The sequence below is a fragment of the Mobula birostris genome, unplaced genomic scaffold (assembly GCF_030028105.1).
Source record: "Mobula birostris isolate sMobBir1 unplaced genomic scaffold, sMobBir1.hap1 scaffold_392, whole genome shotgun sequence".
In the NCBI taxonomy this organism is placed as follows: domain Eukaryota; kingdom Metazoa; phylum Chordata; class Chondrichthyes; order Myliobatiformes; family Myliobatidae; genus Mobula; species Mobula birostris.
This window is the reverse complement of record NW_027277007.1, coordinates 126,938-195,029: the sequence shown is the minus strand read 5'-3', so window position 1 is coordinate 195,029 and position 68,092 is coordinate 126,938. Positions and strand designations below refer to the sequence as shown.

Below are 68,092 nucleotides of genomic sequence, written 5' to 3'. Positions count from 1 at the left end.
GCCTGGTGTTGATGATCTACAGCTCGGCGAGGCCACCTTCAGGATAGAGGACAAGCAAGCATCTTGTATCCCATCTGGAAAGCCTCCAGCATCGACCTGGAACTTAGGATATAGAACAGTACGTGAGTTCAAAGAAGAGATAGGCCATCCCTACTTTGTGCAGTTTCTGGTGATCTCTTTCGTATCAGGTGTCCCCAGTCTGGATTAAGTTAACAGGGAGTAATCCTATTCTAGGTGCTCTAACTTTATGGAGCCAATTCATATTCTTAGGCTTAGTTATTAGAGTGAATTTGGGGAGTAGGTGTTGCTTTTAGGCCTAGTTCATAGGCTTCGTTTAGACTGTTAAAGCCCTTTTGGCCCTCAGCGTTGTGCTGATCCAATGAAATGGTCAATTAAGCCAGTCTCCTCTGCCGACCCAATGTCCATATCCCTCTATTTTCCTCGCAGTCAGGGGCCTATCTAAACATCTCCAAAAAAATCCCTAACGTTTCTGCCTCTACCAGCACCCGAGGCAGTGCATTCCAGGGACCCACTACCTCCTATGTGGGGAAAAATAAACTTGCCCTCACATCCCCCTTGAAGCTACCCACTCTTACTTTAAGTGCATGCCCTTTGGTTTTAGACGTTTCAACCCTGGGAAAAAGATACTGTCTGTCTACACTCTCCATGATCTTATACATCTCTATCAGATCTCCCCGCACCTCTGAAGTTAATTTTCTCTAACTTCCAGTAATTTTTCCCCTTCCCCTTACCTCTTCTTCAATTCTTCACTCTGGCATCTTTTCTCCACTTCACCTGCTATCATCTTCTCCTGGTTTCCCTCTTCCTTCTTTTTCTCCCATGGCCCTCTCTCCTCTCCTGTCAGATTCCTTCTTCAGCCCTTTACCTTTCCCACCTATCACCTCCCAGCTCTTTATTTCATCCTCCGTTCCCCCCCCCCCCACACACACACACCCACACACCTGGCTTCACCTATCACCTTCCAGCTTGTACTCTTTCCCCTCCACACCTTCTTACCCCCCCCCCTTTCCTTTCCAGACCTGATGAAGGGGCCTCGGCCCAAAACGTCGGCTGTTCAATCCTCTCCACAGATGCTGCCTGACCTGCTGAGCTCCTCCAGGATTTTGTGTGCGCTGCTCTGGATTTCCAGGGTCAGCAGGATCTCTTGTGTTAAAGTTAGTGGGGGACCGCAGCACCCGTTATAACAGGAGATTTTGTGTTCATGTGAATAGGGAGCTCAGTGTGTATTCCGTGGCTCACAACTGTTTAGGCTGAACAAATAAACCCGTCCCCATGCTCAATTGGGTGATTCATCCGGGGGAACGATGGGAGCATCTATGTTGGGAAATAAAGAGTTGCCACTTCCGGCCGAGACCCTTTGTCAGGACTGGAAAGGAAGGGAGAAGAGGCCAGGATAAGAAGGAGGGGGAGGTGGGGGGAAGGAGGACAAGCTGGGACAGATCTTCCCCGGCTGGAGAAGGAAACAGGGGCAAGAATTTCACAGAATTTGCCCCAGAAGATGGGTTGGAAGGTTGCGTCATCCTCATTCGCCAAAGTTTTTGCCTCCTCTCCTGAGCCTGCACTTGGAGATGAATGCCAAGACCCCTGAGTTGGTGCGCAGGAGATTTGTTCGAGGGCTTCAGCTGCAGGGAGAGAGACTGGGGAAGCTGTTGCATTGAGCGACGGAGGAGTAAACAAGGTTATTCTATAAGATTTTACTGTAAACATCTGAAAACATTGCCACAGTGCCAGGGAAGGGAGCCATTTCAGCGTGAGGGGTACAAAGTCTGGCCATAGTAATCTCTGCGGCATTCACTAAATGCTAGAGGAACTCAGCGCGTCAGGCAGCATCTCTGCCGGCCGGTGGTGTGGTGACATCCGCACCGGACTTCCAGCCGAGTGGCGGTTCGAGTCCGGCCGGCTCCTTGCACGCCTTCCATCCGTGCTGGGTTGAGCGTCAAGCTAGCGACTTGGCCTGGTAAAAAACAGACAGACAGACAGATGTGAACGAAACGGCAAGGTTACCGCCCAATGTGCCATGAGCCACGGAGAGGAACAACTAAAACAGTCGACGTTTCGGGCCGAGGGCCTTCATCAGGACTGGAAATGAGATAAGGTGGGGGGAGGGGAAGAAGAAGTACAAGGTGGCAGGTGAACGGTGATAGAAGGGGTGGGGGTGAAGTAAAGAGCTGGGAGGTCGATTGGTGAAGGAGATAAAGGGCTGGAGAAGGGGGAATCTGATAGGAGAGGACAGAAGGCCGTGGAAGAAAGGGAAGGGAGAGGAGCACCTGAGGGAGGTAAGGAGATGAGGTGAGAGAGAGAAATGGGGATGAGAAACGGGGAAGGGGAAGGGTGGTGGGGGGGGGGGGGAATTTGCAGAAGTTCGAGAAATCAATGTTCATTCTATCAGGTTGGAGGCTACCCAGACGGAATATAAGGTGTTGCTCCTCCAACCTGAGTGTGCCCACATCTTGGCAGTAGAGGAGGCCGTGACTGACGTGTCTGAATGGAAATGGGAAATAGAATTGAAATTGGTAGCCACCGGGAGATCCCACTTTTTCAGGCAGACAGAGTGTTTATTGCTCGGTGAAGCGGTCTCCCAGTCCGCATTGGGTCTCACCGATATACAGGAGGCCACACCCGGAGCAACAGGTAGTCGACCCCAACAGACTCACAAGTGACGTGTCGCCTCACCTGGAAGGACTGTTTGGGCCTGAATGGTAGTGATGGAGAGTGTGGGGGCAAGTGTGGCTCTTGTTCCGCTTGCAAGGGTAAGTGCCAGGAGGGAGATCAGTGGGGAGGGACAAATGGACAAGAGAGTCGTGTAGGATTCGATCCCTGCTGAAAGCGGAAAGTGGGGAGAAGGGAAAGATGTGCTTGGTGGTGGGATCCCGTTGGAGATGGCGGAAGTTGCGGAGAATTATGTGCTGGACGCGGAGGCTGGCGGGGTGGTAGGTGAGGACAAGAGGAAATCTCTCCCTGCAGGGGCGGCATGAGGATGGGGTGAGAGCAGACATTCGTGAAATGGAAGAGAGGTGAGGGCAGCATTGATGTTGGAGGAAGGGAAGCTCTTTTCGATGAAAAAGGAGGACATCTCCTTCTTTCTGGAATGAAAAGCCTCATTCTGAGAGCTGATACGGCACAGCCAGAGGAACTGAGAGAAGGGGATGTCATTTTTACAAGTGACAGGCTGGGAAGAGGTATAGTTCAGGTAGCTGTGAAAATGAGTAGGTTTATAAAAGATATCAGTAGATAAACTTTCTGCAGAGATAGAGACAGAGAGATCAAGAAAGAGAAGGGAAGTGTTGGAAATGGACCAGGTAAGTTTGAGGGCAGCGTGGAAGTTGTAGGCAAAGTTGATGAAGTGGACGAGTTCAGCACTGGTGCAGGAAGCAGCACTAATGCAGTTATCGATGTAGTGTAGGAAGAGTTGGTGCATGATACCAGTGTAGGCTTGGAACATAGACTATTCCACGTAGCCGATGAAAAAGCAGGCATAGCTGGGACCCCCGTGAGTGCTCGTGGCTTCACCTTTTAGTTTGAAGGAAGTGGGAGGAGCCAGAGGAGAATTTGTTGAGGGTGGGGAACAGTTCTGCCAGAGGGAGGAGAGTGGTGGTGGAGGGGAACAGGTTGGGTCTGGTGTCCAGAAAGAAGCAGAGAGCTTTAAGGCTGATGGGGGCTGGAGGTGTGTAGGGACTGGACATCCGTAGTGAAAATGAGACGACCAGGGCTAGGGAACTTGAAGTCATTGAAAAGATGAAGAGCGAGTGATGGGTCTACCTGGACAAGTAGGTTTGTGGATCTTGGGTAGGAGGTAGAAATGGGAGGTGCAGGTTGAGGGAACAATGAGGTTGGTGGAGGTGGGTTGGAGATCCCCAGAGTCAATATGGTTGGTGATGGTGTGGGCGACAATGGCCTGGTGCTCCTTAGTGGGGTCCTGTTCCAGGGGTAAATAAGAGCAGAGCTGACGCTGGGGCTCAGCAAGGTAGAGGTCAGTTCGCCAGACTACTACAGCACCTCCCTAATCTGCGGGTTTGATGGTGAGATTGGGATTAGTGCGGAGGCAGTGCAGAGTGGAGTGTTGAGAAGGAGTGAGGTTGGAATTGGAGAGGAATGTTGAAATCGAGACGGTTGATGTCCCATCGGCAGTTGGCAATGGAAAGGTCCAGAGCAGGCAAAAGACCAGGGTGGGGTGTCCAGGAGGAGGAGGAGGGTTAAAGATGGGAGAAGAGGTCACTGGTGTTGGGTGGGGCGTCCTTGCCTAAGAAATAGGCTCGGAGACGGAGATGGCGGAGGAAGAGCTCGGCATCATGGTGGGCGTGGAACTCACTGAGGTGTGGGTGCGGGGGGGTCCGAGGACAGAACGGTCTGCCTCAGAGAGGGAGGTTGGAAGGAATTGTGAAGACCCGGCACGGATGAGAGCTGGGATTGGAGTGGGGGAGGGGGTTGGTAGTGTCTGAGGAGAGGGGAGGATTGAGGTGTTCAGGGAAGGTGATAGATGGGTGAATAGGAGAGAACTCGTGGCGGGGGAGCCAAGATGGAATATATTGTGTGTGTTGCTCTGAATTTATAGTATCTGTTGAACCTCTTGTGTTTAATCTCTAGTGTGTTTCTGGTTTTTAATTGTGAGGAGAGTTAATTTGCTCCAAAAACAATAATTCAACCTCAGGGATAGAAGAGCTTCAGGAGTCTATTCAGCAGTGGTGGGAATTGAACCCGGGTCGCCGGTACAGTAAAGCGTTGTGTGGACCGCTACGCTACTGGGCCGCCCCACGGTTCACTTGGAATCCAGCACTGTGTATGGAGTGTATGATGGACGGGATTGTGTTAAAAACAAATCCAGTGCACCCCTTGGCTGGCGGGGTGGAGATACGTCTCTAGCAAAGGAGGTGTGAAGCGCTCTTTCCCTCCGCCAGCCTGCAGGTCACCCTTGGGCAAGGTGTAGTACCTGCCACCTGCCTAGCCCCCCAATCTGGGTTATGTGAGGCTAAGGGAGCAGGTGGTGGATGGTTGTATGAGCAGCCGGTACAGATCACAGGTCCAGGTTATGCCACCACTGATGCCAGGCAGACAATCTCTGAAGAGTATTGATAATGGCTGGGGGGGGGGCTCAGACGTCTTGTAAAGACACTGCCCAGAAGGCGGCAGTGACAAACCACTTCTGTAGAAAATTTTGCCAAGAACAATCGTGGTCATGGAAAGACTGTGATTGCCCACATCACACGACACGGTGCATAATGGTGACGTCATATGACACGGCACATAATGATGAAGCAGCTTAATTTCCAACTGACAAGTGCTGGAAATCCAGAGTAACACAAGCAAAATGGAGCAACTCAGGAGATTAGGGAGCTGGATAAAGAGCCAACATTACGGGAGGTCCACAGCCTTGTTGTGGTTTGAAGGCTTGCATGCCTCAATGACCCAGAGAGCTATGCGGGCTGGGGTCGGGGCTTTGTGCTTTGGCTCTTGGTAGGATCGCCCACGCCGAACAGGTCAAAGGGTAGAGGTCAAACTAAGAGTGGTCCAGCAGTCCTCGGGATTCGGGGGTTCAGCTCAGAATTGTTACGGAAACAGTAGTGACGATTCCTTCTACGTCTGAGTGCTGACGATACTCCTGAGTCTCCACCCGGGGCTTGCAAGGCTGACAGTAGTGAAAACGGAGAGAAGTCACCGACGTGATGAAGGGAGTCCTGAAGATCGTCAGAGACGGAGGACCTTCATTGCAGAAGGTAAAGTAAGTTTCAGGCCGAGACCCTTCATTAGGACTCACTAATACTTTGTGATTGGTGAAACCGACCATTGTGTGTGGGACATTCTGACTCTGCCCAGCTGAATCTACATAGGGGGAAGGCATCAGATCAGTATCGGCACTTTGTGAAAAATATATCCCTGCCTCTTGAGGCCCAGCTCAGGACACTTAAACCTCTGTTTAGTTGTATATTCAGGGTGCCATGCGTCAACCCTGTAACAGAAAGGGTTCTGCTAGTTGGGACGTGCTACCATTGTAATTATGTGATTCTGTCAATCTGCCTGACTCTATTCAAAATGTTCACATTAAGTAGGTGATTAGTTAATCAATCATGGTGTTGACGAAGTCAAAGTCAAAGTAAAATTTATTATCAAAGTAGGTATGCGTTTCCATCTACATCCCTGAGATTCATTTTCAATAAATCTATGGAATAAAAACCTTAACAGAATCAATGAAAGACCGCGACAACTTGGGGGTCAGCCAGAGTGCAAAAGGCAACAAGCTGTGCAAATCCGAAAAGAAAGAATCAATAAACAATAAATAAACAATAAATATCGAGAACATGAGATGAAGAGTCCTTGAAAGTGAATCCACAAGTTGTGGGAACATTTCAGTGATGGAGCAAGTGAAGTTGAGTGAAGTTAACCCCTTTGGTTCAAGAGCCTGTACCACCTTCCTGATGGTTGAGGGGTAATAACTGTTCCTGAACCTGGTGGTGTGAGTCCTGAGGCTCCTGTACCACCTCCTTGATGGTTGAGGGGTAATAACTGTTCCTGAACCTGGTGGTGTGGGTCCTGAAGCTCCTGTACCTCCTTCTTGATGATTGAGGGGTAATAACTGTTCCTGAACCTGGTGGTGTGAGTTCTGAGGCTTCTGTACCACCTTCCCGATGGTTGAGCGGTAATAACTGTTCCTGAACCTGGTAGTGTGGGTCCTGAGGCTTCTGTACCTCCTTCCTGTTGGCAGCAATGAGGGAGGGAGTCGGATGATGGATGCTAACTTCCTGTGACAATGTTTCACGTAGATGTGCTTTACCTGTGATGGACTGGGCAGCATCCACAACTTTTTGTAGGATTTTCCGTTCAAGGGCATTGGTGCTTCCCTACCAGACTGTGGTGCAGCCTGTCAATATACTCTCCACCACACATCTATAGATGTTTGTCAAAGTTTTAGAGGTCACGCTGAATCTCCACAGGCTCTCAAGGAAGTAGAGGCGCTGCCATGCTTTCTACAATGGAATTTACAATAAAAACTCCACGTAAACGCAGATTGCCAAACAACCAATGTGCAAAAGAATGCAAGTTGTGTATTAAAGAAAAGCAGGGAACTTGAGTTGTAAAATGTCCTTGAAATGTGAGTTTGCAGTTTGCAGGAATTCTGAAAAATAGTGTCTGGAGAGTAAGAATCTCTCGGATTCACCTGCACCCTACATGAGGACGGAAAAGGGTTCTCGGCTTGAAACGTCGACTGTTTATTCAATACCTTCGATGCTGCCTGACCTGCTGTGTTCCTCCGACAGTTTGCATGTGTTGTTCTGGGTTTCCAGCTTCTGCAGAGCCTCTCGTGTTTATGAAGACCCTCCCCATTCCTGCATTTGTTGCTCTGGTGTTTCTCCATTCTCCAGTCCCCCACCTTCCTTCCTTCTTCCCTCCTGCGACAGCGGCAATCTATTGGTCTCCAGTCTACAATCACAGACTGAACTGGCATTGTTTCTTTCGCAGTTCGCCGTGCAGCCGCACTCCTTGGGTTGAAAGAGGTCGGCGAAGAGGAGCAATGGACATTGTACTGGTCGGACAATTTCGTGTCACGGGATAAAGCCATGTCACTAAAGCGGTACCAGGTAATTGACCCACGGAAGAGCCAATGAGAAGCTCCCATTCCGCCCCCACCCCCAGAACCTGCAACATTGTGAAACTCCACTCAGCTTTTAAATTTCATGATGTTGATGCTGTAGTTACATGGCATTCCTTCCCTCCACTAGCCTGCATGTCAGCCTTGGGCAAGGTGTAGCACCTGGTTAGACCCCTCCCCCCCAACTGATCAGGGTCACGCGAAGCCATGGGGGCAGCTGGTGGGTGGCCATATGAGCAGCAAGTGCAGATCAAAAGTCCTGGTGATATAACCACTGACGCCAGGCAGACAATCTCTGAGGAGTATTGACGATGGTTTGGTGGGGGGGGGGGGGGGGCGGGTTAACCATAGAACATAGAATAGTACAGCACAGTACAGGCCCTTCGGCCCACAATGTTGTGCCGACCCTTAAACCCTGCCTCCCATATAACCCCACCACCTTAAATTCCTCCATATACCTGTCCAGCACTCTCTTAAGTTTCACCAGTGTATCTGCCTTCATTACTGACTCAAGCAGTGCATTCCACACACCAACCACTCTCTGAATAAAAAGACCTTCCTCTAATATCCCCCTTGAACTTCACACCCCTTACCTTAAAACCATGTCCTCTTGTACTGAGCAGTGGTGCCCTGGGGAAGAGGCGCTGGCTATCCACTCTATCTATTCCTCTTAATATCTTGTATACCTCTATCATGTCTCCTGTCATCCTCCTTCTCTGCAAAGAGTAAAGCCCTATCTCCCTTAATCTCTGATCATAATCCATACTCCCTAAACCAGGCCCCATCCTGTTAAATCTCCTCTGTACCCTTTCCAATGCTTCCACATCCTTCCTAAAGTGAGGCGACCAGAACTGGACACGGTACTCCAAGTGTGGCCTAACCAGAGTTTTATAGAGCTGCATCATTACCTCGCAACTCTTAAACTCTGTCCCTCGACTTATGAAAGCTAATAGCCCATAAGCTTTCTTAACTACCCTATCTACCTGTGAGGCAACTCATATTGTCCCCACCTTCATCAAGTTCCCTCTCATTGGTGATTACCGAAGAGAAGTATTCATTGAGGACCTCGCTCACTTCCACAACCTCCAGGCACATCTTCCCACCTTTATCTCTAATCGCTCCTACCTTCATTCCTGTCATCATTTTGTTCTTCACATAATTGAAGAATGCCTGGGTTTTCCTTTACCCTACTCGCCAAGGCCTTCTCATGTTCCCTTCTTGCTCTCCTCAGCCCCTTCTTAAGCTCCTTTCTTGCTACCCTATATTCCTCAATAGACCCATCTGATCCTTGCTTCCTAGACCATGTATGCTGCCTTCTTCCATCTGACTAGATTTTCCACCTCACTTGTCACCCATGGTTCCTTCAGCCGATCATTCTTTATCTTCCTCACCGGGACAAATTTATCCCTAACACCCAGCAAGAGATCCCTAAACATTGACCACATCTCCATAATACATTTCCCTGCAAAAACATCATCCCAATTCACACCCGCAAGTTCTAGCCTTATAGCCTCATAATTTGCCCTTCCCCAATTAAAATTTTTCCTGTCCTCTCTGATTCTATCCTTTTCCATGATAATGTCAAAGGCCAGGGAGCGGTGGTCACTGTCCTCCAGATGCTCACCCACTGAGAGACCTGTGACTGACCTGGTTCGTTACCTAATACTAGATCTAGTATGGCATTCCCCCTAGTCGGCCTGTCAACATATTGTGACAGGAATCCATGCTGGACATACTTAACAATCTCTGCCCCGTCTAACCCATTGGAACTAATCAGGTGCCAATCAATATTGGGGAAGTTAAAGTCACCCATGACAACAACCCTGTTATCTTTGCACCTTTCCAAAATCTGCCTCCCAATCTGCTCCTCGGTATTTCTGCTGATACCAGGATGCCTATAGAATACTCCCAATAGAGTAACTGCTCCCTTCCTGTTCCTGACTTCTACCCATACCGCAAAGGTAGTAATCTCGGGATTACTGCCTGTGCCACGCGACAGTGAGAGTAGGAATGCGATGAGGTGGAGGATAAATGCGTGGCTGAGGGATTGGAGCAGGGGGCAGGGATTCAAGTTTTTGGATCATTGGGACCTCTTTTGGCGCAGGCGTGACTTGTACAAAAAGGACGGGTTGCACTTGAATCCTAGGGGGACCAATATCCTGGCAGGGAGATTAGCGGGGGCTACTGAGGTGACTTTAAACTAGAATGGTTGGGGGGTGGGAATCAAATTAAAGAGGCTAGGCGTGAGGAGGTTAGTTCATTACAGGGGGAAGCGAACCAGTGCAGAGAGACAGAGGGGTGTAAAGTGAGGGTAGAAACAAAAAGTACTATGAAGAAAAGTAAAAGTGGCAGGCCGACAAATCCAGGGCAAGCATTAAAAAGGGCCACTTTTCAGCATAATTGTATAAGGGCTAAGAGAGTTGTAAAAGAGCGCCTGAAGGCTTTGTGTGTCAATGCAAGGAGCATTCGTAATAAGGTGGATGAATTGAAAGTGCAGATTGTTATTAATGATTATGATATAGTTGGGATCACAGAGACATGGCTCCAGGGTGACCAGGGATGGGAGCTCAACGTTCAGGGATATTCAATATTCAGGAGGGATAGACATGAAGGAAGGGGAGGTGGGGTGGTGTTGCTGGTTAAAGAAGAGATTAACGCAATAGAAAGGAAGGACATAAGCCGGGAAGATGTGGAATCGATATGGGTAGAGCTGCGTAACAATAAGGGGCAGAAGACGCTCGTGGGAGTTGTGTACAGGCCACCTAACAGTAGTAGTGAGGTCGGAGATGGTATTAAACAGGAAATTAGAAATGTGTGCAATAAAGGAACAGCAGTTATAATGGGTGACTTCAATCTACATGTAGATTGGGTGAACCAAATTGGTAAAGGTGCTGAAGAAGAGGATTTCTTGGAATGTATGCAGGATGGTTTTTTGAACGAACATGTCGAGGAACCGACTAGAGAGCAGGCTATTCTGGACTGGGTTTTGAGCAATGAGGAAGGGTTAATTAGCAATCTTGTCGTGAGAGGCCCCTTGGGTAAGAGTGACCATAATATGGTGGAATTCTTCATTAAGATGGAGAGTGACATAGTTAATTCAGAAACAAAGGTTCTGAACTTAAAGAGGGGTAACTTTGAAGGTATGAGACGTGAATTAGCTAAGATAGACTGGCAAATGACACTTAAAGGATTGATGGTGGATATGCAATGGCAAGCATTTAAAGGTTGCATGGATGAACTACAACAATTGTTCATCCCAGTTTGGCAAAAGATTAAATCAAGGAAGGTAGTGCACCCGTGGCTGACAAGAGAAATTAGGGATAGTATCAATTCCAAAGAAGAAGCATACAAATTAGCCAGAGAAAGTGGATCACCTGAGGACTGGGAGAAATTCAGAGTTCAGCAGAGGAGGACAAAGGGCTTAATTAGGAAGGGGAAAAAAGATTATGAGAGAAAACTGGCAGGAAACATAAAAACAGACTGTAAAAGCTTTTATAGATATGTAAAAAGGAAAAGACTGGTAAAGACAAATGTAGGTCCCCTGCAGACAGAAACAGGTGAATTGATTATGGGGAGCAAGGACATGGCAGACCAATTGAATAATTACTTTGGTTCTGTCTTCACTAAGGAGGACATAAATAATCTTCCAGAAATAGTAGGGGACAGAGGGTCCAGTGAGATGGAGGAACTGAGGGAAATACATGTTAGTAGGGAAGTGGTGTTAGGTAAATTGAAGGGATTGAAGGCAGATAAATCCCCAGGGCCAGATGGTCTGCATCCCAGGGTGCTTAAGGAAGTAGCCCAAGAAATAGTGGATGCATTAGTGATAATTTTTCAAAACTCGTTAGATTCTGGACTAGTTCCTGAGGATTGGAGGGTGGCTAATGTAACTCCACTTTTTAAAAAAGGAGGGAGAGAGAAACCGGGGAATAATAGACCGGTTAGCCTAACGTCGGTGGTGGGGAAACTGCTGGAGTCAGTTATCAAGGATGTGATAACAGCACATTTGGAAAGCGGTGAAATGATCGGACAAAGTCAGCATGGATTTGTGAAAGGAAAATCATGTCTGACGAATCTCATAGAATTTTTTGAGGATGTAACTAGTAGAGTGGATAGGGAAGAACCAGTGGATGTGGTATATTTGGATTTTCAGAAGGCTTTTGACAAGGTCCCACACAGGAGATTAGTGTGCAAACTTAAAGCACATGGTATTGGTGTGGGTGGAGAGTTGGTTAGCAGACAGGAAACAAAGAGTGGGAATAAACGGGACTTTTTCAGAATGACAGGTGGTGACTAGTGGGGTACCGCAAGGCTCAGTGCTGGGACCCCAGTTGTTTACAATATATATTAATGACTTGGATGAGGGAATTAAATGCAGCATCTCCAAGTTTGCGGATGACACGAAGCTGGGTGGCAGTGTTAGCTGTGAGGAGGATGCTAAGAGGATGCAGGGTGACTTGGATAGGTTGGGTGAGTGTGCAAATTCATGGCAGATGCAATTTAATGTGGATAAATGTGAAGTTATCCACTTTGGTGGCAAAAATAGGAAAACAGATTATTATCTGAATGGTGGCCGATTAGGAAAAAGGGAGGTGCAACGAGGCCTGGGTGTCATTATACACCAGTCATTGAAAGTGGGCATGCAGGTACAGCAGGCGGTGAAAAAGGCGAATGGTATGCTGGCATTTATAGCGAGGGGATTCGAGTACAGGAGCATGGAGGTACTACTGCAGTTGTACAAGGCCTTGGTGAGACCACACCTGGAGTATTGTGTGCAGTTTTGGTCCCCTAATCTGAGGAAAGACATCCTTGCCATAGAGGGAGTACAAAGAAGGTTCACCAGATTGATTCCTGGGATGGCAGGACTTTCATATGAAGAAAGACTGGATGAACTGGGCTTGTACTCGTTGGAATTTAGAAGATTGAGGGGGGATCTGAATGAAACGTATAAAATCCTAAAGGGATTGGACAGGCTAGATGCAGGAAGATTGTTCCCAATGTTGGGGAAGTCCAGAACGAGGGGCCACAGTTTGAGGATAGAGGGGAAGCCTTTTAGTACCGAGATTAGGAAAAACTTCTTCACACAGAGAGTGGTGAATCTGTGGAATTCTCTGCCACAGGAAACAGTTGAGGCCAGTTCATTGGCTATATTTAAGAGGGAGTTAGATATGGCCCTTGTGGCTACGGGGGTCAGGGGGTATGGAGGGAAGGCTGGGGCGGGGTTCTGAGTTGGATGATCAGCCATGATCATAATAAATGGCCGTGCAGGCTCGAAGGGCCGAATGGCCTACTCCTGCACCTATTTTCTATGTTTCTATATTTCTATACTGACTCAAAAGAGGATCCTGCTACATTACACACCCTTTCTGTAGCTGTAATAGTATCCCTGACCAGTAATGACACCCCTCCTCCCCTTTCCCCCCTCTCTATCCCTTTTAAAGCACTGAAATCCAGGAATATTGAGAATCCTTCCCTACCATCATGTAAAGACAATACCCAGAAGAAGGCGATGGCAAACCACTTCTGTAGATAACATTTGCTGAGAACAATCACGGTCAGGAGACTGTGATTGCTCATGTCATACGACATAATGGTTATGATGTGCACACAGTACAGTATTTGTCATCGTGGACCAGAGAGCGAGTTTGTAACTCTGGCGGGAACAAAGGATTTTGGGAATGGCGAGGGTGGAGCACCCCAGGAGGGGTGTGGGACAGGTGGCAGAGGAGGAGTGCCAGTGGTGGCGGGGTGCAGACACACCCAGCCCTGAGACACCAGGCAAGGTCACTTGATTCCAAAAATTGGTTTATTAATCATTACAGAATGTCTCTCTGGTGCCTCCCCCTCCCTTTCTATTTTCCCAACCATGATTCATTCCCCTCTCCCTGGCCCACTTCCCACTCAGTCCACAACAGACACCCGTATCAGAATCAGGTTTATCATCACTCACACATGTCATGAAATTAGATTTTTTTTGTGGCAGCAGTACAGTGCAATACATAAAATCACTACAGTACTGTGCACCCTTGATATTTAGATGTGCTCCTAAGACTGTTGCACAGTACTCTACCTCATTATGATCTTGCATTTTGTCATTTACCTGTGCTGCATTTTCTGGGTAGCTTTTACACTTTATTCTGTACTTTGATTATTTAACCCTGTTCTGCCTGATTGTACTGATCTGTGTGAACAGTAGGCAAGACAAGCTTTTCACTGATTCTTGGTATGTGCATGAAAATCGCAGGAGGTCAGCAGTTTCTGACATACTCAAACCACCCTGTCTGTCACCGGCAATCATTCCATGGTCAAAGTCACTTAGATCACAAATTCCTCCCCGTCTATTCTGATGTTTGGTCTGAACAATGACCGAACTTCTTGACCATGTCTGCATGTTTTTACTAATTGAGTTTCTGCCACGTGGTTGGCTGATGAGATATTTTATATTAAGGAGCAGGAGCACCTAGTAAAATGGTCACTGAACGTATGCCACGTCATACTGGTATACCGTCTGCATGGATTGATAATTCTTTTCCTCACACAGAAAATGAATTACTTTCTTGGGATGAACGAAATCTGTATGAAGGATTTGCTGGTCATGAACTTAAATCGCATGCTAAGGCAATACCCAGAAGATTACAACATCTTCCCAAAAAGCTGGCGTTTACCATCTGAGTAAGTTGAAAGACCACCTCGAAATGGAGTGGGGCTCTGTTCATGCGTGCGTGTGTTTCAAACTTTCAAAGTACATTTATTATCAAAGAATGTGTAAATTATACAACCCTGAGATCTCCTTGCTTGTCAGCAGTTGCAAAGGAAGAAATCCGAAAGAACCCAATTAAAACTAAAGGCCAACACCCGATGGGCGGAGAAAGGGAAAAAACACAAATCATGCAAATAGTAGAAGCAAGCAAAATCTGTATGGTCTCTCTGAACCATAAAGTGTGTGTGTGTATAAGTTATGAAAAGATTAAAGATTAGCCTTACTTGTCACATGTACAGTACATCGAAATATACAGTGATATGTGGTCTCAGGCACAGAGCCGAGAGTGCATCGAACCGGCAAAGCCCGGGTCCCGAGAGCGAGGAACGACCTGAGATTTGGACGATTTAAGTGCCGGGCCAGATTGAAAAGGTCAGGAGGTGACGAACGGGCTGGTATTCAACTCGCTGCTCGGCAAGGTTTACTGAACTGAGGCCGTGGCCTGCAACGAACAGGCTCCTGGACTGGCTGCAGTGATGACTGGCTTCGTGTCAGTGCACTCACTTCTGTCAACTTCAGTTCTGAAAGTTATTTGCTTACTTTTATTGTTGGCACGATTTAATTTTGTTTCTGCCCATTGGGTGTCTGGCAGTCTTCACTTTTTTAATGGGTTCTTTCATGTTTCGTTGTTCTGTGGCTGCCTGTAAGGAGACGATTCACAGGATTGGATGTCGTATACCTCCTTTGATAATAAGTGTACTTTGAACTGCGTCAATGACACTTAGCATCACTTTTCCATCTTTATTACATCAAAGGTTAAAGTTCAAAGTAAATTTATTATCAAGGTACATATATGATATGACCTTGAAATTTGTTTTCTTGCAAGTACGATAGAATTTGTGAAAGACTATAAATGACAAAGACTGACAAACAACCAATGCGCAAAAGAAGACGGATTGTGCCAAGTTGCAGAGTTCTTGAAAAAGAGTCCATAGGGTTGTAGAATGAGTTGAGGGTGGAGGTGAGTGAAGGTATCCATGCTGATGGTTGAGGGATAATTACTGTTCCTGAACCTGATGGTGTGGGACCCCAGTCTGCTTGGACCTCTTTGTCCAATGAGCAGAGAGCACAGATGTGGATGTTGGATGCTGTTTTCTTGTGGCAGTTAAGTGTACTCAATGGTGGGGAGGATTTCGCCTGGTATGGACTTTCTATAAACTCTTCCATTAATGCACATTGGTCTGAAGTTGAGATACGTTTTAAAACAAACCTCAACATATCTCATCTTAGCAATCTTTGTTGAACATACACCCAAGTTGCAAGGGTCCATTAAGTTAACATCTAATGGAAAGAGATATTAAATGACCATTACCAGTCTCTCCTCCCATGTACCCACCCTCACCCCCTCCCACTCTCCCTGTCACTTTCTCTGTTGCTTCCTCTTCCCACTCATACCCACTCTCTCCCAATACTCCCCCCACTCCCCTGCCACTCTGCTCTTGCACTCCCCCACTCCCAATCCCCCATGCATGCCCTCCAACACACACCTCCCAATCCCCACTTTCACTCCCCCCCCCAACACCCCTCCCAGTCCCCCCTCTGAGTCCTCTCTCCCACTCCACCCTCCACTGCCGCCTCCCCTCCCCTCTCACATCTGTATCATACAGCTCTCCAGGGATGTGGATGCAGCGTATAAGATATAGCTGACCAATCTCCCATCATTGCCCAAAGGCAAAAGTACCCCATGATTATTATAATGACTGCATCCCTCACCTGCTTAAAAAATTATGGTGTCAAAGGCAAGTGCTCATTCAATAGTCAACAAATTAGGAAAAGAGATGGCAAGGTGGGACTTGTTAGGCAAAGAGATGATGTAGTGGGACTTGTTAGGCAAAGGGATGGCATGGTGGGACTTTTTAGGCAAAGAGATGATGTGGTGGGACTTGTTAGGCAAAGGGATGGTGTGGTGGGACTTTTTAGGCAAAGGGATGGTGTGGTGGGACTTGTTAGGCAAAGAGATGATGTGGTGGGACTTGTTAGGCAAAGGGATGGTGTGGTGGGACTTTTTAGGCAAAGGGATGGTGTGGTGGGACTTGTTAGGCAAAGGGAGGGGGTGGTGTGACTTGTTAGGCAAAGGGATGGTGTGGTGGGACTTTTTAGGCAAAGGGATGGTGTGGTGGGACTTGTTAGGCAAAGGGAGGGGGTGGTGTGACTTGTTAGGCAAAGGGATGGTGTGGTGGGACTTGTTAGGCAAAGGGATGGTGTGGTGGGACTTGTTAGGCAAAGGGATGGTGTGGTGGGACTTGTTAGGCAAAGGGATGGTGTGGAGAGACTTCTGGGCAAAGAGATGGCCCAGTGGGACTTGTGGCCTCCAGTTAAATTGACAGCAACAAAAGAGAGTTAATTTAAAATAAGTCTCTGCAATCAGCTTAAAAAATTATAGTGTCAAAGGCAAGTGTTCATTCAATAGTCAACAAATTAGGAAAAGAGATGGCAAAGTGGGGCTTGTGAGGCAAAGAGATGGTGCGGTGGGGCTTGTGAGGCAAAGAGATGGCCCGGTGGGACTTGTTAGGCAAAGAGATGGTGTAGTGGGACTTGTTAGGCAAAGAGATGGTGTGGTGGGACTTTTTAGGCAAAGGAATTGAGCAATGAGGAAGGCTTAATTAGCAATCTTGTCATGAGAGGCCCCTTGGGTAAGAGTGACCATAATATGGTGGAATTCTTCATTAAGATGGAGAGTGACATAGTTAATTTAGAAACAAAGGTTCTGAACTTAAAAGAAGGGTAACTTTGAAGGTATGAGATGTGAATTAGCTAAGATAGACTGGTAAATGACACTTAAATGGTTAACAATGGATATGCAATGGCAAGCATTTAAAGATCGCATGGATGAACTACAACAATTGTTCATCCCAGTTTGGCAAAAGAATAAATCAAGGAAGGTAGTGCACCCGTGGCTGACAAGGGAAATTAGGGATAGTATCAATTCCAAAGAAGAAGCATACAAATTAGCCAGAAAAAGTGGCTCACCTGAGGACTGGGAGAAATTCAGAGTTCAGCAGAGGAGGACAAAGGACTTAATTAGGAAGGGGAAAAAGATTATGAGAGAAAACTGGCAGGGAACATAAAAACTGACTGTAAAAGCTTTTATAGATATGTGAAAAGAAAAAGATTGGTTAAGACAAATGTAGGTCCCCTACGGACAGAAACAGGTAAATTGATTATGGGGAGCAAGGACAGGGCAGGCCAACTGAATAATTACTTTGGTTCTGTCTTCACTAAGGGGGACATAAATAATCTTCCAGAAATAGTAGGGGATAGAGGGTCCAGTGAGATGGAGGAACTGAGCGAAATACATGTTAGCAGGGAAGTGGTGTTAGGTAAATTGAAGGGATTGAAGGCAGATAAATCCCCAGGGCCAGATGGTCTGCATCCTAGAGTGCTTAAGGAAGTAGCCCAAGAAATAGTGGATGCATTAGTGATAATTTTTCAAAACTCTTTAGACTCTGGACTAGTTCCTAAGGATTGGAGGGTGGCTAATGTAACCCCACTTTTTAAAAAGGGAGGGAGAGAGATACCAGGAAATTATAGACCGGTTAGCCTAACATCGGTGGTGGGGAAACTGCTAGAGTCAGTTATCAAAGATGTGATAACAGCACATTTGGAAAGCGGTGAAATCATCGGACAAAGTCAGCATGGATTTGTGAAAGGAAAATCATGTCTGACGAATCTCATAGAATTTTTTGAGGATGTAACTAGTAGAGTGGATAGGGGAGATCCAGTGGATGTGGTATATTTGGATTTTCAAAAGGCTTTTGACAAGGTCCCACACAGGAGATTAGTGTGCAAACTTAAAGCACACGGTATTGGGGGTAAGGTATTGATGTGGATAGAGAATTGGTTAGCAGACAGGAAGCAAAGAGTGGGAATAAACGGGACCTTTTCAGAATGGCAGGCAGTGACTAGTGGGGCACTGCAAGACTCAGTGCTGGGACCCCAATTGTTTACAATATATACTAATGACTTGGATGAGGGAATTAAATGCAGCATCTCCAAGTTTGCGGATGACACGAAGCTGGGCGGCAGTGTTAGCTGTGAGGAGGATGCAGGATGACTTGGATAGGTTAGGTGAGTGGGCAAATTCATGGCAGATGCAATTTAATGTGGATAAATGTGAAGTTATCCATATTGGTGGCAAAAACAGGAAAACAGATTATTATCTGAATGGGGGCTGATTAGGAAAAGGGGAGGTGCAACGAGACCTGGGTGTCATTATACACCAGTCATTGAAAGTGGGCATGCAGGTACAGCAGGCGGTGAAAAAGGCGAATGGTATGCTGGCATTCATAGCAAGAGGATTCGAGCACAGGAGCAGGGAGGTAATACTGCAATTGTACAAGGCCTTGGTGAGACCACACCTGGAGTATTGTATGCAGTTTTGGTCCCCTAATCTGAGGAAAGACATCCTTGCCATAGAGGGAGTACAAAGAAGGTTCACCAGATTGATTCCTGGGATGGCAGGACTTTCATATGATGAAAGACTGGATGAACTAGGCTTACACTCGTTGGAATTTAGAAGATTGCGGGGGGGTCTGATTGAAACGTATAAAATCCTAAAGGGATTAGACAGGCTAGATGCAGGAAGATTGCTCCCGATGTTGGGGAAGTCCAGAATGAGGGGTTACAGTTTGAGGATAAAGGGGAAGCCTTTTAGGACCGAGATTAGGAAAAACTTCTTCACACAGAGTGGTGAATCTGTGGAATTCTCTGCCACAGGAAACAGCTGAGGCCAGTTCATTGGCTATATTTAAGAGGGAGTTAGACATGGCCCTTGTGGCTAAAGGGATCGGGGGTGTGGAGGGAAGGCAGGTACAGGGTTCTGAGTTGGATGATCAGCCATGATCATATTGAATGGCGGTGCAGACTCGAAGGGCCGAATGGCCTACTCCTGCACCTATTTTCTATGTTTCTATGTTTCTATGGAATGGTGTGGTGGGACTTGTTAGGCAAAGGGATGGTGTGGTGGGACTTGTTAGGCAAAGGGATGGCGTGGTGAGACTTGATAGGCAAAGGGATGGTGTGGTGAGACTTGTTAGGCAAAGGGAGGGGGTGGTTGGACTTGTTAGGCAAAGGGAGGGGGTGGTGAGACTTGTTAGGCAAAGGGAGGGCGTGGTGAGACTTGTTGGGCAAAGAGATGGCCTGGTGGGACTTGTGAGGCAAAGGGAGGGGGTGGTGAGACTTGTTAGGCAAAGGGAGGGCGTGGTGAGACTTGTTGGGCAAAGAGATGGCCTGGTGGGACTTGTGAGGCAAAGGGAGGGGGTGGTGGGACTTGTTAGGCAAAGGGAGGGGGTGGTTGGACTTGTTAGGCAAAGGGAGGGGGTGGTGAGACTTGTTAGGCAAAGTGAGGGCGTGGTGGGACTTGTTGGGCAAAGGGAGGGGGTGGTGGGACTTGTTAGGCAAAGGGAGGGGGTGGTGGGACTTGTTAGGCAAAGGGATGGCGTGGTGAGACTTGTGGCCTCCAGTTAAATTGACAGCAACAAAAGAGAGTTAATTTAAAATAAGTCTCTGCAATCAGCAGCAAATATAATTCAGCCATGTCTCCTGACTAAAAGCAGTGAGTGAAGGAGAGCTGAACAAGGTACAGAGGGAATGGATCTTTGATGTAGAAAGGAAAGCTAGGAGTCCAAGTTCATAACTCCCTGCAAATGGCCATGCAGATAGGTGGGGTGGTCAAGAGGGTGTACAGAAGTCTTTGCCTTCTTGGTTGTACACTCAGTACCCGAGTAAAGACGACATTTCACAGCTGTATAAAGCTTCAGTCAGCCTCCATTTGGAGTGTTGTTGCAGTCTGGTCACCCTATTGCAGGAAGGATATGGAGGCTAAGACTGCAGGACCATAAGACACAGGTGCGGAATTAGGCCATTTGGCTCATTGAGTCCGCTCTGCATTCCATCATGGCTGATCTATTATCCCTCCCAAACCCACTCTCCAGCCTTCTCCTGAAAACCTTTGACACTCTGACTAATCAAGAACTTATCAGCCTCCACCAGTGGTTTGTCCTCCACAGTCATCTGTGGCAATGAATTCCACATGTTCACCACCTTCTGGCTAAAGAAATTCCTCCTCATCCCTGTTCTAAGGGGACGTCCTTATACTCTGAGGTCTTGAACTCTCCCACGATTCTCCTCTAGGGGAGAAAGTGGTCCAGGGACTGACTTAGACAGGCGTGGGGACATTTGATTGGATTTTGAGGACGGGTAACTAGACCATAGACAGGGGCTTGGCCTCCACAGCTGTCTGTGGCAACGAACTCCACTGATTCACCACTCTAGCTGTAGCTCGGGAGTTACCAACCTGTTTTATGCCATTGACCCCTACCGTTAACCAAGGGATCCGTCGACCACTAGCTGAGAAATTCTTTCTCGTATCTGTTGAAAATGGACGTCTCTCTATTTTGAGGCTGTGCCCTTTGGTCTGAGACTCACTTTAGAGAGGATGCAGAGAAGGTTGGCCAGGATGCTCCCTGACTGAGAGAGTATAAATCTCTTTTGTCTCTACATTGAGGTTGGACAAGATTGGGATTTTTTTCTTGGGAGTGCAGGAGGCCGAGGGAAGTTTATAAACGTTGGACAAGATTAGATTATGAGGACACTCAGTCCACATTTATTGTCATTTAGAAATGATTCAATGTTCCTCCAGTAGAATATCACAGAAACACAGGACAGACCAAGACTAAAAGGGACACAAACCACATAATTATAACATATAGTTACAACAGTGCAAAGGAATACCGTAATTTGATAAAGAGCAGACCATGGGCATGGTTAAAAAAAAAGTCTCAAAGTCCCAATAGCCCCAGCATCTCACGCAGACAGTAGAAGGGAGAGACTCTCCCTACCATGAGCCTCCAGCGTTGCAAACTTGCCAAAGCAGCATCCTGGAAGCACCCGACCACAGCCGACTCTGAGTCCGTCCGAAAACTTCGAGCCTCTGACCAGCCCTCCGACACCGAGCACCATCTCTGCCGAGCGCTTCGACCCCGCCCCGGCCGCCGAGCAACGTGCAAAGCCAAGGATTCGGGGCCTTCTCCTCCGGAGATTTCGGATCACACGGTAGCAGAGGCAGCGAAACAGGCATTTCAGAAGTCTCACCAGATGTTCCACCGTGCTGTCACGTCTGCCTCCATCAAATCAGAATTGTGCACGGCACCCTACTTGACAGATAACAGATATTCATCACCGGAGTGGCCGCTGTGCGCTGTGTCGCGCCATCATCTTCTCCTCTGCAATTGGGTTATTTTATCTGGAGTGCAGGAGGATGAGGAAAGTTTATAAAGGTTGGACAAGTTTGGGTTATAGACAATAGACACTAGGTGCAGGAGTAGGCTATTCTGCCCTTCGAGCCAGCACTGCCATTCACTGTGATCATGGCTGATCATCCACAATCAGTACCCCGTTCCTGCCTTCTCCCCATATCCCTTGACTCCGCTATCATTAAGAGCTCTATCTAGCTCTTTCTTGAAAGCATCCAGAGAATTGGCCTCCACTGCCTTCTGAGGCAGAGCAGTCCACAGATCCACAACTCTCTGGGTGAAAAAGTTTTTCGTCAACTCCGTTCTAAATGGTCTACCCCTTATTCTCAAATTGTGACCCCTGGTTCTGGGCTCCCCCAACATCGGAAACATGTTTCCTGCCTCTAGCGTGTCCAATCCCTTAATAATCTTATATGTTTCAATGAGATCCCCTCTCATCCTTCTAAATGCCCAGTGGCTCCAATCTTTCAGCATATGACAGTCCCAGCATCCCAGGAATTAACCGCGTGAACCTCCGCTGCACTCCCTCAATAGCAAGGATGTACTTCCTCAAATTTGGAGACCAAAACTGTACACAATATTCCAGGTGTGGTCTCAGCAGGGCCCTGTACAACTGCAGAAGGACCTCTTTGCTCCTATACTCAACTCCCCTTGTTACGAAGGCCAACATGCCATTAGCTTTCTTCACTGCCTGCTGTACCTGCATGCTTACTTTCAGTGACTGATGAACAAGAACACCTAGATCTTGTTATACTTCCCCTTTTCCTAACTTGACACCATTCAGATAGTAATCTACCTTCCAGTTCTTGCCACCAAAGTGGATAACCTCACATTCATCCACATTAAACTGCATCTGCCCACTCACCCAACCAGTCCAAGTCATCCTGCATTATCTCAACATCCTCCGCACATTTCACACTGCCACCCAGCTTTGTGTCATCTGCAAATTTGCTAATGTTAATTTTAATCCCTTCATCTAAATCATTAATGTATGTTGTAAATAACTGCAGTCCCAGCACCGAGCCTTGCGGTACCCCACTAGTCACTGCCTGCCATTCTGAAAGGGACCCATTTATCCCTACTCTTTGTTTCCTGTCTGCCAACCAATTTTCTATCCCTGTCAGTACCCTACCCCCAATACCATGTGCTCTAATTTTGCCCACTAATCTTCTATGTGGGACCTTATCAAAGGCTTTCTGTAAGTCCAGGTACACTACATCCACTGGCTCTCCCTTGTCCATTTTCATAGTTACATCCTCAAAAAATTCCAGAAGAATAGTCAAGCATGATTTCCCCTTCATAAATCCATGCTGACTTGGACCGATCCTGTTACTGCTATCCAAATGTGCCGCTATTTCATCCTTTATAATTGACTCCAGCATCTTCCCCAGCACTGATGTCAGGCTAACTGGTCTATAATTCCCTGTTTTCTCTCTCCCTCCTTTCTTAAAAAGTGGGATAACATTAGCTACCCTCCAGTCCTCAGGAACGGATCCTGAATCTATAGAACATTGGAAAATAATTACCAATGCATCCACGATTTCTAGAGGGTTGTTTTATCTGGGGTGCAGGATAGAAACATAAGCTTTCGGGGCTAAGGACTGGAGGCCTGTCTGAATGTATGAGTGGATGGGTGAGTGGCAGAGTGGGAAAGGAGCTTTACAGAGTCATAGAAAAGTACAGCACAGAAACAGGCTCTTTGGCCCATCTAGTCTATGCTGAACCATTTAAACAGCCTAGTCCCATTGGCTGCACCGGGACAATAGCTCTTCATACTTCCTACCATCAATGTACCTATGCAAACTTCTCTTAAACATTGAAATCGAGCTTGCAGGCACCACTTGTGCTGGCAGTTCGTTCCACACTCTCACCACCCTCTGGGTGAAGAGGCTTCCCTTCAGGTTCCCATTAAATTTTTCAGCTTTCACCTTTAACCTGTGACCTTTCGCTGCACTCCCTCCTAACCTCAGTAGAAAAAGCCAGCTTGCTTTTACCCTATCTCTACCCTTCATAATTTTGTGTACCTCTCATTCTTCCGCACTCCAAGGAATAAGTTCCTGACCTATTGAGCCGTTCCTTGTAACTCCTCCAATCCATCTCCCAGACCCGGCAGCATCCTTGTAAATTTTCTCTGTATTGTTTCAACCTTACCTACGACCTTCCTGTTCGTTTGTAGGCGACCGAAACTGCACAGAATACTCCAAATTTGCCGTGTTTTGTTGCTTGTGTTGCTCTGCTGAACATCATGGGCACGCTACGTTGTCACCGGAACGTGCTGCTCCCCAGCACACTTCGGTTGTGTTGTCTGTTAACACAAGTGGCATGTTTCACTGTCTGTTTCGGTGCACCTCCGATTAGTAAATGGACCTGATCTGATCTGAATTGTGGTCTGTAAAAAGATAAGGTTGTATAATCAACGCATAGAGTTGGCGTGATGTTTATCATCACCTTATGCCCCAAAGCCGGTTTGTTTAAAGATGATCTTAAAGGAGAGTTTAACCTGTCAAATCTCACCCATTTTTGCCAGAATGTGTGTCAATATTTGTCCCTGCTCATCCTTTGTTTTGCCAATGCAAATGACACATTTCACTGTATGTTTTGACGTACCTGTGACGTATCCATGAATCTGAACTTTTAACAGTGAAATCAGCAAATCTGGTTGGTGGAGGGTTTACAGAAACGTAAACCACAGTGGACAGTAGTGATGGCTGGAGTTGAGTAGTGTGGAAGAGAACAGGGGTGCAGCGGGCGTGCTGGAATCCGTGCTGGTCTGGGGTGGCTGGTTGCTCCTGTCGGTGCTGTCCTCTAGTGTCCACTCCTTGGAATACAAGCTTGATTGCTTGCAGCGGACCCAGCACGAGACAAGCTCATTTGCCCTCGCCTGCTGAACCGGGGCAAGTTGAGGAACTACTGCGTACTTATTCTTGGCTCCAGGCCAACATCCCAAGCACCCCATCAAACTTCAGGCCTGTGCTATAATTTTTGGTGACTGTATGTCCTATCATAACTGTATGTACTATGTGTGTCTTTGTGTGCTTGTGCTTTGCAACTTTGGCCCCAGAGAAATGCTGTTTCATTTGGCAGCATATGTGTGTACGGCCGGATGAGAATTAACCTTGAGCTCAGCCTTGAACTTAAAGACCTTATGACCTTCTTCTCTCAGTACTAATGAGTGCTTCTCGCTGCAGATATTTTGATTTTGTGGCCTACTATAAAGCCGGGAAACCCAAGACCTTCATCTGCAAGCCAAATCCTGACTATGACTGGCGCGGCATCTTTTTGACCCAGGACGTCAGAGATATGCAGTGCGGGGAGGACGTGATCTGCCAGGTCTACATTCCGAAGGTACTTTACTGCACTCTTGACTCTCTGCCTAGAATGTTAACTCTTTATCTGCATTCTGGTTTCCCTCTTACCCCTTCTCTTCTCCTCCTCCTTCCCTCTCTCCCACGGTCCACTGTCCCCTCCTATCAGATTCCTCCTTCTTCAGCACCTTGCCTCTTCCACCTATCACCTCCCAGCTTCTTACTTCATCCCCTATCCCCACCCACCTTTCTCCTCACCTGGTCTCACCAATCGAGCTTGTGGCAGGTTCCCCTTGCACCCCTTCTCTTCTCCTCCCCTCCCTCTGGAGCCCCTTCTTCCCTTTCTTCCGTAACCAACGGGAGTTGTTATCTTGTTATTTCATCTTCTCATTATTTATTGCTATTGATTTATATTTGCATTTCCACAGTTTGTTGTCTTCTGCACTCTAGTTGACCTTTCACTGATCCTGTTATAGTTACTCTTCGATAGATTTGCTGAAAATTAATCTCAGGGTTGTACATGGTGATGTACACGTACTTTGATAATAAAATTTACTTTGAACTTTGAACATAGACCACTCTCCTCTCTTATTATATTCCTCCTTCAGCCCTTTCCATTTTGCACCTAACTCCTTTTGGCCTCTGATCATCCACACCCACCTACCTTCCCCCCCCCCCACCTCACCTGGCTTCACCTAGCACCTGCCACGTTCTCCTCCCCCTCCCAACCCACCTTCTTATTCTGCCTTCTTGCCCCCTTTCTTTCCTGTCCTGGTGAAGGGCCTCAGATCAAAACATCACCTATTTATTCCTTTCCTTTGATGCTGCCTGACCTGCTGAGTTGCTCCAGCATTGTGTGTGTGTCTGAATTTCCAGCATCTGCTGAACCTCTTGTGTTTATGATTTACTGCACTCTTTCCTGCTGAGTATAGGCTGTCATAGAGGTGGATCCTAAAATAGACTTTGCTTTATTCGTTATGTTCTGCGTCATATGACGTGGACGATAGTCATAGTCATACTTTATTGATCCCGGGGGAAATGGTTTTCGTTACAGTTGCACCATAAATAATTAAATAGTAATATCTAAATTATGCTAGTAATTAAGTCCAGGACCAACCTATTGGCTCAGGGTGTCTGACCCTCCAAGGGAGGAGTTGTAAAGTTTGATGGCCACAGGCAGGAATGACTTCCTATGATGCTCTGTGTTGCATCTCGGAGGAATGAGTCTCTGGCTGAATGTACTCCTGTGCCCAACCAGTATAGTATGTAGTGGATCGGAGACATTGTCCAAGATGGCATGCAACTTGGACAGCATCCTCTTTTCAGACACCACCGTCAGAGTCCAGTTCCATCCCAACAACATCACTGGCATTATGAATGAGTTTGTTGATTCTGTTGGTGTCTGCTACCCTCAGCCTGCTGCCCCAGCACACAACAGCAAACATGATAGCACTGGCCACCACAGACTCGTAGAACATCCTCAGCATCATCTGGCAGATGTTAAAGGACCTCAGTCTCCTCAGGAAATAGAGATGGCTCTGACCCTTCTTGTAGACAGCCTCAGTGTTCTTTGACCAGTCCAGTTTATTGTCAATTCGTATCCCCAGGTATTTGTAATCCTCCACCATGTCCACACTGACCCCCTGGATGGAAACAGGGGTCACCGGTACCTTAACTCTCCTCAGGTCTACCACCAGCTCCTTAGTCTTTTTCACATTAAGCTGCAGATAATTCTGCTCACACCATGTGACACAGTTTCCTACCGTAGCCCTGTACTCAGCCTCATCTCCCTTGCTGATGTATCCAACTATGGAAGAGTCATCAGAAAACTTCTGAAGATGACAAGACTCTGTGCAGTAGTTGAAGTCCAAGGTGTAAATGGTGAAGAGAAAGGGAGACAAGACAGTCCCCTGTGGAGCCCCAGTGCTGCTGATCACTCTGTCAGACACATAGTGTTGCAAGCACACGTACTGTGGTCTGCCAGTCAGGTAATCAAGAATCCATGACACCAGGAAAGCATCCACCTGCATCGCTGTCAGCTTCTCCCCCAGCAGAGCAGGGCGGATGGTGTTGAACGCACTGGAGAAGTCAAAAAACATGACCCTCACAGTGCTCGCTGGCTTGTCCAGGTGGGCGTAGACACGGTTCAGCAGGAAGACAATGACATCCTCAACTCCTAGTCGGGGCTGGTAGGTGAACTGGAGGGGATCTAAGTATGGCCTGACCATAGGCCGGAGCAGCTCCAGAACAAAACTCTCCAGGGTTTTCATGATGTGGGAGGTCAATGCCACTGGTCTGTAGTCATTGAGGCCGCTGGGGCGCAGCGTCTTCGGCACAGGGATGAGGCAGGACGTCTTCCACAGCACAGGAACCCTCCGGAGCCTCAGGCTCAGGTTGAAGACATGGCGAAGTATTCCACGTAGCTGAGGGGCACAGGCTTTGAGCACCCTGGTACTGACACCATCTGGTCCTGCAGCCTTGCTTGGGTTGAGACGTTTCAGCTGTCTTCTCACCTGTTCAGCTGTGAAGCCCACCGTGGTGGTTTCGTGTGGGGAAGGGGTATCGTCATGAGAGCAGGGTGGGGGGCTGTGAGGAGGGGTAGGAGGGGAGAGTGGAATATGTGTTGGTTGGGGGCCGACAACAGATGACTCATGGGGGGGATGGGCAGGGGCCACAACGTCAAATCTGTTAAAGAACAGGTTAAGTTCGTTGGCTGTGTCCACACTGCCTTCAGCTCCTCTGTTGCTAGTTTGCCGAAACCCAGTGATGGTCCTCATCCCACTCCAGACCTCTCTCATGTTGTTCTACTGGAGTTTCCACTCAAGCTTCCTCCTACACCTGTCTTTAGCCTCCCTGATCCTGGCTTTCAGGTCCCTCTGTATTGCCCTCAGCTCCTCCCTATTTCCATCTCTAAACACCCTCTTTTTAGCGATCAGGATGTCCTTTATGTCCTTTGTCACCCATGGCTTGTTATTTGAATAACAAAGGACAGTTCTTGTCGGAACATTCCATGACCATGATTGTTCTTGGCCAATTTTTCCACAGAAGTGGTTTGCCATCGCCCTGTTCTGGGTAGGGGTGGGTGACCCCCAGCCATTATCAATACTATTCGGAGATTGTCTGCCTGGCACCAGTGATCGCATAACCAGGACTTGTGAACTGCACTGGCTGCTCATACGACCATCCACCCCCTGCTTCCACGGCTTCACGTGACCCTGATCCAGGAGCTAAGCAGGTGATGCACCTTGCCCAAGGGTGACCTGTAGACCTTACATCTACTTTGGTGGAGACCTATCCCACCCTGTTCCTCAACCAAGATAATGGAAATTTTATTACTGCTCTGGTGGTAATTTTGTGTTTGGACTGGGTATCCACAGCATTCTGTCACTGTGAATGATAGGCTGGTGGGAATGGTGGAAACTTGGGTAAGAAGGAAATCGGGGGATTTGAAGATGTGTGGGTTGAGTGGGATAGTGGGGGGCATAATTCACGAATGGAATAAGGACTTGAGGGATAGGCTGGGCAGGAATTTCCATTAGCAAATCCCTTTTGTGATTGTCGAGCCAACTTCACATGCTAAAGTGATTACGCATTGGAAAACCATAGAAACCATAGAAAACTACAGCACAGAAACAGGCCTTTTGACCCTTCTTGGCTATGCCGAACCATTTTCTGCCTAGTCCCACCGATCTGCACACAGACCATATCCCTCCATACACCTCCCATCCATGTATCTGTCCAATTTATTCTTAAATGTTAAAAAAGAACCTGCATTTACCACCTCATCTGGCAGCTCATTCCATACTCCCACCACTCTCTGTGTGAAGAAGCCCCCCCCTAATGTTTCCTTTAAACTTTTCCCCCCTCACCCTTAACCCATGTCCTCTGGTTTCTTTCTCCCCTTGCCTCAGTGGAAAAAGCCTGCTTGCATTCACTCTATCTATACCCATCATAATTTTATATACCCCTATCAAATCTCCCCTCATTCTTCTACGCTTCAGGGAATAAAGTCCTAACCTATTCAACCTTTCTCTGTAACTGAGTTTCTCAAGTCCTGGCAACATCCTTGTAAACATTCTCTGCACTCTTTCAACCTTATTTATATCCTTCCTGTAATTTGGTGACCAAAACTGAAAACAATTCTCCAGATTCGGCCTCACCAATGCCTTATACAACCTCATCATAACATTCCAGCTCTTATACTCAATACTTTGATTAATAAAGGCCAATGTACCAAAAGCTCTCTTTACGACCCTATCGACCTGTGATGCCACTTTTAGGGAATTTTGTATCTGTATTCCCAGATCCCTCTGTTCTACTGCATTCCTCAGTGCCTTACCATTAACCCTGTATGTTCTACGTTGGTTTGTCCTTCCAACGTGCAATACCTCACACTTGTCTGTCTTAATCTCTATCTGCCATTTTTCAGCCCATTTTTCCAGCTGGTCCAAGACCCTCTGCAGGCTCTGAAAACCTTTCTCACTGTCTACTACACCTCCAATCTTTGTATCATCAGCAAATTTGCTGATCCAATTTACCACATTATCATCCAGATCACTGATATAGATGACAAATAACAATGGACCCAGCACTGATCCCTGTGGCACACCACTAGTCACAGGCCTCCACTCGGAGGAGCAATTCTCTACTACCACTCTTTGGCTTCTTCCACTGAGCCAATGTCTAATCCAATTTACCACCTCTCCATGTATACATAGCGACTGAATTTTCCTAACTAACTTCCCATGCGGGATCTTGTCAAAGGCCTTACTGAAGTCCATGTAGACAATATCCACTGCCTTCCCTTCATCCACTCTCCTGGTAACCTCCTCGAAAAACTCCAGTAGATTGGTTAAACATGACCTACCACGCACAAAGCCATGTTGGCTCTCCCTAATAAGTCCCTGTCTATCCAAATGCTTGTAGATTCTGTCTCTTAGTACTCCCTCCAATAACTTACCTACTACCGACATTAAACTTACCGGCCTATAATTTCCCGGATTACTTTTCGATCCTTTCTTAAACAACGGAACAACATGAGCCACTCTCCAATCCTCCGGCACCTCACCCGTAGAGAGCGACTTTATAAATATTTCTGCCAGGGCCCCCGCAATTTCAACATTAGTCTCTTTCAAGGTCCGAGGGAACACCCTGTCAGGTCCCGGGGATTTATCCACTTTAATTTTCCTCAAGACAGCAAGCATCTCCTCCCTTTCAATCTGTACAGTTGCCATGATCTCAGTACTTGATTCCCTTAATTCCATAGACTTTATGCCAGTTTCCTTAGTAAATACAGACGCAAAAAACCTATTTAAGATCTCCCCCATTGCCTTTGGCTCCGCACGTAGCCGACCACTCTGATCTTCAAGAGGACCAATTTTATCCCTTACAATCCTTTTGTTCTTAATGTACCTGTAAAAGCTCTTTGGATTATCCTTCACTTTGACTGCCAAGGCAACCTCATGTCTTCTTTTAGCCCTCCTGATTACTTTCTTAAGTATTTTCTTGCACTTCTTATACTCCTCAAGCACCTGATTTACTCCCTGTTTCCTATACATTTCATACAACTCCCTCTTCTTCTTTATCAGAGTTGCAATATCCCTTGAGAACCAAGGTTCCTTAGTCCTATTCACTTTGCCTTTAATCCTGACAGGAACATACAAATTCTGCACTCTCAAAATTTCTCCTTTGAAGGCTTCCCACCTACCAATCACATCTTTACCAGAGAACAACCTGTCCCAATCCATGCTTTTTAGATCCCCTCTCATTTCTTCAAATTTGGCTTTCTTCCAGTTCAGAACCTCAACCCTAGGACCAGATCTATCCTTGTCCATGATCAAATTGAAACTAATGGTGTTATGATCACTGGAACCAAAGTGCTCCCCTACACAGACTTCTGTCACTTGTCCTAACTCGTTTCCTAACAGGAGACCCAATATTGCATCCCCTCTAGTTGGTCCCTCTATATATTGATTTAGAAAACTTTCCTGAACACATTTTAAACCATCTAAACCATCTAGACCCCTAACAGTATGGGTGTCCCAATCAATAAATGGAACATTAAAATCCCCTACCACCACAACTTTATGTTTCCTGCAGTTGCCTGCTATCTCTCTGCAGATTTGCTCTTCCAAGTCTCGTTGACTATTTGCTGGTCTGAGTGGGATTGATCAGAGAGAATTTTGAGGGTTTCTGCGTCGAGGGCTGGAGTAGGGGTAAGTCCGAAGGAAAGAACCAGATGCAGATAAACACGAGAGTTTCTGCAGGTGCTGAAAATCCAGAGTAACATATCCAAAATGCTGGGGGAAGTTAGCAGGTCAGGCAGCATCTATGCAGAGGAAAAAAGAGTCGATGTTTCAGCCCAAGACCCTTCATCTGGAATGCAGACACACATTTCAAAAATTAGTTACCGATGCGGATGGCGACCGGGGGTTCAGCACCAGATGCCTGCGTTCTGATCACTAATGGGATCCCTCTGCCTCCAGGGAAGGAGCCTGTGGCAGCCTGTCACTGTGTGGCGGCTCAGGTGGCCAGAGGGTCAGCCTCTACAGTGTCTCTTTCTCTCTTGACAATGGATTTTATATTCTGGGTTTTTCCCCATTCTTTCCTGTTTTTTATTTGAGTAGGCAGAGGGTGGGGGGATTTGGGGGTTGATGTTTTGTGTTTTGTGCAGGGGAAGGGGGATTTGGGGGGGGTTGATGATTGTGTTGCTGTTCTTTTTTCTACGGGGGGGGGTGAGTGCACGGGTTTGATGTTTCTCTTTCAACGACCTCCATGTTTTTTCCTTTGTTCCGTGGCTATCTGGAGAAGATGAATCTCAGAGTTGTACACTGCATACATACTTTGATAATAAGTGAAACCTTTGAACCTCACAGTGTGTTAACTCTTCCTCTACTTGTGCAGCCCTTCACTTTGGATGGTTTCAAGTTTAACCTCAGGCTCTACGTCTTGGTTACTTCCTGTGACCCTCTGCGGATATACCTCTACAATGAGGGCCTGGTCTGCTTTGCCACTAAAAAGTATTCCGAACCGACCGAAAAGAACTTAGTAAGTGACACATTGACTTATCTTTAAGACATACAGTTAATTCTCTGAAAGTACGATCCTACTTTTATAAGAGGTTAATTCTTGCCTAATTCACTGTTGTATGGAAGTAATCGACTCGGGTGGGATCTTGCTGTTACGTTCCCAACCCCAGCCAAAAGCTGACTACTCTGTCTGGGGGGGCGGGGAGTGGGAGGTTGGTGTGGTTACAGAAGCATCTCCTAACGAGTCTAGTTCGCAAAGTTTACAAGACAAGGTCAGGAAAAGCCCTCCCCACCATTGAGCACGTCTACAATGAGCGCCGCCATAAGAAAGCAGCAACTATCATCAGGGATACCCACCATCCAGACCATGCTCTCTTCTCATCAGGAAGAAGGCACAAGAGCCGTAGATCTGTCACCGTAAGTTTCAGGAACAGTAATCACCCTACAACCATCAGGCTCCTGAACCAGTGTGGATAACTTCACTCAGTTCAACACTGAACTGGTTCCACAACCTATGGACTAATTTCCAAGGGCTCTACAACTCATGTCCTCAATGCTTCTGTCTGTCTTTATGTATTTGTGCAGTTTGCCTTCTTTTGTACGTCGGTTATTTGGCTGTGTCGGTGTGTTGTTTTTCATCAGTTCTATTGTATAAGACCATATGAGATAGGAGCAGAATGGGCCATTCAGCTCATTGAGTCTGTCACCATTTCATCATGGCTGATCCACTTTCCCTCTCAACCCCAATCTCCTGCCTTCTCCCGGTAACCTTTCACACCCTGAGTAATGAACAATCTGTCACCTCTGCCTTCAGTATACCCAATGACCTGGCCTCCACAGCCCTCCATGTACACAATTAATTCCACAGATTCACAACCCTCTGGATAAAGAAATTCTCTTCATCTCCATTCTAAATGAACGTCCTTCTATTCTAAGACTGTGCCCTCTGGTGCTGGAGTCCCCCACCATAGGAAACATCCTCTTCACATCCAATCTGCCTATGCCTTTCAACATTCAATAGGTTTCAATGAGATTGCCTCTCAGTCTTCTAAGTTCTCATGCGTACAGGCCCAGAACCATCAAGCGCTCCTCCTGTAGTCATTCTGGTGAACGGCCTCTGAACCCTCTCCAATGTCCGCTCATCCTTTCTTAGATAAGGGCTGACGATATTCCAAGTGAGGCCTCACCACTCAACATTAACTCCTTTGTTTGATATTCTAGTCCTCTCGAGATGAATGCTAACATTGCATTTGCCATCATCACCACAGACTCAACCTGCAAATTAACCTTTAGGGAATCCTGCATGAAGGCTCTCTCGTCCCTTGCACCTCAGATTTTTGGATTTTCCGCCTGCTTAGAAAATAGTCTACCCTTTTGTTCCTTCTGCCAAAGTGTATGACCATAAACTTCCCGACACCGTAACTGTTATACTCTGCTCTGTGTCTGCCACTTTGCGTATTCTCCTTATCTGTCCAAGTCCTTCTGCAGGCTCCCTGCTTCCTCAACACTACCTGCCCCTCCACCTCTCTTCAAATCATCCGCCAGTCGGCCACAAAACCAACAATTCTGTCTTCATAGACAATACAGAAAGAAGCAGTTACTCCCCGCCCCCAACACTGATTCCTGTGGGACGCCAGTGGGTGCTGTGAACGCCTGCACGAAAATGAATCTCAGGCTAGTATATGGTGATATAGTCGTACTTCGATAATCAATTTACTTTGAAATTTGAACTTTGAAGATTTTATAAGATAAGTTTGTTACATGTACATCGAAACATCAAAACTGGGCTGAGAAGTGGTAGATGGAGTTCAACCCAGGTAAGTGTGAAGTGGTTCATTTTGGTAGGTCAGATATGATGGCAGAATATAGCTAATGGTAAGACTCTTGGCAGTGTGGAGGATCAGAGGGATCTTGGGGTCCAAAGCCATAGGACGCTCAAAGCAGCTGCGCAGGTTGACTCTGTGGTTAAGAAGGCATACGGTGTATTGGCCTTCATCAATCGTGGAATTGAATTTAGGAGCTGAGAGGTAATGTTGCAGTTATATAAGACCCTGGTCAGACCCCACTTGGAGTACTGTGCTCAGTTCTGATCGCCTCACTACAGGAAAGATGTGGAAGCCATAGAAAGGGTGCAGAGGAGATTTATAAGGATGTTGCCTGGATTGAGGAGCATGCCTGATGAAAACAGGTTGAGTGAACTTGTCCTTTTCTCCTTGGAGCAACGGAGGATGAGAGGTGACCTGATAGAGGTGTACAAGATGATGATCGTGTGGATAGTCAGAGGCTTTTTCCCAGTGCTGAAATGGTTGCCACAAGAGGACACAGGTTTAAAGTGCTGGGGAGTAGGTACAGAGGAGATGTCAGGGGTAAGTTTTTTACTCAAAGTGGTGAGTCCGTGGAATGGGCTGCCAGAAACAGTGGTGGAGGCGGATAGGATAGGGTCTTTTAAGAGACTTTTGGATAGGTACGTGGAGCTTAGAAAAATAGAGGGCTATGGGGAAGTCTAGTAATTTCTAAAGTAGGGACATGTTCAGCACAACTTTGTGGGCCGAGGAGCCTGTGTTGTGCCATGGGTTTCCTATATTTCTATCCATGTGGCAATCTAAGAGTTTCTTAAATGCCTCTCATGTATCTGCCTCTACCAGTGCCACTGGCAGTGCATTCCACGCACCCATCGCTCTCTGTGTTAAAAAATTACCTCTGACCTCCCCCTCCCCCATACTTTCCTCCGATCCTCTCGTGCTTTAGCATTCCCCGGCTATCCACTCCGTCTATGCCTCTGATCAGTTTCTACACCTCTATCGAGTCATCTCTCATCCTCCTTCACTCCAGGGAGAAAAGCCATAGTTTCCTCAACCTATCTCAACTCTGTGGTTAAGAAGGCATACGGTGCATTGGCCTTCACCAATCGTGGGATTGAGTTTAAGAGCCGAGAGGTAATGTTACAGCTATATTGGACCTTGGTCAGACCCCACTTGGAGTACTGTGCTCAATTCTGGTCACCTCACTACAGGAAGGACGTCGAAACGATGGAAAGGGTGCAGAGGAGATCTACAAGGATGTTGGGGAGCATGCCTTATCAGAATAGGTGAACTCGGCCTTTTCTTCTTGGAGTGACGGAGGATGAGAGGTGACCTTATAGAGGTGTTTAAGATGATGAGTGGCATTGATTGTGTGGACAGTCAGAGGCTTTTTCCCAGGGCTGAAATGGCTAGCACGAGAGGGCATAGCTTTAATGTGCTTGGAAGTAGGTACAGAGGAGATGTCAGGGGTAATTTATTTACTCAGAGAGTGGTGAGTGAGTGGACTGGGCTGTCAACGGTGGTGGTGGAGGCGGAAATGACAGGGGTCCCCACCTTTTTTGCACCGCGGACCTGTTTAAGATTGGCAATATTCTTGCGGACCGGCCAACGGTGGGGGGGGGGGGGGCGTGTTCAAGTTCGACAGTGTGTGACAGGAAATGAGGAAAGGTGCAGCTGACTCATATCGTTTCATATCGCCAAATCATATCGTTTCCTCGCGGCCCAGTAGCACATGCTTTGCGGCCTGGTACCTTTCCGCGGCCCGGTGGTTGGGGACCACTCTTTTAAGAGACTCCTGGATGGATACATGGAGCTTGGAAAAATAGAGGGCTATGGATAAGCCTAGGTAATTCTAAGGTAAGGACATGTTTGGCACAGCTTTGTGGGCCGAAGGCCTGTGTTGTGCTGTAGGTTTTCTGTGTTTCTATCCTCATAATCCAATCCAGGCAGCATCCTGGTAATCCTCTTAAATATTGAGGAAAATTGATGATTCCATCGTAAGACAGATTGAAAATGGGAAGTTGTGTGATATAACACTCAAGGATATATCTAGCCAGAGTTATTGGCCCTGCATCTTGTCTGGAGTTAATCTGCCTTGATTTCAAGAAAAAGCAATAGAATCATAGAAAAGTACAACACAGAAACAGGCTTTTTGGCCCGTCTAGTTGGTGCCAAACCATTTAATCTGCCAAATCCCATCAACCTGCACCCAGACCATAGCTCTCCATACCCCTCCCATCCAAACTTCTCTTAAATCTTGATATCAAAATCATATTCACATGAGGTTACGCATTGTATCGGAGGGATAGGAAGGTAGGCAGAGGGGGTGGTGTAGCTCTGCTGGTAAAGAATAGCATCAAATCAGCAGAAGGGTGTGGCATAGAATCAGAAGATGTTGAATCCTTGTGAGTTCAGATAAGAAACTGCAAGGGTAATGGCAGTTATAAACAGGCCTCCCAACAGTAGCTGAGACATGGAGCACAGATTACAACAGGAAATGGAAAAAGGTGTTTCAAAAGGGTAACGTTATGGTAGCCATGGGAGATTTTATCATGCAGCTCGATTGGGAAAATTAGGTTGGTAATGGATTTCAAGAGAGTGAGTTTGTTGAATGCCTAAGAGATGGCTTTTTAGAGCAATTTGTCATTGAGCCTGCTAGGGGATCACCTACACTGGATGGGGTGTTATGTAATGAACTGGAGGCGATTAGGAAGCTTAAGGTAAAGGAACCCTTAGGAGTCAGTGAAGACAATATGATTCAGATAGGGAGAAAGTAGAGTCTGATGTAGCGATATTTCAGTGGAGAAAAGGAAATTTGAAAGGAAAGTAAAGGTATGAGAGAGGAGTTGGCCAAAGTCAGTTGGGAGGAGATGCTGGCAGGGAAGACAGCAGAGCAGCAATGGCACAAGTTTCTGGGAAAATATGGGGAAGGTGCAGGATGAATGTATTCCAAAAACAAAGAAATACTCGAATGGCAAAATGCTACAACAGTAGCTGACAAGGGAAGTCAAAACTAATGTAAAAGCAAAAGAGAGGGTATACAACAGAGCAAAAATTAGTGGGAAGATAGAAGGTTGGGAAGCTTTTAAAACCCTAGAGAGAGCAACTAAAAGAATCATTAGGAGGGAAAAGATGAAATATGAAAGCAAGCTAGCAAATAATATCAAAGTTGATAGAAAAAGCATTTTCAAGTATATAAAAAATAAAGGAGAAATGAGAGTGGATATAGGACCGCTAGAAACTGAGGGAAGAGAAGTGAGTGCAGTTTCTATTACAAGGTTGAAGGTGCTCAAAAAGCTGAAAGACCAAAAGGTACTTTTTTCACCTGGACCAGACGAACTGCAAACTGGGGTTTTGAAAGAGGTAGTGGTAGAGAGTGTTGAGGCATTTGTAATGATCTTTCAAAAGTCATTGGACTCTGGCATGAAAATTCCAAATGTCACTTCACTCTTTAAGAAAGGAGGGAGGCAGCAGAAAGGAAATTATAGACCGGTCAGCCTGACCTCAGTGGTTGGGAAGATGTGGGAGTTGATTGTTAAGGGTGAGGCTATAGAGTACTTGGTGACACAGGACAAGATAGGACAAAGTCAACACGGTTTTCTTAAGGGAAAATACTGTCTGACGAACCTGTTGGAATTCTTTGAGGAGATTACAAGTAGGAGAGATAAAGGGGACGCAGTGGAGGTTGTATATTTGGGCTTTCAGAAGGTGCCACACATGAGGCTGCTTACCAAGTTAAGAGCCCATGGTATTACTGGGAAGTTATTAACATGGTTAGAGCATTGGCTAATTAGTCGGAGGTAGCGAGTGGGAATAAAAGGATCCCTTTCTGGATGGCTGCCAGTGAGTAGTGGTGTTCCACAGGGGTCGGTGTTGGACCACTTCTTTTTATGCTGTATATAAATGACTTAGATGGTGAAATAGATGGCAAGTTTGCAGATGATACGGAGATTGGTGGAGGGGCAGGTAGTGTGGAAGAAGCAGGTAGGATGCAGAAGGACAGATAGATTAGGAGAATGGGCAAGAAAGTGGCAAATGAAATACAATGTTGGAAAATGCATAGTTATGCATTTTGGTAGTAGAGATAAATGTTCAGATTATTTTCTAAATGTGAAGAAAAATTCAAAAATTTGTGATGCAAAGGGACTTAGGAGTCCTTGTACAGACACCCTAAAGGGTAACTTGCAGGTTGAGTCAGTGGTGAGGAAGGCAAATGTAATGTTAGCATTCATTTCAAGATGTCTAGAATACAAGAGCAGGGACATGATGCTGAAGCTTTATAAGGCACTGCTGAGGCCTCACCTTAAGCACTGTGAACTATTTTGGGCTCCTTATCTAAGAAAAGATGTGCTGGCATTGGAGAGGGTTGAGAGGAGGTACACAAGGATGAGTCTAGGACTGAAAGGGTTATCATATGAGGAACATCTGATATATCTGGGCCTGTACTCGCTGGAATTTAGAAGGATGAGAGGGGATCTGATTGAAACCTTTCGAATATTGAAAGTCCTAGGCAGAGTAGACGTGGAAAGAATGTTTCCCATGGTGGGGGAGTCTAGGACAAGAGGGCAGAACCTCAAGGTAGAGGGGCATCCGCTTAAAACAGAGATGCGGAGAAAGTTCTTCAGTCAAAGGGTGGTGAATTTGTGGAATTTGTTACCACAGGCAGCTGTAGAGGACAGGTCGTTGGGTGTATTTAAGGCAGAAATTGATTAGTTCTTCAATGGCCGTGGCAACAAAGGTTACGGGGAGAAGGCTGGGCGGTGGGGTTGAGGAGGGGAGGAAAAGGATCAGCCATGATTGAATGGCGGAGCTGACGATGAGCCAAATGGCTCCTGTGACTTACAGTTTTATGGTAGTACAGAGAATTTAACACCGTGAACGTTAGGACGGAGAAATGCATTCAAACAGAGGGATCCGTAACTTCTTGAAAAAGAACTCACAGGTAGGTAGGGTCGTAGAGAGAGCTTTTGGCACACTGGCTTTCATAAGTCAAGGTACTGAGTACAGAAGTTGGGATGTTATGTTGGAACCACTTCTTTTTACAATATATATCAAGGATTTCGATGATGGAATTGATAGCTTCGAGGCTAAGTTAGCGAATGATCGGAAGATCGGTGAGGGTGAGGGGGCAGGTAGTATCGAGGAAGCAGAGAGGTGCAGAAGGATTTAGACAGTGTAGGAGAATATGCAAAGAGGTGGCAGACGGAAAACAGTGTTGGGAAGTGTATGGTCATGCACTTCGGTAGAAAACTTCAAAGCATAGGCAATTGTATGACTGGAGAGAAAACTCAAAAATCGGAGGTGCAAAGGGACTTGGGAGTCTTCAAGCAGGATTCCATAAAGGTTAATTTGTTGGTTAAGTCAGTGATAAGGAAGGTGTTAGCATTCATTTTGAGAGGAATAGAACATGAAAACAAGGATATAATGTTTTATATGGAACACTCACAGAATGCTGGAAGAACTCAGCAGGCCCAGGAGCATCTCTGGAGTATTTGGGGCCCTGAATGGAAGTGAGAGAGGAGGTGTAGGGCAAGTGGGTGGAACAAGCATTGCACCTGACACTACACCTCGTCCCTCACTGCCATTCAGGAGGCAACATTTCACCTGTGAGTCTGTTGGGGTTCATCTACTGTATCTGATGCTCTTGGTGTGACCTCCTGTATGTCAGTGAGACCCGACGCAGATTGGGAGACCGCCTTGCAGAGCACCTACACTCCGTCTGCCAGAAAAACCCATTTCAAGTCTACTTCCCATTCCCATTCTGACATGTTAGTCCTCGACTGCCACGATGAGGCCACACTCAGGTTGGAGGAGCAGCACCTTGTATTCCGTCTGGGTAGCCTCCAACCTGATGGCATGTATGTCGATTTCTCTAACCTCTGGTAATTGCCCCCAACTTTACCATTCCCATTCCCATTTCCCTCTGTCACCTCATCACCTTAGCTGCCAATCACCTCCTACTGGTGCTCCCTCCCCTTCCCTTTCTTCCAAAGTCTTCTGTCCTCTCCTATCAGATTCCCCCTTCTCCAGCCCTTTATCTCTTTCACCAATTGACTTCCCAGTTCTTTACTTCCCCCCTCCCCCCTCCCAGTTTCACCCATCACCTACCACCTTGTACTCCTTCCTCCCCTCCCCCCCCACCTTCTTGCTGTGACTTCTCATCTGTCCTGATGAAGGGTCTTGGTCTGAAACGTCAACCTTTTGCTCTTTCCCATAGATGCTGCCTGGCCTGCTGAGTTCCTCCAGTATTTTGTGTGTGTTGCTCAGATTTCCAGCATCTGCAGGGTTTCTCCTCCTTGAGGCTTTAGAAGGCACTGGCGAGGCCTCCCTCGCTTGGGGTATTGTGAGCTGTTCCGGGCCCCAGAAAGGATATGGTGACACTGGAGAGGGTTGAAAGGAGGTTGACAAAAATGATTCCGGGATTGAAAGGCTTATTATATGAGGAGCATTTGATGGCTCTGGGCCTTAACTGACTGGAATTTAAAAGAATGAGGTGAAATCTCATCAAAACCTATCGAATGTTGAAAAGCATTGACAGAGTGATGTGGAGAGGATGTTTCCTATAGTGGGGGAGACCAAGACCAGAGGACACAGCCTCAGAGTAGAGGGACGTCGATTTAGAACAGAGATGAGGAGGAATTTCTTTAATTTGTAGAATTCGTTACTACATGCTGTGAAGGCCAAGTCGTCGGGTATACTTAAGGCAGAGCTTGTTAGGTTCTTGATTAGTCAGGGATAAATGGATACGGAGATTGGGACTGAGAGGAAAATAGATCAGCCATGATGAAATGTCAGACAAGACTCGATGGGTCAAATGGCCCAATCCTGCTCCTACAACTTACAATCTTATGGCGTGGACTGCTCCGAAAAGAGAAACTCAGCCCATATTTCATAACCAGAATTGGAATCAGAATCACATTTACTGTCATTGTCATTTGCCATGAAATTTGAGGTTATGCGGCAGCAGTACATTGCAGTACGTAGTAATGAGTTATAAATTACAAAAAGAAATATATTTTAAAAATTAAATAAGTTGTGCTAAACAAGACCAAGAGACAAATGTTATTGCGGTACTGTACATGGGATCATTGTTCATTCTGAAATCTAATGGCGGAGGGAATTGTTGAGTGTGTGTCTCAGGCTCCTGTACCTCCTCCCTGACGGTAGAAATGAAAAGAGGCTTTACCTGGGTGGCGAGGGTCCCTCAAGATGGATGTTGCCTTTTGAAGATGTCCTCGAAAGTGGGGAGGATTGTGCTCAGGATGGCTGATTTATTATCCCTCTCGACTGTTTTCTCCTGCCTTCTCCTGTTAACCTTTGATGCCCTGACTAAACAAGAACCTATCAACCTCTGCTTTAAATACACTCAATGACTTGTCCTCCACAGCGGTCCGTGGCAACAAATTCCACAGATTCACCACCCTCTGGCTAAAGAAATTCCTCACCTCTGCCCTAAAGGGAAGTTCTTCTATTCTGAGGCTTTGCCCTCTGCTCTTAGAGACAGCCGTCCCCCCTCCCACTACAGGAAACATCCTCTCCACGTTGATTTTCAATATTTGATGGTTTTCGTTGAGATCCCCCATCATCCTTTTAAACTTCAGCGAGTACAAGCCCAGAGGGAGCAATGCTCCTCAAATGACAACCCTTTCATTCTCGTGAACCTCCCCCAGACCCTCTCCAATGCCAGCTCACCAATTCTTAGATAAGGGGCTCAGAACTGCTCACAATACTCCGAAGTTCGGTCTGAGTTATAAAGCCTCGGCCTCACATCCTTGCTCTGACTGACAGTACCCATCCTTATGCACTGCGCTTCAGATGAGCGATCCTTTGACTTGGCGATGTTTTGGGGCTGCAAAAACTGCTTTAAGATGCAAGGCTTCCTTCAGTTTCACCTTCTTGCCACCTGCCGACTGCTCTTCATCACCACAGGAAAAGTGAAGCCGAGAGGAATGAGGAAAATAGCATTTGAGCAGCTTCTGGCTGGGATGGCGTTAGTGTGACGCGATAACTGAGGGCAATGTCCCTGACTGAGAAACCAACATCTTTATCTTTTGGGCAGCATCTGTAGGAAGAGATGCAGTTGACGTTTCAGGCCGAGACCCTTCGTCAGGACTAACTGAAGGAAGAGTGAGTCACCCTTCCTTCAGTTAGTCCTGACGAAGGGTCTCAGCCTGAAATGTCAACTGCACCTCTTCCTGCAGATGCTGCCTGGCCTGCTGCGTTCACCAGCAACTTTGATGTGTGTTGCTTGAATTTCCAGCATCTGCAGAATTCCTGTTGTTTATCTTTATCTTCTGCCTCTCACAGGATGACGTCTGCATGCACCTCACCAATTATGTCATCAACAAGCGTATGATGAACGTTGTCCCGGATGAAAAGAAAGGCAGTAAAAGGTGAGACCATATGCAGCAGGGTGCACCCTTCACCATGAGCAGGCACGTTATAGAAGGTCAGTGTTGGAGTGATTTTTGGGGTTAGGACATAGACATTTAGCAATCGAATTTGGCTACCAGTCTTCATATCTGAATGTGTGTTGTGGATTTTATTTGGAGTGCAGATCTGAACTTTACATGTAGGCATCCGTTAGTCTTGTGAGACCATGGAAGGTTCCCCTTGGAAGTTTACACCTTGGAAGCTTTCCAGGGCGCAGGCCTGGGCAAGGTTGTATGGAAGACCAGCAGTTGCCCATGCTGCATGTCTCCCCTCTCCACGCCACCGATGTTGTCCGAGGGAAGGGCATTAGGACCCGTACAGCTTGGTACTGGGGTTAATGCAGAGCAATGTGTGGTTAAGTACCTTGCTCAAGGACACAACACGCTGCCTCGGCCAAGGCTCGAACTAGCGACCTTCAGATCACCAGAGGGACGCTTTAACCACTTGGCCACATGCCAACACGTGACCAAGTCTGAACATGTGGCCAGCTCTGAACAATGGGTTCCTAAAAGCCATGAATCCCAGCTGACAATGGTGATTAAAATTCATTTGGATGTGTGTGGTGTGGCTGTGAAGCAGGAGGCGTGAAGGTTGAATTTTGTTTCAAAGAAAGCATTGTCCATGCATTGTAAGTATGGAGTTGCCCTTTGCCGTTTGGCACATAAAATATTGAGCCCCACGTCAGGCCGGCCAGACCTTTCGACCAGAAGTGTCTCCATAAAATGCCTTCTCTAAACTTGCTTTGTCGAATAAAGAAGCTGCTTTGTATCTACCAGTAATTTTCTCTGCTGGCTTCATTCACACAACAACCTTAGCGAGCAGGCACATTGTAGAAGGAAGGGGAGCACACAGCAGCAGCTTACTGAAGCCCTTAATTCTGTTGCCACTACTTCAGGTTGTCATAACTGGCAGAATGCTCCCAATGGCATGCTATAAGACCATCAGATATAGGAGCAGAAGTGGGCCATTTGGCCCATTGAGTCTGCTCTGCCATTTAATCATGGGCTGATCCAATTCTTTCAGTCATCCCCACTCCCCTGCTTTCACCCCATACTCTGGCTAATCAAGAACCTATCTATCTCTGCCTTAAATGAACTCAATGACTTGGCCCCCACAGCCGCTCATGGCAACAAATTCCACAGATTTACCACCCTCTGACTAAAGTAATTTCTCTGCATCTCAGTTCTAAATGGACGTCCTTCAATCCTGAAGTCATGCCCTCTTGTCCTAGAATCCTATACCATGCCCTCCAATAACTTCTGACAACCAAGTCTAGCTCCTGGCCTTCACATGTGGCTTAGCCACTAAGCTGAGCGGAATCATTTCTACTGACAGGAGAAGGGGCAAAGGTGGGTTAATGGCATCTTAAATCCAGTCACTTCAGGCAGATGGGACTCATCAACCATGGCTGGCCCCTCATCTAGGAGAGGGAAAACTCTGATCTCAAACCTCCCATTGCCCTGCGACTACACCCACTCATAGGGAAGGCTTCAGGAGTAAACCCTGAGGGAGTCCCACGTTGAGTTCAACACTGACTGGCAACTCCTGCGATGCAGCTGGTGCCAGGCTGTGTTGCTCTCTGCCGTTCCTTTGGGTTCATCAACTGCGTGGAGATGGGGAGCTTGCTACATGGGCAACAGCTTGCTCTCCATATCCGGGCGTAGTAGCTAAGCCACCGTGAAGGCCAGGAGCTGTGACTTGGTTGTCAGAGGCAATATTGAGGCACACGCCATTGGGAGCATTTAATAGGCAGTGGGAGCTCGTCCCCATTACCACCCCATGGCTATAACAACCTTAAGGAACGGAGTGAGGCTGAAATCGTTGCAATGGACGACTGGAAGCGGACCCAAGTGCAGAGCACCGACACGGAGGTAGCATTAACAGAAGTGTGTTTATTAATAGTTGCGAGGAAGACCAGAGAGTGAGGATTAGATGCTTACATGGCCAACAAACCGGAGTAGCCCGGACCCAGAGCTTGGTTATGGAGCTTGGACACGGAGCCTGGACTCGGACTCAGACATGGAGCCTGGACTCGGACACGGAGCCCGGACTTGGACTTGGACTCACACTCTGAGCCGGGACTCGGACACGGAGCCCGGACTCGGACTCGGACTGGGACATGGCGCCCGGACTTGGACACGGAGCCTGGACTTGGACACAGAACAACAAAACCAAAAACGACAGACAATTTGTATCTTGATTCGGAGTAGCAGCAAACGGCCAGCAATACTCAGCAGGACACGAAACTACAAAACCAAACAACGACAGTCTGTTGGTATCTTGACTCGAAATAGCGGCAAACGGCCGGCAATACTCAGCTGGACACGAGACGACAGAATTCCCAAAGCAACCCCAGGCACCGAAGCAACTTAGAGTCCACTATTCTCAGCGGCCCGGAGCGTGCTTTGCCGCACTGGCTGAGGTGACGGTCCAGTCCCAAGTAGATGTAAGCCGGAGTTATTATGTTTCCAGTTCGGATGAGAATCAGGTGCCTTAGTCAAGGAGCCAGGTAAAACACGGGGAAAAGGAAATGAACAGAAATGAGGAATCAACTGGACCGTGACTGAAATAACAGATAAAAGTGAGTGGAAGGACAATGTTAAACACTCTCTCATTCAAATCTGCAGACAGGAGTCATTATTAATGATCAATAAATAATGACAATAATGAGCAGGAGTCAATTATACGTCCCTTGCCACAGGGAATGTACCTGGACTGGATTATCTCTCAGGATGTCCCGCTGGTTGGGATCGTCCCAATCTGGTATTTCACGTCCAGCAAGAACCATGGATCTAGAACAAAGAAATGTGAGCTAAATCCCATGAAGGCAGACAAATTTACATAAGTGATCAGATAAATCTGGAATAAAGGTCTGTAAGACATGGCAACTATTGAGCTGTTGTTAAAAAGCTCTTTAGTGAGGGAAATCTCCCATTTCCTCTTCATATTTGAGGCCTACAACACTGCTGTGGCCTTACCATTGCTTACAATGGGCCGTAAATTCATGGACCCTATGCAGATTACAGAGAAGGAGGTGCTTGCTGTCCTGAGGAAAATCAGGGTGGGTAAATCCCCAGGGCCTGACAAGGTGTTCCCTCAGACCCTGGGGGAGGCTAGTGCAGAAACTGCAGGGGCCCTAGCAGAGATATTTAAATAATTCTTAGTGACAAGAAAGGTTCTAAACATAAACCAGGAAATTACAGACTGCTCAGTCTGACATCAGTGGTGGGATAGTTATTGGAAAGTATTCTAAGAGACTGGATATATGAGTATTTGGATAGACATGGGACTGATTCAGGATAGTCAGCATGGCTTTGTGCATGGTAAGTCATGTCTGACCAATCCTGGAGAGTTTTTTGAGCGAGTTACCAGGAAAGCGGATGAAGGCAAAGCAGTGGATGTTGTCTACGTGGACTTTAGCAAGGCATTTGACAAGGTCCCGTATGTGAGGTTGGTCAAGAGGGTTCAGTCGCTCGGCATTCAGCATAGGTTGTAAATTGGATTAGACATTGGCTTTGTGGGAGAAGCCAGAGAGTGGTAGTAGAGGTTTGCCTCTCTGACTGGAGCCTCTGCCTGTGACCAGTGGTGTGCTGCAGGGACCAGTGCTGGGCCCACTGTTGTTTGTCATCTCTATCAGTGTTCTGGATGATAATGTAGTTAACTGGATCAGTAAATTTGCAGATGACACCACGTTTGAGGATATAGTGGACAGTGAGGAAGGCGGTCATGGCTTGCAGAGGGATCTGGATCAGCTGGAAAAATGGGTTGAAAAGTGGCAGCTGGAAGTCAATGCAGACAAGTGCGAGGTGTTACATTTAGGTAGGACCAGCCGGGGAAGGTCTTACACAGTGAATGATAGGGCACTGAGGAGTGCGGTAGAACAAAAGGATCTGGGAATAGAGGTCCAAAATTTGTTGAAAGTAGTGTCACAGGTAGAAAGAAAGCTGTTGTCACATCGGCTTTCATAAGTCAATGTATTGAGTACGAGAGATGGGATGTTATGTTGAAGTTGTATAAGACATTGGTGAGGCCTAATTTGGAGTATCGTATGCAGTTTTGGTCACTTATCTACAGGAAAGATGTATAGTAAATAAGGTTGAAAGAGTAGAGGAAAAATTTACAAAAATGTAGCTAGTCTGGAGGACCTGAGTTATAAGGAAAGATTGAATAGGTTAGGACTTTCTTCCTTAGAATGTAGAAGGTTTAGAGGAGATTTGACAGAAATATTCAAGATTATGAGGGGTATAGAGAGGGTAAATGCAAGCAGGCTTTTTCCACTGAGGTTCAGTGTGATCACAACCAGGGATCATGGGTTAGGGTGAAAGGTGAAACACGAGGAGAAACGTCTTCACTCAGATGGTGGTGAGCAGTGTGGAATGAGCTGCCAACACAAGTGCTGCATGCGTGCTCGGTTTCAACGTTTCAGCGAAGTTTGGATAGGATGGAGGACTATGATCCTGGTGCAGGTCAGTGGGTGTTGGCAGTTTAGCAGGTTTTGGCATGGACTGGATGGGCCAAGAGGCCTGTTCCTGTGCTGTACTTTTCTATGACAATGACTCTGGAAACACTGATTCGTTACGTCAGGCTTGTTACACGGAGCTTGGGAGGGTGAGACTAGAACTAGAGCTCGTGGGTTAAGGGTGAAAGGTGAGAAGTTTAAGGGTAACATGAAGGGAAACTTCTTCACTCGGAGGGTAGTGAGAGTATGGAGCAAGCTGCCAGCAGAAGAGATAGATGGAGGTGCGATTTCAACATTTAAGATAAATTTGTACATGGATGGTAGGGCTACAGACTGGGACCAGACAGATTAATGATTCAGCATGGACTAGATGGGCCAAAGGGCCTGTTTGTTTACTGTAGTGCTTTCTGACTGTGAATGTAAACCACCAGGCAACTTCACAAGATGGAATATTGTGGGTTCAGGGTGCAGTCAACCTTTTCAAAGGCAACTATGAATCGGCAAGAAATCACTTCCAATAAATCCTGTCAAAAAGGGGAGAAATGAATCAAGAGAGCTGATATTTCCTTCAATGGATACACAGTCTATCTTGTGGCTTGCAGTGCTATTGACCTCTCACACAATAACACAAATGGTGGGGCAGAGTACTTGATCAGCGAAGTCACTCGGCAATGCCATCCGATGGATGAACGGTGGCCTGCGATAGATTAGAACTGACGGCTCTGTAAAATGTTGTTTCTTGCAGAAAGCTGTCTTCCTTTAACCAGTACATGGAGGGCAATGCCTATGACCTGGAGGTGCTGTGGAGCAGTATTGAGGACGTGATCATCAAAACCATTCTGTCTGTATATCCGGCCCTGAGGAACACCTACTTCACCTGCTTCAGAAATCACGTGTCTGGGAGTGCTTGCTTTCAGCTCCTCGGCTTTGACATCCTGCTGGACCACAGCTTGAAACCCTGGCTGATGAAGGTACGCGCGCCTCTGGGATACATAAAGATTAAGCAGATAATTCAGGTGACTGCATAAAACATGCAAATGTAACATCATGATGGGATGGCCAGTAATATGGTGAAGGATCCCACCAACCCTGCTCACTGTTTGTCCCCACTCCCATCAGGGAAGAGGCTCTGTAGCATTCACACCAGGACCACCAGACTCAAAACCTGTTACTTTCCCCAAGCAGTCCTCCAACAGGACCACAACCGTGTTGTAGGGTTTGGAGGCTTGCGCGCCTCAGTGACCCGGAGAGGGCTGCACGCTGGAGCCGGGGCTTTAGGCTTTGGCTCTTGGTAGGGTCAGCCATGACAAACAGGTCAAAGGGTAGAGGCCAGACTGAGAGCGTTGTACCGGTCCTCCAGGTTCGAGGGCTCAACTCAGCACTAACAGCACTGACCACAAAAACAAAACTGTTACGCAAACAGCAATGAAGAATCCTCCTACATCTGAGTGTGGCGGTGTTCCTGAGTCTCCACCTGGGACTTACATGTCCGACAGTAGTGAAAACCGAGAGGAAGCTACAGGCATGATCAAGGAATCTCTGAACACCACCAGAGATGAAGACCTTCACTGTTGTCCTAAACACCAGCGCTGTAATGGGCAGTCAGTAAGTCCCCAAGTACTGAGGCTGATCAACACCCCCACACGCTAACTCACCCCTCCACACACCCGCAACCACCACTACTTTATCATTTCCTGTCAGAGTCACCTTATGTACAGAAACTCCTGTGCCCAGCGTCACTTTATGGACATACAATCAATCTATGCATATAAGCTATCTAATGTATTTATATTTACTGTGTTTTTTCCCATTATTATTGTGGTTTTTTCCACTTTTCCATTATTATTGTTATCGAAAAGGTGTTATATTTGGATGTGTGCAGTGTACAGAATAAGGTCGATGAACTTGTGCCACAGTTGCAGATTGGCATATATGATCAGAATTAGAATCATGTTTATTATCACCGGTATGTGTCATGAAATTTGTTAACTTAGCAGCAGCAGTTCAATGGAACTGTTCAGGAACAGTTATTACCCCACTCAACCATCAGGAAGAAGGTACAGGGTCTTGAACCAAAGGGGATATCTTCACTTAACTTCACTCACCTCAGCATTGAACTGCTCCCACAGCCTATGGACTCACTTTGAAGGACTCTTCATCTCATATTCTTGATATTTATTGTTTGTTTATTTATTTATTCTGGATGTTTTGTTTGATTCCTTTTAAATACTGTGAAGGTCCTCAAGTAAGTGAATCTCAGTGAATCAACATATGCCTATGGTCATATGTACTTTGATAATAAATTTACTTTGAACTTGACTTTGAGTAGAAGAGCAGAATACAGTGCAGAAGCAGTTTGACAATGACAGCCTTAAGGTAAAAAAAAGTTAAACCGACTTTCTGACCGTTATCCCAAAATCTGCTCCCTGTGGAAACAGATAGATGGGTTCATAAAGAGAGATTTTGGCACTTTGGTCTTCATTAATCAAATTGTTGAGTACAGAAGCTGAGTTGTTAGATTGAAGCTCTTGAAGATATTGGTGAGGCCTACTTTGGGGTATTCTGGTCACCTAACTACAGGAAAGATATCAATGATTTGAAAGACAGCAGAGAATATTCACAAGGATGTTGCTGGGTCTGGAGGGAAAGTTATTCTCTAGAGCACAGGGGAATCAAGGAAGATTTGATAAAGGTGTACGAAACCATGAGGAGCATAGAGTAAATGGAAGCATGCTTTTGCTGCTGAGGATGGGTGAGACTAGAACTAGAGGTCATGGGTTAATTGAGAAAGGTGAAATGTTTAAGGGGAACATGAATGGGATCTTCTTCACTCAGAGAGTGGTGAGAGTGTGCCAGCGGAAGTGACGGATGCGACATTTAAGAAAAGTTTAGATAAGTATGTGGATGGGAGGGGTATTGAGGTCTATGGTACAGGTGCAGATTGATAGGAATTGGCAAAATAATATTTTGGCATGGACTAGATGGGCCAAATGGCCTACTTCTGTCTTTTAGTGCTCTAAGGTTATGACACAATGGAAGATGTGCATCTATAGATGGGTGGAGGACCATGGTCGTTTATGATAGTTCCCATAGACAAAGACCTGGCATTTGTCTATAGTTAAATCCACATTAAAATGGTTCCAGAGAGGAAGACACCAGAGGTTGGCAATCCAAAGCAACACACAGACACACACAAAGACACACACACACAGACACAAAGACATACAAGCTTGTTGGTGATAGGTGAAACTAGGAGATGGGGAGTGGGGAGGTAAAGATCTGAGAAATTGGTGAAAGAGATAAAGGGCTGGGGAAGGGGGAATCTGTTAAGAGAGGACAGAAGGCCATGGAAGAAAGGGAAGGGGGGTAGAGCACCAGAGGGAGGTAATGGGCAGGTAAGGAGATAAGGTGAGGGAGCAAAATGGGAATGGGGAATAGTGAAGTGGGGGGGTCATTACCGGAAGCAAGAGAAGTTGTGCCATCAGGTTGGAGGCTACGCAGACGGAATAAGGAGTTGTTCCTCCAGCCTGAGTGTGGCCTCATCGCGGCAGTAGAGGTGGCCATGGACTGACATGTTGGAATGGGAATAGGAAATAGAATTAAAATTGGTGGCCACCAGGAGAAGTGCCACACCTGCACTTGGATCTCTTCCCTCACTACCATTCGGGGCCCAAACGGTCCTTCCAGGTGAGGTGACATTTCACCTGTGAGTGTGTTGGGGTCATCTGTTGTATCCGGTGCTCCTGGTGTGGCTTCCTGTATATCGGAGAGACCCGGCCCAGTTTGGGAGACCGCTTCAACGAGCACCTACAGTCCATCCACCAGAGAAAAACAGGACCTCCCGGTGGCCACCAGTTGACCTGGATGAGGAAGTGGAGGGATGGGTTAGTAAATCTGCTGATGACACAAAGGTTGGATAGTGTGGAGGGCTGTCAGAGGTTACAGCGAGACATTGATAGGATGCAAAACTGGGCTGAGAAGTGGCACCCTACCTGGGTCACCTTCTTAATGGCTCTGGTCCAGGGCTCCAGCCAGCATTGTTCAATGGTCTTTGCCCCCAGACCCGTGCCTTTGTTTTTTTCAACTCGGCCTGGTTCAAACCAGTTAAGGTAGCTGACCCAGGCACTGAGCCTAATGAGGTTGTAGATTTCTTCTCCAAGTCTGCCACTTTACATTATAAATAGCTGTTTGTCTGAGAGTGGTCCCGGGTTAGCCGGTCGTTAGCTGAAACTCCTTGCGTCCACATTCAATTGCTCTGATTAGATAATCCCAGAGCTAGAATCGAAGAGTTCACAAAATGGAGGGTGTGCAAGGACAGTCTCACAAAATGGCCACCTCCACCTCCTTTCAGCATGTGGCAAGAACAAAGACAGTTTGTTTGCCTACTTCCACTGCCCTTGATTCATTTGAATTCACTGATTTGTGGACTGTTGTTCTTTTTGGCCAACACTATTAATTTTTAATTATTAACGTTGCAGGTTAAGCATTCCCTGAGCTCTGTGATGGACTCCAAGCTTGATCAAGAGGTGAAGGAGGATCTTCTTTATGATACACTCTGCATGATTAACCTTGCAGCTTGTGGCCGGCAGAAAGACATGGAGGAAGAGAGGCCGCGAAAGAAGGAACAGCTGCCTAAGATCTGGTGGTCGCGGGAGTACAGGTGACTGAAAGACTGAAGAGTGCCATGTCGGGCAACGATAATTAATGAATATTCCTGCTCTCAAATTCAGCTGCACACACAAAGTGCTGGAGGAACTCAGCAGGCCAGGCAGCACCCATTTAGAACGGAGATGACGAGAAGTTTCTTTTGCTAGAGGGTGGTGAATCTGTGGAATTCATCGCCACAGATGGGAGTGGAGGCCAAGTCATCGGGTATATTTAAGGCAGAAGTTGATAGATCCTTGATTAGTCAGGGCATGAGGGGTTATGGGGAGAAGGCAGGAGTTTGAGGCTGAGCTGGGAAGGGATCAGTCGTGATCAAATGGCAAAGCAGCTCCGATGGGCCAAATGGCCTAATTCTGCTCCTCTTAAGGAAATGAACAAACAGTCGCCATTTGGGGCTGAGACCCTTCTTCAGGACTGGAAAGAATAAAAAGGTGTGGGGAGGGAGGGGAAGGAGGCTAGCTAGAAGGTGATAGGTAAAGCCAGGACCGTGGGCTAGACTGCGCTCCAGAGGACTAGAACATATCACCAAGGAAGTAATGCTGAGGCTTTATAAGGCACTGGTCAGACCGCACTTGGAGTATTGTGAGCAGTTCTGGGTGGCGGGGCGGAGATATGTTTCTACCAAAGGAGGTGCAAGGTGCCCCTTCCCCCCTCTAGCCTGCAGGTCACCCTTGGACAAGATGTAGCAGCTGGTTAGCCCCCTGATCAGGGAGTAGGTGGTGGATAGTCGTATGAGCAGCCGGTGCAGATCGCAAGTCCTGGGTATGTGAGCACTGACGCCAGGCAGACAATCTCTGAAGAGTATTGATGATGACTGGGGTCACCCGTCTTTTAAAGACACTGGCCCAGAAGAAGACAATGGCAGACCACTTCTGTAGATAACTTTGCCAAGAGCAATCAATAGACAATAGACAATAGGTGCAGGAGTAGGCCATTCAGCCCTTCGAGCCAGCACCGCCATTCACTGTGATCATGGCTGATCATTCACAATCAGTACCCTGTTCCTGCCTTCTCCCCATATCCCTTGACTCTGCTATCATTAAGAGCTCTATCTAGCTCTTTCTTGAAAGCATCCAGGGAATTGGCCTCCACTGCCTTCTGAGGCAGACCATTCCACAGATCCACAACTCTCTGGGTGAAAAAGTTTATCCTCAACTCCATTCTACGTGGCCTACCCCTTATTCTCAAATTGTGGCCTCTGGTTCTGGACTCCCCCAACATCGGGAACATGTTTCTTGCCTCTAGCGTGTCCAATCTCTTAATAATCTTGTATGTTTCAATCAGATCCCCTCTCATCCTTCTAAATTTCAGTGTATACAAGCCCAGTCGCTCCAATCTTTCACCATATGACAGTCCCGCCATCCTGGGAATTAACCGCATGAACCTCGACTGCACTCCCTCAATAGCAAGAATGTCCTTCCTCAAATTTGGAGACCAAAACTGTACACAATACTTCAGTTGTGGTCTCACCAGGGCCCTGTACAACTGCAGAAGGACCTCCTTGCTCCTATACTTAACTCAACTCCCCTTGTTACGCCATTAGCTTTCTTCACTGCCTGCTGTACCTGCATGCTTACTTTCAGTGACTGATGAACAAGGACACCAAGATCTTGTTGCACTTCCCCTTTCCTAACTTGACACCATTCAAATAGTAATCTGCCTTCCTGTTCTTGCCACCAAAGTGGATAACCTCACATTTATCCACATTAAACTGCATCTGCCCACTCACCCAACCTGTCCAAGTCATCCTGCATTATCTCAACATCCTCCGCACATTTCATACTGCCACCCAGCTTTGTGTCATCTGCAAATTTGCTAATGTTACTTTTAATCCCTTCATCTAAATCATTAATGTATATTGTAAATAGCTGCGGTACCAGCACCGAGCCTTGCGGTACCCCACTAGTCACCGCCTGCCATTCTGAAAGGGACCCATTAATCCCTACTCTTTGTTTCGAGTATGCCAACCAATTTTCTATCCCTGTCAGTACCGTACCCCCAATACCATGTGCTCTAATTTTGCCCGCTAATCTCCTATGTGGGACCTTATCAAAGGCTTTCTGAAAGTCCAGGTACACTGGCTCTCCCTTGTCCATTTTCATAGTTACATCCTCAAAAAATTCCAGAAGAATAGTCAAGCATGATTTCCCCTTCATAAATCCATGCTGACTTGGACCGATCCTGTTACTGCTATCCAAATGTGCTACTATTTCATCCTTTATAATTGACTCCAGCATCTTCCCCAGCACTGATATCAGGCTAACTGGTCTATAATTCCCTGTTTTCTCTCTCCCTCCTTACTTAAAAAGTGGAATAACATTAGCTACCCTCCAGACCTCAGGAACTGATCCTGAATCTATAGAACATTGGAAAATGATTACCAATGCATCCAAGATTTCTAGAGCCACCTCAAGTACCCTGGGGTACAGACCATCAGGCCCTGGGGATTTACCATCCTTCAGTCCCATCAGTCTATCCAATACCATTTTCTGCCTAATGTGAATCTCCTTCAGTTCCTCCATTACCCTAGGTCCTCCGGCCACTATTACATCTGGGAGATTGTTTGTGTCTTCCCCAGTGAAGACAGATCCAAAGTACCTGTTTGACTCGTCTGCCATTTCCTTGTTCCCCATAATAAATTCACCCATTTCTGTCTTCAAGGGCCCAACTTTGGTCTTAACTAATTTTTTCCTCTTCACATACCTAAAGAAGCTTTTATTATCCTCCTTTCTATTCTTGGCTAGCTTGCCTTCGTACCTCATCTTTTTTCCCCATATTGCCTTTTAAGTTATCCTCTGTTGCTCTTTAAAAGTCTCCCAATCCTCTGGCTTCCCGCTCATCTTTGCTGTGTTATACTACTTCTCTTTTATTTTTATACTGTGCTTGACTTCCCTTGTCAACCATGGTCGTCCCTTACTCCCCGTAGAATCTTTCTTCCTCTTTGGAATGAACTGATCCTGCACCTTCCCAGAAGTACCTGCCATTGTTGTTCCACTGTCATCCCTGCTAGAGTATCTTTCCAGTCAACTTTGGCCAGCTCCTCCCTCATGGCTCCACAGTCCCCTTTATTCAACTGCAATACTGACACTTCCGATTTTCCCTTCTCCCTCTCAAATTGTATTTGAAAACTTATCATATTGTGGTCACTTCCTCCTGATGGCTTCTTTACCTCGAGTTCCCTTATCAAATCTGGTTCATTACACAACACTAAATCCAGAATTGCCTTCTCCCTGGTAGGTTCCAGTACAAGCTACTCTCAGAATCCATCTCAGAGGCACTCCACAAACTCCCTTTCTTGGGGTCTGGACCAACCTGATTTTCCCAGTCTACCTGCATGTTGAAATCCCCCATAACAACTGTAGCATTACCTTTGCGACATGCCAATTTTAACTCTTGATTCAACCTGCACCCTATATCCAGGCTACTGTTTGGGGCCCTGTAGATAACTCCCATTAAGGTCTTTTTGCCCTTAAATTTCTCAGTTCTATCCATACTGACTCTACATCTCCTGATTCTGTGTCGCCCCTTGCAAGGGACTGAATTTCATTCCTCACCAACCGAGCCACCCCACCCCCTCTGCTCACCTGTCTGTTCTTTTGATAGGACGTATACCCTTGAATATTTATTTCCCAGCCCTGGTCCTTTTGCAGCCATGTCTCTGTTATTCCTACAACGTCATACTTGCCAATTTCCAGCTGAGCCTCAAGCTCATCCACTTTATTTCTTATACTCCGTGCATTGATATATAATACTTTTAATCCATTACAGTACTCCCCTCACCTTTCACATCGATTCCGATTGCACTTGGCCATACTCTCCGATCCCTTCCTGAGCTTTCTGCCCCGTTAATTCTGCTGTCTTTCTTAACTTTCCTTATTCTCTCTTTCCCTTTAACTCCATCCTTATATTTCCTCTCCTCCCCCCCACTATTTAGTTTAAACACACCAGTGTAGCAGGGGCAAACCTGCCTGCCAGAATGCTGCTCCCCCGCCTGTTAAGGTGCAACCTGTCCCTTTTGTACAATTCATCCTTGCCCCAAAACAGATCCCAGTGGTCTAAGAATCTAAATCCCTGCTTCCCATGGGGCCATGGCCCAATCATGGCCGTGGGACCAAGATCACCCATGTCATACAACACGGCACATAATGATGATGTCATATGACCCAGCACATAATGATAGAAACATAGAAACGTACAGCTCAATACAGGCCCTTTGGCTCACAGAGCTGTGCCGAACATGTCCTTACTTTAAACATTACCTCGGGTTACCCATAGTCCTCCATTTTTCTAAGCTCCATGTACCTATCCAGGAGTCTTTTAAAAGACCCTATCATATCCGCCTCCACCACCGTTGCCGGCAGCCTATTCCATGTACTCACCACTCTCTGTGTGAAGAAACTTACCCCGACATCTCCTCTGTATCTGCTTCCAAGCACCTTAAAACTGTGCCCTCTCGTGCTAACTATTTCAGCCCTTTAACATCAAAAAAAGATGGGCTGGCATTGGAGAAAATCCAGAGGAGATTCAAAAGAATAATCCTGGGAATGAAAGGGTTAAGTTTTGAGGAGCGTTTGATGGTTCTGGGCCTGTACTTGCTGGAGTTTAGAAAAATTTGGGAGGATCACATTGAAATCTATCAAATATTGAAAGGCCTAGGCAGAGTGGATGTAGAAAGACCGTTTCTTTCTGTATTGGAATCTAAAGCCACAGCCTGAGAATACCAGAATGTCCTTTTCGAACAGAGACAAGGAGGGATTTCTACAGCCGGGGGTGGTGAATCTGTGGAAATAATTGCAGAATATGGCTGTGGAGGCCAAGTCATTGGGTAAGAGGAGATTGATAGGTTCTTGTTTAGTAAGGGGGGAGTCAAAGGTTATGGAGAGAAGGCTGGAGAAGGAAAATATCTCAGCCGTGATGGAATTCTGGAGCAGGCTCGATGGGCTGAATGGCCTCATTTTGCTCCTGTGTTTTCTGGTCTTATGGCAAGAGATCGATTTTCAATGGAATAACTGACACCTCCTCTTTGCTTTCCTATTAGAGCTGACGAGAAACGAAACAACCAGGCTACCTGGGTGGAACAGGTGGAAAAGTACGAAGATGAAAACATGGGGAACTTCAAAAGGATCTACCCGAGCTCCACTTCAGAGAAATACGAGAAGTTCTTGGAAACGGTTGACTCCAAGGCTCGGGAAGAATACGTCAGGCAGGTTTACACTGCCCCTCCCAGTCCTGCCCCCTTCCTCCCTCCCTCTTCAGTGTCCCACAGCCACCCAGTGTCCCATCACCTGTCAAACCGTGAAAGGCCTCGAAAGAGTGGATGTGAGAGATACTTCCTATGGAGGGAGAGTCTCGGACCAGGGAACACAGCCTCAGAACAGAGGCGGAGGAGTGTCCTCTTAGAAAGGAGGAGAGGAGGAATTTCTTTAGCCAGAGAGTGGTGAATCCGTGGAATTTGCTCCACAGGTGGCTGTGGAGGCCAAGTCATTAGGTATATTTAAAGCAGATGCTGATAGATTCTTGATTGGTCGGGGCATGAAGCGATAAGGGGAGAAGGTAGGAGATTGCGGCTGAGAAGGAAAATGGATCAGCCATGATGAAATGGCAGAGCAGACTTGATGGGCCAAATGGCCTAATTCTGATCTGCATCATATGGGCTTAACCACATTCTCTACTACCCCTGTATAATCCCTCCCCAATCCTTTCACCCTCTTTCTAATCCCACACCACTTCCCCACTACCCACAACACAATTGTGTCGCGTTCTGGTTGCCTCATGATTGGAAAGGTGCAGAGGAGGTTTCCCAGGATGCTGCCCAGATCAGACAGCATGTCTTTATGGGAATGGGTGAACGAGTTAGGGCTTTTCTCTTTGGAGCGAAGGAGGGTGAGAGGTGACTTGATGAAGGAGATGAAAAAGGCATAGATCAAATGGCAGTCAGAGACTTTTTCCCAGGTTGGAAGTGGCTAATGGGGAAGGGGGGCATCATTTTAAGGTCATTGGAGGAAAGTATAGGGGGAATGTCAGAGGTAAATTCTTCACACAGAGAGTAGTGAGTGCATGGAACACCCTGCCAGGGGTGGTGGTAGAGGCAGATACATTAGGGACATTAAAGAGACTCTTAGATGGGCACATGGATGATAGAAGAATGGAGCGCTCTGTGGAAGGGAAAGGTTAAATTGACCTTAAAGTAGGTTAAAGATTAGCACCACATCGTGGGGTGAAGGGCCTGTACTGTGCTGTCAGGTTCTATGTTCTCTCCCTCCACAGCTATATATTCTTACCATCATTAAGGACCCCCACCACCCAGGACATGCCCTCTTCTCATTGCTACCATCAGGGAGGAGGTACAGGAGCCTGAAGACCCACAGTCAACGATTCAGGAACAGCTTCTTCCCCTGTGCCACCGGATTTCAGAATGGACATTGAGCCCAGGAACACCACCTCACTGTTTCTTGCAGTCTTTTTGCACTACTCATTCAGTTTAATTTTTAGTATGTTTCCTATTGCAACTTACAGTGTTTTTATGTCGCAAGTTTCACAACAACTTTCCCAATATATGTCAATGATGTGAAACCTGATTCTGATCAAGTGTGGTGATTCATCACTGGTGATACGGAACAGAATCAGAATTTGGTTCATATCACTGGCGTACGTGGTGAAACTTGTTGTTACGTGGTAGCAGTACAATGTAATACATAATAATCAAAACTGTGAATTACTGTGTATATATATAAAACAGTTAAATTAATTAAGTAGTGCAAAAAGAGGGGGAGCAAAGTAGTGAGCTCGTGTCCATTCAGAAACCTGATGGTTGAGGGGAAGGAGCTGTTCCTGAATTGTTGAGTTTGTGCCTTCAGGCTCCTGTACCTCCCCCCTAATGGTTGCAGTGAGAAGAGGGCATGCCCTGGGCGATGGGGGTCCTTGATGGTGGAGGCCGTCTTTTTGAGGCATCGCTCCTTGAAGGTGCCCTGGATGCTGGGGAGGTTAGTGCTCATGGTGGAGCTGACTGAGTTCACAACTTTCTGTAGCTCCTTTCGGTCCTGTGCAGTGCCCACTCCCCCACCATACCAGATGGTGATGCAGCCGATTAGAATGCTCTCCATGGTACATCTGTAGAGATTTGCAAGTGTCTTTGCAGACATACTAAATCACCTCAGCCTCTTCATGATATATAGCCGATGTTATGCCTTCTTTGTAACTGCATCGATATCCTCAGAGATGTTGACACCCAGGAACATGAAATTGCTCACTCTCTCCACTTCTGATCCCTCTGTGAGGACTGATGTGTGTTCCCTCGTCTTACCCTTTGAGGTCTGCAATCAGTTCTTTGGTCTTACTGACGTTGAGTGCAAGGTCAGGTACACTTCCCGTTCCTATGTCAAAGAGCACCCCACCCCCAAATGTTAGACTGACGGGTGATTCTTGCCCCCGGTACTGCTCCCTCTGGAACAGCCGAGCATGCTGTCCCTACTGGGCAGACGGTTGGAACATTGAAGGGGTGGGAGAGGGCATTGTTAATATTGGTACAATGGCTTGGTATTGAAAATCTCACTCTCTCTCCAGGCAGATATGCAGGGAAATTCAGCAGAGGCAGGAGCAGAAGGAAATGCTCCTCAAAGAACTGGGGTTCCCTGAAGAGAATCTGCAAGAAGAGTCCCAGTTGCAGAAGAATCCGACCCTATTGATCTTGGTGAAGCCAAAGTCACCAGAAGGACTGCAGACATCATCATCCTCCACTCCTGTAAGAGTTTCTCTTGGTTGACGTGCTAAGTCGCCTTAGGTGGGACTGATGATTTAATCTCCGAGATGTAGATGATTTCAACTGAGCTGACATCTTGTAGATGATTTACAGCTCAGCTCAAAGCAACCTCTCAGCTGTCAAGATTGGGAATTAAATATCCAAGGATATCAGGTTATACGGTTTGATAGGCAGGAAGGTAAGGGAGGTGGGGTAGCGCTCTAAGGATGAGATCAGTGCGACAGTAAGAGACGATATAAGATCTAAGGAGCAGAATGTTGAGTCCATCTAGGTAGAGATTAGGAACACTAAGGGAAAAAATAATCACTGGTGGGAGTTGTCGATCAGCCCCCAAATATTAACTTTACAGTGGCACAGGCAATAAACAGAAATATCTCAGACACGTAAGAATGGAACAGCAGTTATCATGGGAGACTAACTTGCACAAAGATTGGGTGAATCAAGTTGGTCGAGACAGTCTTGTGGAGGACTTCATAGAACGCATAAGTGATGGCTTTCTTGAACAGCGTGTTACTTAACCTACAAGAGAATGTGTTATCTTAGATCTGGTCCTGTGCAATGAGAAAGGGAAAATTAGTGATCTTGTAGTTAGGGATCCTCTTGGAAAGAGTGATCACAGTATGACTGAGTTTCCCATACAAATGGAGGGTGCAAAAGTAGTCTGGGAACACAGGCTATATGGTGGGACTATTGAGGAGCAGTGGAAGGCTTTCAAAGAGATTTGTCACGGTGCTCAACAAAAGTATATTCCAGTTAAAAGCAAGGACAGTAAGGGTGGGGAGAGCCAGTCTTGGATAACTAAGGAAATTAAAGAAGGTGTCAAACTAAAAGTGTGTGAATAGAAAGCCTCCAAGAGTAGTGGGAAACTGGAAGACTGGAAAAATTTCAAAAAGCAACAAAGACCCATCAAGCAACTAATAAAGAAAGGGAATAAGGAAAGAAAATAAACTAAAATTCTCTGGATTGTGGGCATGTTCTGGTGGATGAGGAGACGGCGAATGTCACGCCACTGTTCAAAAAATGATGTAGGCAAAAGCAGGTAACTATAGATCAGTTAGTTTAACATCTGTAGTTGGGAAAATGCTTGAAGCTATCATTAAAGAAGAAATAGCAAGACATCTGGCAAGAAATGGATCCATCAGGCAGATGCAGCATGGATTCAGCAAAGGCAGATCCTGTTTGACAAACTTACTGGAGTCCTTTGAGCTTATAATGAGCGCAGTGGATACAGGAGAACAGATGGACATTATTTACTTGGATTTCTGGAAGGTGTTTGATAAGGTGCTGCATAAAAGACTTATCAATAAGATAAGGATGCAAAGAGTTGGGGTGATGTATTAGCATGGATACAGGATTGGTTAACTGAAAGAAAGCAGAGTTGGGATACATGGGTGTTACTCTGGTTGGCAATCAGTGGTGAGCGGTGGTGCCATATGGGTCGGTGCTGGGCCTGCAACTGTTCTCGATATATATTAACAATCTCGAAGAGGGAATCGAGTGTAGTGTATCGCTTAAGTTTGCTGATGATACCAAATTGAGTGGAAAAGTAAATTGTGCAGAAGATACAGAGAGGTACGTATAGATAGGTTAGGTGAGTGGGCAAGGCTCTGGCAGATGGAGTACAATGTTGGTAAATGCGAGGTCATCTACTTTGGAAGGAAAACTGGAAGAGCAGATTATTATTTAAACGGTAAAAATTTCCATCATGCTGCTGTGCTGAGGGACTTGGGAGTAATTATGCATGAGTCACAAAAGGTTGGTTTGCAGGTGCAGCAGGCTGTCACGAAAGCAAGTGGAATACAGTATTGGCCTTCATTACTAGAGGGACTGAATTGAAGAGCAGGAAGGTTATGCTGCAACTGTACAGGGTACTGGTGAGGCTGCACCTGGAGTACTACATGCAGTTCTGGTCTCCATACATGAGGAAGGATATACTGGCTTTGGAGGCAGTTTGTTGGTCAGGTTGGGATTGGTGCGGGGAGAGTAGAGGGCAGTGCATTCAGTGGAGCAGTGGAGGAGTGAAGGAGTGATGAAGTCGATGTCCCGTCAGCAATTCGAGATAAGAAGATCCAGAGCAGGCAGAGAACCAGAGCGGGGAGTCCAAGTAGAGGAGGAGGTGATTGAGGGTAATTTCAGAGATGTGAGGGCGGATCTTTTACACAGAGAGTGGTGGGTGCCTGCGGTGGTGGCTGAGATAGATACATTAGAGATTTTTAAGAGACGTTTAGATAGGCACATGAATGTGAGAAAGATGGGACGATATGGACATTGTGTAGACAGGAGAGATGAGCTTAGTTAGCTATTTGATTACTAATGTAATTGGTCTGGCACAACATTGAGGGCCGAAGGGCCTGTTCCTGTACTATACTGTTGTATATTCTATTAAAGGACTCCTGTCCTCAGCTGCAGGGATATCTTTGAACGAACGTCTGAGGGTCACGCCAGTGGGTCTTTTCACTGCTTTAGCCTTCAGCCCAAGCGGGGCTTTGGTTCAGAGGTTGGGAACGGGAGCTGGCTTTCAAGATAGCAACCAAACCTGTTGGCAGATGTTTGTCCTGGCCAGACAGCTTGGTGTCAGCGTGAGAGAGGGAGAGAGAGAGAGAGGATTCCAGTCTTTCTGCATGTAAGGATGTAATGCTGAGGCTTTATAAGGCAGTAGTGAGGCCTCACCTGGAGTCTTGTGTGCATTTTTGGGCCCCTTATCTCAGAAAGGATGGACTGATATTGGATGTTTGAATAGGCAGCTCAGGCAACGCATCACCAAATGATTAGATAGGGCGTCAAAGGTTAAAGGGAAAATGGGTTTGAGAGGGAAATGCATCAGCCATGATGAAACAGCGGAGCAGACTAGATAGGCTGAAAGGCCTAACTCTGCTCCAATGTCTTAAGTTCTTCCGGTCTTTCATATGGAGACTGTCCTCCAGTCCGCTGAAGGAGTCTGTTAGTGAGCTAGACCTGGAGGTTCTGCATTGTTGGAATGGACCATGGATGTTGTGTCCTAGCTGTCTACATGATGTGCAAGCCAGGGAAGTACAACACAGAGAGCAAGTTGTTGCCTACACAGCAGGCTAGCTCTCTCCATGTAGCTGATGAATGCAAAGGAATGGCAGAGATCGACAGTTTGGCATCAGCCCAAAGCAACTGGTTTTAAGGCGTCAGTAACCCACCTAGGTGCCTTCTCCTGTCAGTAGAAACGGTTCCGCCAGTCTTAGTAGCTCAGCCAGACGTGAAGGCCAGGAGCTGGACTTGGTTGTCAGAAGCCTGCCCTGCCGTGCAATGTGATCATGTCTGCTCTATGCTGACTACAATTCTTTTTTTCCTGTATTGGTTTACGTATTAATAAACAGCCAGCAGGTGGAGATTGTGTCTCTCTCAGCCTTTAGCAGTCCATCAGGGTCAAGCATATTTTGCTTCCAACCCACGACACACACACCAAGTGCTGGAGGAACTCAGCAGGTCAGGCATCAACTCCAGTGAGAAATACAGTCGATGTTTCAAACCAAGACCCCCTCATCAGGACTGGAAAGGAACTGGGAAGAAGCCAGAATGAGACTGGGAGGTGGTGGGAGCGTGGAGGGAAGGAGTACAAGCTGGCAGGTGATAGGTGAGACCAGGTAAGGGGGAAGATGGATAAAGTTAGAAGCTGGAAGGGTTTAAGTCAGGGGTTCCCAATATCATAAAACCACAAGATATGGGAGCAGAATTAGGCCATTAGTCTGCTCTGCATTTCATCATGGCTGATCCATTTTCCCTCTCAGCCCCAATCTCCTGCCTTCTCCCTTTATCCCTTCATGCCCTGACCGACCTCTGCCTTAAATATACAAAAATACTCGGCGTTCACAGCTGACTGTGGCAATAAATGCCACAGATTCACCACTCTCTGGCTAAAGAACTTCCTTCTCATCTTCCTATTCATCTCTAAAAGGACACCTCGCTATTATGAGTTTGTCCTCTGGTCTTAGACTCCCTACCATAAGAAACGTCCTCTCCACATTCACTATGAGACCCCTTGCTTAATTGTACTGGTCCATGGCAAGTAAAAGGTTGGGAACCCCTGGTAGAGGTGGAAGAGTTAAAGGGCTGAAGGAGGAGGAATCTGATGGGAAAGGAGAGTGGACCATGGGAGACGGGGAATTAGGAAGGGAAGAGGGTGAAGATGGGAAGGTCTTCATTGAGTTCACAACATCCAATCTGCTCTGGTACCACATATTTATGTGGGCTGTCCTGCTGAGACTCTGGACAATGTTGGCCCCTCCAGGACATTGATAGTTGGGTCTTAAACAACTGTTGGGTCATTGAATATCAGGGATAAGCAGTTAGATGCCCTCTTGCTGGAGATATCATTACCTGGTGTACTGGTGGCATGATAACTTGGCTTCCTGGTGTCTGGCTATAACACTGAAGAGTCCCAAGCCTACTGTCTCCCCTGTACCACTGCGACCTTTCTTACCTGTCTGCTGTAGTAGTGAAATCTGCCCCAAAACCTTGTAAATTATAATTCTTTGAGGACAAAGAAATCTGGCTGTGGGAAACAAGCTTCGTTTGTGTAGAGCTTTTCATTGATGGCATGAACTATTTTTCCAACTACTGGTAATTTTTTCCCTCCTGCTTCCTATTCCCCATTCTGGCCTCTTTTCCACATCTCCCTATCACCTCCCCTGGTACCCCTCCTCCTTCCCTTTCTCCTGTGGTCCACTGTCATCTCCTATCAGATTCCTCCTTCTCCAGCCCTTTTACCTTTTCCACCTATCACCTTCCAGCTTCTTACTTCATCCTGCTCCCCCACCCACCTAGCTGCACACATAATCTTCCCTTCTCCCCACCTTTTTTATTCTGGCTTCTTCCCCCTTCTCTTTCCAGTCCTGATGTAGGGTCTTGGCCCAGAAACGTCAACTGTTTATTCATTTCCATAGATGCTGACTGACTTGCTGAGTTTCTCCAGTATTTTGTGTGTAGAATTCCATTTACCTTTGCCATTATCTACATTACTCCAGCTAACATTCTGTGACCCCCCCCAGCTCTCCCTGTACAGTAGCATTCTGTGATGTCACGCTCTCTCTCTCTCTCTCTCTCTCTCTGTTTAAAGGATATTTTACTTTCTTGCTCCTTTCACCATCATCATTATGTGTCATGCCGTATGATATGGGCAATCATGGTCTTTGGCACTGTGGGCAATGGCAAACCTCTTCTGGGCCAGTGTCTTTACAAGACGGGTGACCCTAGCCATTACCAATACTCTTCAGAGACTGTCTGCCTGGCATCAGTGGTCGTATAACCAGGACTTGTGATATGCACCGGCTGTTCGTACAACCAACCACCACCTGCTTCCGTGGTTTCATGTGACCCTGATCGGGAGGGCTAAACAGGTGCTATTCCTTGCCCAAGGGTGACCTGCAGACTAGTGGAGGGAAGGATCACCTTACACCTCCTTTGGTAGAGATGTATCTCCACCCCACCACCCAGCTACACCTTTAACCACACATTATAGTCCAGCTCCCCTGTGGCATTTACCCTTCAGGGAAATATCTAAAATAGCTCACACAAAATGCTGGAGGAACTCAGTAGGCCAGGCTACAGTGAATTCTAAATCACAACTGTCTATGTTAAAAAGAAATTACATCATTGCCCCTCTGACCCAGGCCTAGGCTGATTCCAGACTGAACAAGAGGCCTGAGCGGAAATCCAGGAACTGGAATCTCAGTAGCCAAAGTGAAGAGATTTATGGCAACTTAACAATTATCCTCAATCTCTTTCCTCCAGTTATTGACCCTCCTGCCGCTGAAAGCAGTTTCTCTTGACCCACCCTCCATTATTTGATTGCTTCTAATAAATCTGCCTTTCTCACCTGTCTCAAAGGGCAGTAGCACTGGGGCTTCTCACATCTCACCACGTTAAATGGTCCCCTCTCCCTGGGCCAGCTGCTCACTGACCTGTTCCGGTATCAGGAATGGCATTATTAGTGTCATGTTATTCTATAATATCATGGAAATAACTCTTTGACTACATCGTGTTCTTGTCACTGGTGCCATTGTCAAGGATTCTTCTGCACGCCTCTCTGAGTCTGACGCGAAACTGAGTGGTATTCTGAGTGTCACAAGTTCAGGAAGTTCATCTGACACTGACCACCAAGATTGTTTTTTACTGAGTGTTTTAAAATGCCAGCTGTTTTCAAAGTTTTTTTTCCTCTGTATTCTTCAGACCAGCCAAGTGCTAGGAATTGTCTCCAGCCCAAGCCAGCGAGCAGGCGGCTGGGAGGAGAAGAATGTGGGCCACAGCTGTGAATTGTCTCCAGGCAGAGCAGATGTTGAGCCAGAGCTGGTTTCTGAACAGAAGGCTGATGGCACAGAACACTGCTCGCTGCTCCAGAACCAATCCCAAGCAGAGCAGAAAGAACCAGGCCAGAAGCAGGAGCAGACAGAGGTTCCATCGGAGATCCCTGCTGAAGCACAAGAGGGAAATGCTGTGAGTGAGGCAGTGAACCAACCGGAGGCCAATGGTCAAAAGTTCCAACAGCAGGCCCAAGTCCTGGACCAACAAGAGGCCGAAGACGGGGATCAGCAGCAGGTTCAAGATCTGGTGCCACTGGAGCCCCAAGCTCTGAAAGAGGCCAAAGACCTGGCGCAGCAGGAGTCACCATACCCACCTCTACTGGTAATGTTGCAGCTCTAACAAAACCCTAGTTAGACTACGCTTGGGAGTATTGTGTTCAGTTCCAGTCACCTCATTACAGGAAGGATGTGGAAGCTTTAGGTAAGGTGCAGAGGAGATTTACCAGGATGCTGCCTGAACTGGAGGGCATGTCTTGTGAAGATAGGTTTAGCCAGCTGAGGCTTTTCTCTTTGGAGCAAAGAAGGATGAGGGGTGACTTGATGGAAGTGTATAAGACGATAAGAAGCACAGATCAATTGGACAGCCAGAGTTTTCTTCCCAGGCAGAAATGGCAAATGCCAGGAAGCATAATTTCAAGGCGATCGGAGGGAAATATTGAGGGGATGATAGAGGCAGAGAGTAGTGGGTGCATGGAACACCCTGTCATGGGTGGTGCTAAAGGCAGATACATCAGGGGCATTCAGAAAATGCTTAGATGGGCACATGATGATGGAAAAATAGAGGGTTAAGTAGGAGAGAAGGGTTAGATTGATCTTAAAGTAGGTTAAAAGTTGGTACAACATCGTGGGTGAAAAGGAATGCACTGTGCTGTGGTGTTCGATGATCTATGTTCTCAATCACATATAGGCAAGTTGAGAATTTGAATTGACCAAGGCCTGTGTCAACAGGAAGCCCAAGTCATAGTCACAGAGCTATCGGTCCCTTTGCCCTGATGCCAACCACGATTACAGGGACTTGAGGACCTGAGTTATAGGAAAAGGCTGAATTGTTTGGGACTTCATTCCCCGGGGCGTAGGAGGTGGAGGGGAGACTTGATTGAGGTATACAAAATGATGAGAAGTATCCATAGTGTAAAGGCAGGCAGGCTTTTCCCACTGAGGTTGGGTGGCACTGAACTGGAGGTCATAGGTTAAGGGTGAAAGGTGAGTGTTCAAGGGGAACCTGAGGGTAATCTTCTTCACTCAGAGTGTGGAATGAGCTGCCAGCAGAAGTGGTAAATTGTGGTTAGATTGCAATATTGAAGAGGAGTTTGGATGGGTCCATAGATGGGAGGGTAGGGATGGCTACAGTCCAGGTGCTGGACGACAGGACTCGGCAGATTAATAAATTGGCATGGCCTGGATGTGCTGAAAGGCCTATTTATGAACTAAATGGCTCTTTGGCTGCTAATCTGTACTCAAATACTCTACCATTGCGCTTATAAAATTCATTTTAAAATGACAACATTTTAGAAAATACTAGAAACTGGAGCAGACTTCATGCATTTTTTGGCCTCTGTAAAACCATAAGACATAGGAGCAGAATAGGCCATTTGGGCCATTGAGTCTGCTCTGCTATTCCATCGTGGCTGATTTACTATCTCTCTCAACCCTGTTCTCCTGCCTTCTCCCCATATCATTTGATGCCCTGACTAATCGAGAACCTGCCAACCTTCGGTTTAAATATACCCAATGACCTGGCCTCCGCAGCCGTCTTGTGGTAACAAATTTCACAGATTCACCACCCAATGACTAGATGCATTCTATGACCCTTATAGGATTCCATGCATTTACAGGCTCTCTCAGGAGTAGACAGGGTTCAGTTCCTGAGAACGGTCTGTAAGATGGAAATGAACAGAAATAGTGCACGGGGCAGGGTCACGGGAAGAACTACGACAGGGGAGCGAACAGGTGTGGCAAGAGCAGCTGCCAGCCCGTCTCACTGACCCAGTGAGAGGCCGAATTGAATTTGATTGAATTGAATATTATTTCTTACGTCTTTCACATACACGAGGAGTAAAAATCTTTATGTTACATCTCCGTCTGAATGTGCAATGTGTAAATTGTAGTAATTTGTAATAAATAGGATGTCCAGTAATTTATACAACAGTACAGTCAATATAGCTCAGAAATACGGTTGTGTCAGCGTGAATTAATCAGTCTGATGGCCTGCTGGAAGAAGCTGTCCTGGAACCTGTTGGTCCTGGCTTTAATGCTGCGGTACCATTTCCCGGATGGTAGCAACTGGAACAGTTTGTGGTTGGGGTGACTTGGGTCCCCAATGATCCTGCAGGCCCTTTGTACACACCTGTCCTTGTAAATGTCCTGAATCATGGGAAGTTCACAAGTACAGATGTGCTGGGCTGTCCACACCACTCTCTGCAGAGTCTTGCGATTGAGGGAAGTACAGTTCCCATACCAGGCACTGATGCAGCCAGTCAGGATGCTCTCAGCTGTGCCCCTGTAGAAAGTTGTTAGTTTCTGGGGACTCATGCCGAATTTCTTCAACTGTCTGAGGTGAAAGAGGCGCTGCTGTGCTTTTTTCACCACACAGCTGATGTGTACAGACCACGTGAGGTCCTCGGTGACGTGTATACCGAGGAACTTGAAGCTGTTCACCCTCTCAACCCCAGATCCATTGATGTCAATTGATGTCC

At 46.7% G+C, this 68,092-nt stretch overlaps 1 protein-coding gene across 1 annotated transcript; it reads left to right on the top strand.

Annotated features, from left to right (window-relative positions):
- The first annotated feature begins 7,487 nt into the window (after positions 1-7,487).
- LOC140193128 (tubulin polyglutamylase ttll6-like) lies at positions 7,488-59,070 on the top strand. Its single transcript, XM_072250542.1, has 9 exons — positions 7,488-7,592; positions 14,145-14,275; positions 24,805-24,961; positions 31,825-31,968; positions 42,059-42,144; positions 47,389-47,614; positions 51,122-51,303; positions 56,347-56,515; positions 58,876-59,070. Exons 1-9 carry the CDS (start codon positions 7,572-7,574, stop codon positions 59,068-59,070), a joined length of 1,311 nt encoding a protein of 436 aa, XP_072106643.1. The 5' UTR covers positions 7,488-7,571.
- Positions 59,071-68,092: the final 9,022 nt, after the last annotated feature.

What these genes read in the sequence shown, in the direction of transcription:
- LOC140193128 (XM_072250542.1), top strand. Translation starts at nt 7,572, where the DNA reads ATGTCACTAAAGCGGTACCAG. An exon ending in AACCGACCGAAAAGAACTTA is followed by an intron (nt 31,969 to 42,058) that starts GTAAGTGACACA and finishes TGCCTCTCACAG; the next exon opens with GATGACGTCTGCATGCACCT. An exon ending in GGGAAGAATACGTCAGGCAG is followed by an intron (nt 56,516 to 58,875) that starts GTTTACACTGCC and finishes CTCTCCAGGCAG; the next exon opens with ATATGCAGGGAAATTCAGCA.